The sequence below is a fragment of the Streptopelia decaocto genome, assembly GCF_964273445.1.
Source record: "Streptopelia decaocto genome assembly, chromosome: 3".
NCBI classification, from domain to species: Eukaryota; Metazoa; Chordata; class Aves; order Columbiformes; family Columbidae; genus Streptopelia; species Streptopelia decaocto.
This window is the reverse complement of record NC_138656.1, coordinates 100,060,134-100,132,222: the sequence shown is the minus strand read 5'-3', so window position 1 is coordinate 100,132,222 and position 72,089 is coordinate 100,060,134.

Genomic DNA, 72,089 nt, shown 5'->3' with positions numbered 1-72,089 from the left:
TTCCTTCCTTCCTTCCTTCTTTCCTTCCTTTCTTCCTGTCTGTCTTTCTGTCTGTCTTTCCTCTAACTACTTTGTCGCTATTTTAGAAACTAGGATTTATGTCTTTGTTCATAATTAATAACTGGGTTTAGTGGATGACCTCTAAAATATGGGTTAATGAGTGTTTATGGGCAATCTAATATAATAATGAATTTGGAGGTGGAAATACTGTCATATTAAAAAACAAACAAAAAACAGAAAAGAAACAACAACCCCTCCTCCCCCCACCCACACACAAAACCAGACCAAACCAAACTAAGAATTAATCCAACCCAAAGCAAATTATTTTGCTTCAAACTATCCAGGTTTCATCATAATGGCATTTTTCAGTTGCAATCAAATTTTACGTCACCAAAATGCCACAACTTGGCATTCTAGGTGCCATCTTACTGGTGTGACAACATAAGGATAAGGTGTGTGCTTTTGAGGATGCAGATTTGTGCTGCCATCAGAGGTGGGTGTCATGACAGTGGTGCCTTCAGCAGAGCAGGCAGCCAAGGGCAGGACTGACAGCCAGGGACCAACTTGTCCTCACTGCACTGGGACAACAGGAGCAGCTACTTCTGCCACCAGATATATTCCATCTGACTCTAAGATGAAATCTTTGCCTAGGGCTCTGGTGAGCTGAATGAAGTTTATAATGAACTAGGTCACTCCCTTCCATGCTCTGAGAATTACCTTAATGATTAGAGATGTTATTACAGGATGCAGAAGGAAATAAAGGGTCTCTATGGGAGAGATTAAAAACCACATATTTTTTAGGGAAAATGGCACTGGCATTATAGGGTCTCTGGGTCGAACACACCTTCAGGGGTGTAATCAGGATTCCCTGTATTTTAGCTGTTCCCCATGTTCTGGTGGCAAACATTTTTCTCTCAAAACCAAATTAAAAAAGACTTCCTTGTGACTGTTAATATATTATAAACAGTACGAATTGCAGGTAGGATTTCCAAAAGTATTCTTTGTCAGTCTACCTGAGACTTTGGAAATCAGAAACATTTCCCCTGCCCCCCATTGACTTCAGTGAAACTGCTTAAAAATCTCTTGCTATTTTCAGGTTACTGGCATTATTCCATAGACCTGACTTTAAACTTATGCTCATATTGTCTTACCAGACCAAGACCATTCAAAGCATTTTTTGAATCGATGATTTTCCCATGCTTTCTACATAGAAAATTGTTCTGCTTTCACTTTAGTTTCTCCATAAATCTTAAGACAGAGTCAAAATGCAATGCGATTTATATTCATTGTGCTTCATGTATGTTTCCCAAAGGCGCCAAAACAATAAACCTTGGGTAACAGATAAGTTGTTGCTGATAACTCAACCAAGAAATATATGACAACTGTGACAGCACGGTTTGTTCTTAGCAATTATTTGTATTCTCTGAGAGATGGAAACTATTCCAGAGCCTGGGAGCACAAAGCCTCTAATTCAGCTGTTAGGAAGAGAAGATAGATTCACTGAACTGCTGGGCTGCAGAGACTGCTTATCTCTTTGTCATTACGCTGGGGCAAAGGCAATTATTTCTGTCGAGCCTGGGCACACGTTTGTCTCTGAAGGAACCTCAGATTGGGAGCACTTGATTTCTCTAGGGAGAAATATAATTCATCCTATTCATAAGCAAATAAGTAGGCTAGTAATTAACATGAGAAAAGCCTATATGAAGCAGATGGCAGAAGGAAGGAGAACTGGAACCTCAAGTGACTACTGAACAGCAAGGCAAGGGCACGTGGGCTGGTGTTGGCAGCCTCATGCCCTCTCCGTGTCCACCCAAGGTCAACCACACACAAGCTGCTTCACTTGGGAAGGTACAGGAGACATGTACGTGTGGAGTGAGGCCCAGTGTGATGTAGCTGCACTCTTGATGGGGCTGTCAGTGGAACAGCAGGAGCACAAACCCTGCCCAGACCCACGGTGTAAGCGCTGCTTTGCTGAGCGGTCCAGGAGCTGAGCGGTCCCAGAGTGGGCACACTGAAAGCAGGGGTAACCCTGTAAAGATGTGCAATATGAAATTCAAAATGGAACAGGGTTATTTAATCAGCAATGTGTTTGTAATAGCACGAATGGCTCCCTGGTCACAAGCATACGCAGTAAATGCTTTCCAGAGAACAGCAGAGTGACCACGGGCCCGAAAACCTCAAGGAATGAAAGGCACTGGGATCCTCCCAGCAGTGTAGTGTTACAGGCAGCATTCAAAAAACATGTTTGAGTTTAAAAATACAGCAAATAAACAAGCAAGCATGTCACCCTCCACCACTCCTTGGTACATAATCTCTTCCTAAGAAATGAACTGTCAGCAGAGCTGGTAATTGAGATTGTCACACCAGAGATGTAGGGCAAAATTCATGCCATCTTTTGGAGATCAGTGTACCAGAGTTACATGTTATCTCAACTGAGCTCCCTCAATAGCAAGAGAAAAGGCTGCCCATCACATACTCAGGTTGTGTTCTGGAGAAGACTCTTCCGCTGCTGAGACAGCTCGGAATGACTGAAATCCTCTGACATCCCTCACTAAATTTGGGAAGGGAGAGAGATATGGACTCTAGTGCTCTTATATATAGCCTACTCTGAGACCTTAGACTACAAGGTCTTTTCATGTTGCTTCTTGCCCTTCTTTCTGTTTAACTAGTGGGGTTCCTAGCAGGAAGAGCCTCTGGTATGGTTACCAGGGGTCCCAGGTGCTGGCAACACAATTACTGTGACAGCACAAGGTCTCATGATGACACCATGGCTCATCCTGCTCTTCAGCCCATCCTGCTGTTCCTCTCCCACATTTTTGCATTTACAACATGGCTGACTTCTTAGCAGAGTAATCCCAAATTTGAAATAATCCTGTCATGAAAGCTAAATCTCCAGAGTATTTTTTGTGCAGAATGGTATGACCAAAGGTGCCTGGATTTTGCATTCATTTCTGTAATCCCAAGTGGGTTTGGATGGGAGGAAAGGAGGAATTTTTAGTAGAGGCACTTTATTTTGATACATACCTGGTGAAGAATGCATCCTGTTCATGTTGACTCCTGCAGTGATCTGTTTAAGGAAGGCACTGACGCCCCCCAAGACCTGTGCTGCCAGAGATCTGCTGCTGCTGCACTCCCATACCAAGCACAATTGGGAACCCCAGGAGCCCCCGCCTCTCAGGGCAAGCAGCACAGTGCTCACCCTTCCCTCTTGCCCTGAAATACCCATTATAACTACTGCAATGCTGCCAGCACTAGCGGGTGGTGTGCTGCAAGGCTGTAGGTTATGTGACATTCAGACCTGGTCCTCCAACTCAGCAGTTTTATACCAAATGGCTGATGCCTAGAAATATCAACAGCGGCGGACCTGAATGGTAAATTGAAGTAAAACTAACTTCCCGGACTCCCCAAAGTAGGATCAGAAGAGAAGTGCTGGTTAAGAGGAATGTTTATTCACTCCCAGTTGTTGAATACAAATGAGAAACACATGAACAAGAATCTCATTTCTTAACCAATTATGCTTTAAGTTATGTAATAACTTAGACACACTAAAATGTGATTAAGCATGCCCTGCCTTCACCCCCATATATTTTCTATGCATTGAGTAAACGAGTGTCCCTCTGCCCTTGGTGGCTTGCAGAGGGGTGTTAATAGCATCTAATTCATATAGCAAAATAAATAACAACTATTATTTACTATGGGAATAAATGTAAACATAATGTCTCAAGACCATTTGTCCTGGTTTTGTTAAAAACAAGTTTCTCTTTTAGTGAATTTGCCTGTCAGCTTAAAGCCTTCATATTAGCTGCATTTTCCTGGAGAACCAGATACATGTTTTGGTAAACATAGCAATGGAATGCGAGGTTATTGATAAGGATAGATTCACATCTCGCGAGAGGGGCAACGAGAAACAGGTGACCAAGAAATGGACCAACAGTGTATAACATCCCATTCACGTGAATACTTCATATAAAAGTGGGAGATCACGAGGATCTCGTTCCTTTTTCCCTTCTGCTTATGGCCGACATTAGGAGAGGACCTTGCTAGTTGTCCATGTGAACTGAGGCCCAGTGACAGACTGAATCCAGCTCCGGATGGCTGCAGAGTCCAATCCAGGACTTTGGGTGCCGGCTCTGCAGTTGCCGGGACTTTCAAGATTTGTTTTGTATATTTTGTGTTATTTTCTCTATTCTTATTAGTAGCATTAGTAAAACATTTTTAATTTTTCCAACTCTCTCCTCTCTGTCCTTCTTTTCCTCCCAATCACCTGTCCTGAGTGGGAAGGGGGGAGAGGGAGGGGCTAAAGCAGAAATGGGGGGGAGAGGCGTTTAACAATACATCTGCCATGGTTTTATTGTTGCCCCGCAATCAAAACCCACAACACCATTATGTTTAGTAGTCTTGGTTTCTGGACCAAAACGTAAGGCAATAGTGATTCTCCATAGACATACACTGTAAGCAGGTATTTGGAAACAAATTTTTATTCCAGCAGTGTGCCCTTGCAGTTTCAAATGCTAGCAGAAGTTTAACTTTAGAAAAAAAATAATTTATCAGCCACAAACTTTTAGCATTTTGTGAGAAGTGATTTATTTTTATGTTCATCCCTAAAAAGCTGCCAGTGCAGCCTTTGGCAGAATGCCCTAAGACTGTCATGGCACTTTTTGGAAAATAAACCACAAATGGTGAATGGTTTGTAATTTCATGGGATAAAAAGGGTGTAAACAGTGTTATGGTAAAAATTTTCTACTCCAGTCAAAACCTGCAATATTTAAGTAACTCAGAATGTAAAGTGGTGCCTCAGCATTTATCAGTTTCCATAGACCATTTCTCAGTCACTGTAAAGATGGAAATGTCTGTCTGCAGACTTCAGTATTTACCACCGTGGCTGGAAGTAACAGTTAAGAGTTCAAACCTCTGGTTGCTGTTTGGAGACGCATGGAGATAAACGTAGTTTCCAGAAAATGTAATACTCGAAGGTAGTCCCTAGATGTCACTAAATACCACGGCTGGTTTAAATATAACCAGACGTTTTGCACCAGATGAGCACTTTTCCCTCTGGAGAACCAACATATTCCTACTAGCTGGAAAATTGTAGCTTTCAAATTTTTTTTTTTTATTTTTTTTTAGTCCTTCAATTTAAGTGGAGAAATAAATGTAGATTGAAAATTAGGAAAGTTAGAGCACGACAAGCTGCTGAAACACCAATGTTAGGGAATGTCTGGGTTTGCTCCCAAGCTCTGTCAGACCTGCCAGGTGGTTTGTGTCTCTTTCTGGAGGTGACCTGGGGCTTGATCCAGCAGCTTCTCAACTGAGAGGTAAAACTCCTGTTCCTTCAGTAAGTCTGAACATCCGTCCTTTTCTCTTTCTTGTATGAAATTCCTTTTCCATTTCAGCTTGCCCACACCTTGTGCCCTTTTCCTTCCCAAAGGTGGCCGGTCCTGTAAGAGCCCCCAGGGCTGAGAGCATTGGTTAGCAGTGACCAGGGCCACCAGCCATAGCCATTCCAAGCAGCTGTGTTCAGTTTTAAATTGAGTCTGAGTTTTGTCTTCCTGGGGTGGTGGCCGCGGGTGATGGCCTGTTCTTAACATCTGAAACCAGTTCAGGTGAGATCTACACAGTTTCTTCAGTGCTGCCTGAAGAGTATCACCATTATAATGTAGCGTATCTTTCACCATCTTGCTGATTTGTGAAATGACAATTTGGATATAACTCATTACAGGAAATCTCTCAGTAAGTATACTGTTTAAAATTAAGTAAATTAGTCGTGTTATATGATAATGCTTTCTGCCCTGTCCCAACATGACCCAATTAAAGATGCTGGGACCACATTCCAGCACTGAAGACAAATGGTACAGAGCAGCATGTGTTTTCTGCTCTCTCCAAAGCACTGCAAGTGCATGCAGGCTGCTGTCATAGCCTGTCATAGCACCCCAGCCACTCCTGAAAATAATGTAGAAGATTTCTGGTTGATCCAGACCAAAACTATATCAGAGAGCAGCGTGGGTAACTGTGCTGCCATTCATGAGACTGTGACTTGGCGCTGCTACTCCTGTAGCTGTGGAAATAAATACTGTCTCCTTGAGCTCTCCAAACAGGCAATAAAGAGAGTAATGTGTAATGCCTGAATTATTTAAAATGTTGATTCAACTTTTAAAGCTTCTCATTGCTTTGAAGTGTAAGAGCTATGCATGGCCATGCATGTTCATTATTAGTTTATATTTCAAGTGCATTTTCAACACTTCTTTTATCTAGCAACTAATCCTTGGTCTTTCCTGGTAACATTTCTTTTCAAAAAAGCATGCTATGTACTCCTGTTTTAATTACACTCTCTGTGGAATTATATCTGTATACTTTCTGCAGAGAACTCCCCTTCATATCAAGACTTTTAGTTAAGAGGCTGCTTTTGACAAACAGTAGGCCTGTGGGGAAGATTTTCAAAGGTAGATGTGACAGGTGATATTTTTGATCGTCTGTCTTTTACATTGTGATACTATAAACTGTGCTGTACACTGATACCTTCTACGCTTACTGACGTCTAGCATTTCCTTGGACTCCCAAAGCATCCCAAAAAGGAGTGAACTTTATAGCATGAAATGTATTAGTCAAGCGGCTTTTTCCTTCGAAAATACTTGCAAACATTAAAGATCTTCCCCCAGTGGAAAAGAAGCTCAATTTAAAATGGAAGGAGATAAGAGATCACACTTGAAGTAAGAAAGAAAAGCAACAAAAGAAGTCCTATGTGGTTTATGCTTAGAGAAGAAAGGCTGTAAACCAGAAACATGTTCCACCAGCAAATCCAGACAGATGTTGCTGTTGCTGTTGCTGTTACAGGCTCCCTCTCAGTCAAACAGCACCGCCTTCCCTGCCAGAAAAACACCGGGGCCTGAGGATTTATTCTCAAGGTCAGGACATTTGGCAACTTTCTGTAGAGTACATTAAATCACACCTGAACTTATACTGTCTTGACTACTTAAGTGCTCTGTTCAGCGTACTGGGATGCCACAAGTTTAGCTCTCTTTAACTTTTCTTCCTGGTAATTCAGCAGCCTCCAGTTGTGCTTATGTCGGACTGCCAGAGTAAAGATTTTAGTTTGTCTCTGGCAAGTCTGTGTCTAGGTGGACAAAATTAAAGCAATTTAATATCGTTCTTGTATTATTTTTGTATCAAATGAAAATAAAACAATACAACAAATGGCTGGGAAGAAGCAGGCCTGGGGTGAATCATAGGAAAACAATGCTACTCAGAGGCATCACTGTGGATTTACAGTAAACATCAGCACTGCAAGGGTATACACAAAGCATGACTCTGCTCTACAGCTCTCCTGTCATCATTCCCTTGGGACATTGTAATTATTAATAGCAGTTATTTTTTTCATACTGTAATTCTGCCTAAGAGCCCACCCACAAAACTGGACTCAGCTGCTCTATGTACTCTACAAACAGAGGACAAAAAGCCAGTTTGAGCCAATAAGCTCTGAGGTCTTCAAGGTCTCAGCACCGCAGCTGCAGGTTCTCTGCTGCCAGTGATACCACCAGCTCACCAATTTGTCCCTGGGGCAGCACTCATGGGGCATCCAATGAGTAACAACACATGTGTGAGTGTTTCTAGGGAGTCTTGGTAAGGTGGGATGGAGGCAGCACAGGAGAAACTTCATGTTTGCTTTAAAAATGTAAGAAGCAGGTGATGGGCTCTGTCATTTTTGGCTGGGCAAGAAAGGCTGTAGAAGAGCCAATATGATGTCACAATAACTGAGATACAGTAGGGACCTGAATGAAAATATTGCCTGGGTGGATGGACAGAAATTATCTATCTTATAGATACAGAAAGAGTCAAAAGAAATCAGGGACAAGATGAGTAGAAACATACAGATCCAAAGGTGTGCAAGAAAATCAGTGTGATGGGCCTGAGCAATAGAAAAGATGAGTTCCCAATGACTAAGAGAGAAGATGGAGGAAGGTGTGCACAGGAGAGCATGTGGGATGGGCTGTATGATTTTGAAACCTATATATTCCCAGGAGATCTGAAATCACCTGTGTTTTGAGTTAGGAGAGGCAAGAAAAGCTTCTAGAGCAGAGAACTGAAATACTCAAGTCACCAGCATACATTTATGTTTATAAAGGAGATCACCTAAAATTATTTCTGTGTACATGTTTGAAAAATGAGATTATGTGAGAAACCTGAGATGCACTTGCCAGCTGCTCAATGCTGCCAGCTCTTGGAGAGTGGTTTGAAAAGATCACCAGGCATTTGTAGTTGTCACTCTGGCATGTTTACATCCACGTATTTTGTAACACTGAACAAGTTCAGACCTTGTTCTTCCATTCCATCTCCTTGTGTTGATCTCCTGCATGCAATTCAGGATGCACAAGGTTAAAGAAATCCGTCCCAAAAGTTTTCCTGGTAGTACATTAAAAAATTGTATTTAATATTTTAAATATTCAGTACAATGAAAAAAATAAAGAACAGAACAATGCAGTATAGTTATAACATATAAAATGCACATTATATAATGATAAAAATGTATGCAGTCAATTATTGTATAGATATTTAATTAAAACAAGCATTAAAGTAAGAAGAAAAAAACCCACAAAATTTAGGGTTATTTTAATAGGGTGCTATTAGGACAGAAAATCTTACCTCACTTAGGTAACTTTACAGTTTTGTAGTATCTACAGATAAGAATAATCACATGTAAATAGCTACAAAGTCAGCACTGGACCTCCTTTTCATTATTTTGAACAGTAATATAAAATCATCTTAGTCTATGTAACTTAAGCGGTTATGATAAGAGGATTGTAAATTGGTCCAAAGAAAGGAAAAATCATCTCTGCTGGCTATATAGCAATCAACCTGGTTTTCTGACTTTTTTGCTCATGGAAAGCCCCCGGTTATTCCTGCCTCTTACTTATGGAGCTCCTGCAGCATCACACTTCCATTAACCTAATGAAAGCTATGGTGGAGTACAGTGCTTGCAATGGCTGCCCTTACAAGTCAAAGTACTTCTCATGTTACCTTGTTTTAGCACTAATATTGTTTCCTGTGTTACCTTATAGTAAACACTCCTCTTAAGTGTACTCAGAGTAAGATGAAATGCGGTGCCTACACCTTGTGCTGAGGTATGTATGAAAAATCACCAGGGACGAGGACCCACTGTTAGACCTGAGTAATATTTTGGAGAGAATTTTGGACATTTCAGTTGCATAAAGGCAAAAGCAAAAGTCTGCATTGTTATACATTTTTGCCATTGCCTCCTTTCTGCCCCTCACCAGCATTTTTGATAAACACTTTTCAAAAAGCTATTTCCAAATCTCTGTGGCTTTGGGAATCATGCTGCGTGTGAACCAAGCGCATCTGACCTTGGGGACCTGTAACACGTCCTGGAAAATGTTTGTCTGAAGGCAAAATTTTGGGTGCTGTACTGAGGCAGAAATAACCAGCTCCAGAAATATAGGCAAGGCAACATGTTGCTCTGTAGCAGTCCTGCAGAAACAGGGCAGAGGCTTCAGCAGCTCACAGGCCGAGACAGCGGTGTCTTGCCAGGGCAGGAGAAGCAAGCTCCTGTTTGAACAGAAGATTGCCCTCCCGAAGATTCAATGTACATTTAAGGCCCCATCTGGAATACTGTGCTGCAAGTTTGACAGCTTCACTTGGAGGTATGCCTGAAGGTGGACCTGAGAAAAGCAGCAAGAATGATGAGAAATCTAGAAACCTCTGCCCTATGAAAAAAAAAAACAACAGACTGCTCGAGCAAAGCAGGGAAGAATCTACCTCAATGCTCACAGCTGAGCAAGGAATAATGTGCTGAAGCTGCAACAAGAAAAATCCGAGTTTTCCATTAGGATTTTTTTTTTTTTTTCTAATCATCACAGCAGTGAAACAGTGGTTATGTGGAGGTTTGTGGAGCCTGCATGGTTAGAGGTGGCTTGACAGAGATATCCAGGAGGAAAGGGCAGTAGACTACATGACCTCCTCCAGCCCCTTTCGAGTCTAGGAATAATGATTCTGTGATTCAATGCATGATGTTAAATAATTGCAAATTTAAAATATTTCCACATTCCACTGCAAATCTCATAACAACTTGAGATACCACATCTATCTTTAAAGAGAAAACCCTACTTCAATCCAATGAAACGCCATCTTAACTACAGTTTGCTTCTATCTATATTGGCTGCTTTTCTTTTGACATCCATATTACTAAAACCTTATTAAATCATCACTTTAAAACTGTTCAAAAACTAAAGTTTTAAATATTTCCTTTGTTTAGAAAAATAATATAATAATAATGAAAAAAAACAATGACACATATACACAAAACAGGAAAGAAAACAGCAAACCACCACATTTTTTCCTTTACAACTATTACTTTTCCTCTTTTTCTACAGTCAGGCACTGTCAATGCGGTAATTTCACTGCATGTGTGGCAATGCATTTAATTCTGGACTCCAAGTCCTCACATCAAAACTGTCTTTCTGTAAGCAAGATCAGCCATGCCACTTTGAGACTGCTGACGGTCTGGGATCAAAGGCACAGCAATGTACTGCCTTTACACCTGATTGCTACAGTGATAAATCAGATTTGTCTTTCAGTCCCAAATTCACCATGCAAACTGCACCAACATAATAAAAATTTCATTAAGCAGCTTTATTTGTTCCATAGAACAAACTTCAAAGGAAAAGAGTATTTGGAAGAAAAAGTGCATGATATAATATATTAATAAGAAAAAAAAATACAGCTCCAAATGACAGGACGCTGTGGAGAACTGGGACGCTCCTTTGCTGAAGCTGAAAATCACTCCTCAGCACTGAAAATCAGGCCAGCATTATTTAACCAAGAAGGGCCTTTTTCCACATATAATTTATCAGCACTAATCTGTAATAATCTTACCAATGAGTAACTAAGTGAAGAGTGAAAAATGACACAGATTAATTTGAAAGGAGACCATTTTGGAGCATTGCCAAGAATGATTGAATTTTTTTTTTGGCTTTGGGGAGATGCTAACACACTTCAGTTTCCTGTTAGCATGGCGAACGGTGTGAGGCATCCTAAGAACTGCTCAGCCCCCATCAAACCGTCTGGAGGAAAACAGCTTAGGTCTTTATGACCTTATAGGTAGAACTTTTACACTGATATGTGCAATCCCCTTAACTCATGTAACGAAAGACAGATTGCAGCAAATAATTAGACATCAACAAATTCATAAATGACAAAGGGCTCACAACCTGTGATCCCTTTTTATTCTATAGTGTGTTTTATGTATAGTGGCTATCTCATATACTTTGTACCATAGAGATTTTATTTTACTTTATTTTTCTTTTTTTTTCTCATATTCCAGGCAGGCAAATCCCACTGAATTATTCTTGACAAGCAACATGCAAAGTAAATTCCAGCTTACAAACTTTTACTTTTTTGTTTTAGGGGATGTATTTTTTGCATTGCAAGCAAATGTAATGTTCACTGTAATTTCTGGTATCTTTGTTCCATACCTTTTCATGCATATTGATCAACTCAGAGTCTGCCTTGCAGCGAGTAAAAATAAAGTAGAAAACCAAAACCAGACAAAAAAACAAGGTTAGAAAAAAAAACAAATATGGGCAATATTTTCCCAAAGTGTCCTCTAAAAATGAGTACTATCCAGTGAATTTAGGGCCATACAGTAACCTAGAACGTGTCTTTCTGGTAAGGACTGGCTTATAGGAACAAACTAGCTTCCATTCAGCCTTTTCATATTTTACAGTTTCAAAAGAGAGTTTCATTTACATTTGCACACTAGAATCTTATTGCTTGTGTCTGTAGAAAATTCAAAGACTGTTCATGTAAGATTCATAACCATTGAACTTACACCGAAAGTGGCATTTGGTCTTCTAATCTCCATCTGTTAATATATATGTTTCACACAAAATTGCAACTAAATTTGAAGTATGACAAGGGTGGAAAAACCTATGGCCTTGGGGCCTGAATTCAACCCATAGCTTCGTTTTGCAAGGCATGTGAGTACATGCTTTTTTTCATGTTATTATTGGATAAACAATTGTGGTTAATGTTTGGCCTCAAAATGTTTTTGAAAAGCCTAGTCAGCATTTGGCAAGGACTAGTTTCCCCACCCTGAATATATCCTATTAAAGAGATGCCTTTTTTGGTATTCAGAAATCCCAACACCAAAACATGTAAAAGGGAGCTTGTGTATCACCCAGAGAGTATCTGTTATATATCTGGTCACAAGATACAGGGGAAGAGGTAGAAACCGAGACCCAAGAGACGAGTTAGAATCGTATCTGGTTGCAGAACTTCTTGACATATTCATACTGCACTGACCAGTGCAAGAGCTTTCTACAGTGAAATCACCATGACCTGTTCTCATTTAAAGTTGGCACTTTGGAGGCCAATTTTATTTTATGCGTATCAAATAGAAGACATATGCTGCAGATAACATAGCCTGGGTGTAGTAATTACATTTTATGTCCTTTAGTGTTCCTGGTGAACCAAATCACCTCTATCACAATTATATGGGCTTCCAAGAATTTTGACCAAGGGTGAATTGTGTCCATTCTACTTTTTTTAAACATTGTAAACTGTAGGTTATGCATTCTAGTACTGTGGAAGAATTTCCATCAATTTAGTAATGATCTGGTGATACTTAAATTACTTTTGGCCTAACTGCCATTAGGAAATCTGATGTTCAGTCAGTAGCTTTTTCCTAAATATTGTTCTGACATGTGCTATACATTTTCTGCCATGAAATTCATGCACCCAGTACAAGATAAGGAATCAGTCTTATAAAAGTTGGTTCTGGTCTGGTGGAAGTTTCCGCTACTCAGTCAATCAAGTAAGCTCAATTTTTGTTTAAAAAGTTGTCCTTTTGGAATTTTGCCAGCCCCAAAGTTTCTAAAGTCAAGCCATCCACCAAAAAAAAAAAAAAAAAGAAAAAAAAAAGATCAACATAACTAGGAGACATTTATCAAACAGGAGGTTGTGGCAGTCTGTTCATTTTCTGCTATTTTTAGAGTACATTTTGGTCATGCTTTCTGGCTTTCCTCTTAAGGCACAGTCTCAAACATTTCTGATTTTTAATTAATGTTGGGGTTTTTTCCATAATCTTATGGCTTACATAACTGAACTTGAAGAAAGCTATCAGATATCTGGAAACCTAAGATAAACTTACAAGAGTTGTTACCACTTCAACTGAATGTACAAACAGGGAGATAAGCTTGCCATGGATGACTGACTTCCCAGTCTTTCTAAAACCATATTCCATCTTGAGACTGTATTTTTACCCTTCAACCTTATCTCCAAAGGAATTACTTAGTATGGTCAATCACCTGCAATAACACTATCTATTATGGGGTTAATTTGTAGCCCATACTTGTTTTCCTGAGATTGGCCAGAGGAAAAAGTAATTCAGAACTTTTCCTTTACTCTTATGTTATTTTGCCTGAAAACCACATAGTCTCACATTTTCATATGGTCTTCTGGTTTTGGGTTACCCAGCTATGAACATGCCTGTCTATATTTTTAATTTTAGACAGCTCTGTTCACCCTGCAGTGTTCATACTGACTTTGAAATTCTGAACCTTAAAAATACTTCACATGTTCTGTTTTCACTTTTTGAAGTTCTTAAAAAAATGTTTTGTGACTTTTACTGATACTTTTCTGTATAAGTTGGAATTTGCTTGAACAGAGTAACACACTTAGTAGGTGGCTACTAAAGCTAAAATTAAGGAAGTGGAAAAGATAGAAAAATATACTGTCCCTTTCATATGGGTTACTTCAATTAAAGATGTTCTTATGTTATTTATTTCCTTCAGGGCAGTCCCTGGACCCAACAGAAGTTGTTCTGCTGCTTGGCTTTGATGAGATTTATGAAGCACTGGTGTCCATCTTACATTCAGAGGAGGGAGGAATGTGCTGAGTTTGGGGAGAGACCAAAGATGGTGTGAGCAGAAGAGATCCCTCATCCCTGAAAGGACTGTGGACACCAAGATATCAGGGTTGCATTGTCCTGAAACGATGTAAAAGGAATTCAGATTCTGTCATCATGGTGGCCAGCTTCAGAAAAAGAGATTCATGATTGCAAGATGGTTAAACTATCTCATTGCTAAACATATTATGTCCCCAGAAATGGCAGAGGGAGGGTAACAGATACCACCTTTGGCCAGAGGAAAATAAACATTGAGAAAGAACTGACTTCAAGGTCTTTGCTCCTTGCCCTAACCAGCACAGCTACCAGTACAAACTATACTGCTTAGATGTAGGACTAACCATCTAGAAGTACTAACCACCACTAGTATCCCTGGTAACACACTAAATCACTGAGGACATCTGTTCTTGCTGTTAGCAGAACTTCGCAAACTCTAGATGGACTTTCCACCTCAAGCTTTATCTACTTCAGACTGCAAGTTTGCCTTTAAGTGAACAAGCCTTAGCCTTCCAGCTCAGAGGCAAGTCAGGATGGCTTCCTCTCCTCCAACAGAGACAGGGATAGAGGAGCTGATTTCTTTCTGCACAAAGGAAGAAGTAGCCTCCCAAGTATTTGAACATTTGTTATGTTCAGAACAAATGAATGGTGAAAGTCATCTAGCAGGTAGATGAGCTTATTTCTGCCATATTCATCCTGAGATGGCATGACAAGAAATGCATAAAGAATTCAAGATAAGGAGTACCACGATTAAGTTCTCTGATTCATTCTTTTCTAATAGTGCCTAACATGCATTGTGCCTTTGCAATCCCCACTAAGCACTGGGCTGATGTCTCAGGAGAACTTAGCCACAACAGCTCCAAAACTTCATTTTCTGAGCAGTAGCAGCTCATTTGGCATCCATCACTATGCACGTATAGCTATTGATATTTTCTCCATGTTAATTCATTTGCATTTAATGACATTGAATTTCATCCATCATTTTGCCATTTACTATTGTGAACATCTTCAGTACCATTCTGCATTCATATTTAATTTTGAACTCACTGAATAAATTCCTATCCACTGCAGACCCTCACCTCACTAGTAATGCCTTTATTCCAGGCTAATTCTGAATATGTTGAACACTACAAAATCCAACACTGATCTTCAGAAGCTTCTCCTGACAGTTGTGATCTAAGCATTTTTTCTTATCCTTAGTTACTCCAAAACCTGATCTTCTCTCCAATCCAGCAAGAACCTTTTATGTCTAAAAGTCAGTTGACAAGAATATCATCAAAAGGTTTTGAAAGTCAAGTGGCATCGTAAGGATCAGTTCATCTCTCATGCCAAGGGCATTTAAACTTTTGAAAACATGACTTACATATGCCAGACATCAAAAAAAGAGGATCGGGGCTAGACGCAAGGAAGAGAAATGTTTTGGTGGTTTATACCTCCGCTTATCATTGGTATTCCTTGTAAGGGGTACTTCTTCTCATGATGATTTCTTAAACACTTTTATCACACAGCATCACTTGCTTCCTCCACTGCTGTGCTGGAAACTTCTAACTTCATCCCAAATCCCAGGCTCCTAGCCCGAGAGCATCCAGCCCCTGAAGCCTCTTAAGCCTGGTTTTCCCAGGCCCCTGCTCACACCTCTTTCTCCCAGGCCCATGCACCCCACCTGCCCTAGATGTCCTGTCTGGCAGGGTTTCTCCTCTCTTTGCTCCCCAAAGTCTCTCTCCCTGTAGAACTCCTTTCCACTTAAAGGAATGCAAGGAACTGCATGGAAGATAGTTCAGACCTCTTTGTGCTGAAGATTAAAACCCCACAGCCCTTTGCCACCAGCAGCCCGTCCAGGCGTAGTCAGCACCAGTCAACTGAAGGTCCTCACCACTGGCAGCCTCCACTGCAGTGCAGCTGGGCCTCAGTGAGATCTGAATTATTTCAGTGCCGGCCCCTGGTAGCTGAGCACTAGCTTGGAGAATATTTATTCTTCAGTGCTGTTGTAGTAGCAGTGGCTACAGTGCACGTGTCCTGAGAGGCCTTTGTGTTGTCTCCAAGGGAAACTCAATGAGAAGCTGGCGAAACTGATGAAGCCAGCAGCCACTTTTTCATTTACAACAAGATGTACCATTATTTTAGTACAGTCGACTTCACTAGCACATTAAAGGGCTACTATTCTGTTTCATAAATATGCAGTTTTCATGGTTAGAATCTCAAATCTCAATATAATTATTTCTTATAAAAACATTATTTTTCTCTGGGACAATAAAACAATTTTTAAGACCCACATTCAGATGAATTGTTATGAACAGTAATTGGCATGGTCAGCAATTTGGAACTTTGCAAAATTAAAGGTTTAGTCTTCTCTTTTCTCACTGCAGACCAATACAGACTTCCTGCTAATCTTTCCCTGAACGCTCTTTGACTGTACTTTTCTTAGATTTTAAGGTCAAACAAGAGCCATTATGGCGCTCCTCCATACCATTGATCCGTTTTTCCAGAGCTGATAGTTTTGATCAGCCAACAGCAACGTTTCTCAGCTGGTGTGATGTGACAGAAAGTGGCCTCCAGATGACAAGTGAGAGGTTGTATAAAGGATCTCAAATTGTGCTATCAATCTAATACTATTAATAAACCACAGGCAGTATCTGGATGTGGGCTTTGCACTATTTTTCACAAAAACTTCACCTGGACTACATGAAGATTTTATAGGCTTGTGATTAACATCACTCATATATTTTTTAGTTTCTGTAATGGATTTAAGAGGATTAGGTCTCTTTTAAAAATGAATAGACAAAAAACAAAGACCCCACAGACACTCTAAACTTTAATCTGAAAAAGTTGAGAAATGCTCATGCAAAAGCATGTGTTTTAGCAAGGTTTTCAAAGCTTACACAGTCTCTATGTGGGTTGTGACCATCAAAGTTAAGCTTTTAGGGTGCATGGATTTCACTTTCATTAAAGAGTTTGAAAACAGAGAAGGACTAAAAAGTTATTTTAAGGATCGCTGAAGTGTAAAGTTACCTTTAGATGCTCTCAGTTCAATAGTTTGCTTCGCTGATTAGGCATGAAGATGTTCTAAATCATTTCTGCTGGTTCCCATTTTAGGTATTTACAGATGTCTCTGCTCGGTAGTTATCTTCTGCTTTACTGTAGGAGAGCCTCTTTTGCAAAACTACTTCTGAAATTCCTCCTGGTTTAATTTTGCCCCTTCTCAATTATCTTCATAAAGACAGTGTTAAGAAAAAACAATTGCCCTCTGACTGAGAAGTTGAGTATTGAGTCTGAGCCCATACCGTACTTTTGCAACTACATTTTTTAAAATGTCACAAATATATTCATAATGCTACTGCTGATAGGACTTTCACAATTGCAGTGGTAGGAGAGGCTGTTATAGGATAATGCATATAAAATATTCTTCAGATAAATAAAAGATTAACATCTCTATGTGAGACTGTAGAATACAGATAAATGAAGTAATAAAAATGAACTGAACCTGAAGCACATTTCTATTCCACCAACTTGCCTGATACAGGGAAAATAGTAAAGATCAAAAGAAGGGGGAATCAATAGGATTAGTTTCAAGCACAGTGCAGTGTGTTTCTGATAATCCTCTCAAAAAAATTGTTACTTTTTCAAACCTTTTCAACTAAACTTTGCCTCCGTTTTGATGCCATTAGTCATGCTGATCCAACGCTATTTCCCTTACTTGCAGGAGTACTCTAGACAGCCCTTGTAAATGATGCCCCAGTGGATTATCTGAACAATTTCCCATAGAAGGCAGTGAGTAACCACTGAGTGCTGAGGTAATATAATTTCAATAAATCAGTTCCATCTGAAATGTCAGATAATGGCCAAACTAGATAATGGAAATGGAATCCAGCCATATCCCTTTGCAAAATGCCAGTTTAATGTGAAATAAAAGCCATCCATCGTTCCCACTCCCTAAATCACATCAGTTGAAACAAAGCAGAATTTGTTGATGCAGAAATTTGGATTAAGGCATAGATTCAGTGAAGGAGGTAGGTAACAGCAAGTTGGGTGGTGCGATACTTTACCCCTGAAGGGAATATGGATTACCTGTCTTCCAGATGTAGAGTATGGGGACTGTTCAGCACTCTTAAAGGTATTGGACCCCATATTTAGATATTGGTTTAATGGTTTAAACCATGACCAATAAATAAAATATTCAGTCTCTCCCTTCTTGAGTGGAAGTCAAATAACCAAGGTCAAACCCACTCCTCTGATAACCAAATGGAGTTCCCTAAGTATCTGGTTATGTTGTAGAAAACAGAGTTGAAGATGATTTCTCCTCTCTAGTGAAAACTGTTGTTACTACCCAGTGAAGAGCACAAGTTGCACAGGGCAGAGGACAGAGCTAGCAGAAGATTCCCTAACCTCTGGAAAAACTGGTGTCCTAACTTGTGGTTAGGACACATCTTGAGAAGTGATGGGTGCTGATGTGAGCCATCTCAGGTGTTAGGAAAAATTAGCTGTCCTCTCTCCGATACAAGCAGCTGGGTCATAAACTGCAACTGGAAGTGAGGTTGTGGCAGAAAAGTTTGGGAGCCACTTAATTATATCAAGAGGACGTAACTGTTCTAGCCTTCATCCAAGTATTTGTCTACGGGCCCAATTCTGTCAATGTGGGATCTCTCAAATAAATTATATAGGAAAATATCTGCACTGGGGAATGGTTCAAAAATAAGCATGAAGCTGCTGAGATGGGGGACAGTTCAGGGTACTTTCAGAAGAGTAATGAGTCCTTTGGATGCCCATTGGTCATTTTAGGTGTCTTCAGGAGAAAGGGCTTTTGAGCAGAGGGGAAGGATGGGACGCGAAAAAAGATTTGTGATTCACAGCCTGCAATTTAGGTATCTGAAAGCTACCTAAGTGCTGGTTTGGCTCTCAACTCAAGCTATGCTGTGAATAGCAATCACGCCTGAAAGATTAACGCAGTACAGCGAGACCCAAGATGACAAGAAATTGTCTCGATGGAGGCTGGAAGCCACAGCACCATTTCAAGGCAGGAGACAGTGTTAAAGGTGCAGAGAATGAAGGTTTTAATAGTACTCAGTTTACTAGGTGTGACATATAAGGAAGACACAGCAGTCTTCAAGCTGAGAATTCATTTTGGCAGTAAGGATAAATAGAAAGAAACACATTTTTCAAGTTGAGGTTGGAAAAATAGGAACAATATTTGGCAAAGTCTTTGCTCTGGTAGGAAAAAGGAGACAGAAATGGCTTATAACAGTGGTAACATTATTATTACCTAGTTCAATTTATACACTGTTAACAAAGATATTTGGAGAGAACACAGACAGAAAATCCAGGCATCATTTCCTAAGAGCCATTAAAAACCTACTTAGGTAAAATAAGGAAAAATGAATTTGATTAAATAAAAAAAGTAATATGATGCCTAACATTAAAGGGACTATGCATTCAGACATCTTCCTGGGTGTATAAAACAAGGAAAGGTTCAGTCTTGCAAGCTGATCTTGCCTTGAAAACCGCACAATGACTCAAATAATTTCCTGGCCAACAAGACAAAGGGGTCAAGGGAGCAGTGAGGGACTCTGTGATTAGGACAAACTCAGACACTAACCGCCCCCAACACATTTTTAAGTACAAAAGCCCTATTTTGACAACTCACTGCATGGCTACAGACCTTTGTCCCATCTTACAGCCCGTTGATTGGGCTGGGATCCACATGTCCACCAGTGCAGCATCAGCTGCTGGAGTCTAAGGGGTTGATACAGTGCCACCAGCAGTGACCTGAAGTCTATCTGGTAAATAATTTATTGGGACACATGTACATGGGCGCAGGAAAGATTAAATTCATCTATCAATAACTATTCATTTAAATAAACTTGTGCATGCATACATGGTTTAGCTTAGAAAACTAAACCAGGCATTTCAATACGCACCAAATGAAATAGCTCCCCCTGAGATAGCTACTTGGGGAGGGCCTAGGCAGGATAGGGGAGATTTCTGCTGCAGGGGACACTGGTGGGTGGAATGTTCCTACAGAGCATGCAAAATCCTACTCAGCTGCTTTTTCTTCTAAAAACTGTGGTGCAAAGGCTATTGCTGTGTCAGATCCTCCAGCTTCAGTCAAACAGGTGCGTGACCAGAGCCAGAGTCTTGAAATCAGGATAAAAAGGGCTGGAGAGTGAGATGAATGAAAGCAAAATTTGACTCTACATCAGAGTTGAGTATTCTTAGCAAACTAATTGTCATTAGCTGAGAAAGCAGGAAGTTCAGAAAATGAGCAGCACTAATCACAATAAATTGGTTTTAATGCACCTAAAAATAAAAGGCGCAGTGCTTCTCCCAGATATAGCTGCAGAGAAACTTGACTCATTGCGCTTAATAGAAAATTGAAATTCTGAACTAATTCTCAAGGGAAAATCAAACTAAGGAGCTAAGGCAGAATCACCACAGCTCTCTACTTCGGTACACCAGGGTGACTGTATTCCTGTAGTGTTGAAGTTCTGCAATAAGCTGTGCTGTGTTTTCTTGTCATATTTTGTTGAAGTTTCTACTATGCCTGTGTTTCTCTAACTCAGAGACCAATTCAAGCCATCTTCAGTTTATTCCACTTTTCCTTTCTGACAAAGAAGAGGTGTTAAGTCCATTGAATCCCTAACTGTCAAGTGTCATGACTTTTAATTACTTAATAATTTTGACCAAAGGATTCTTAGAAACCTGTTCAGCTCCAGCAACCAATGAAATAATGAAAGGTCTTATTAATGTAAACGTTGTCTGATTTTCTTCTTCCACTTAAATCTTCCATACTAGCATTTTCATTCTTGTTAGTCACACAGAACAGTCAAGAAATGTCTTATGCATAGAAGACAAGAAAATGCTTAAGATGCCAGATTAATCACAAAAAAATAATGGATTCCAGATTTAAGATCATCTGAATAACTTCATGCAATACGATATAGCCTTTAGCTATATGATTATTTCCTTTTTTCCCCTTCTGTCAGGGGAAATAATCTACATTTGGGATATAAAATGGAAAATAGATTTACAGGAAGATGTGGGTTGGAATGGACCTCTGGAGGTCATCTGGTCTCATCCCCTGCTCAAGGCAGAGCTGACTTCAAAGTTGCTCAGGGTCTTGTCCAGTTGAGTTTTGAAAGGTTCTGGAAATGGGCAGACTTCTTTTCTTTTCCTGACATCTTCAGGACTGAAGGGATTCTCTGAAGCACTGAAGTCCGATTTGAGAAAATTTGGAAAACTGGAAATATTCCAAAAGAATGGAAGACTGCCACTACACGTCAAGCCATGGAACTAGTTACTTAGGATTCTATCGACAAATAATTAAAACTGAAAATGTAATTCAGGACAGCCAGAATGGCCTTACAGGATCTTGTCTTTTTTGGTGCAGCAGGCTGTTAAGGAGAAGACAACTGATTTTTAGAATATCATTTTACCACTACAGCATAGTAGTTTAAGAAAATGAATTTTTACAGTTTTATTTACAGCATAGTACTTAAACTAAAATTCTTGCATTATGTGTGGAATTAACAGAACACATCAGAGGAACAAAAAGCATGCTCTGTGACAGATCTTGGAAAATAAATTGTTGATGGAGAGATATCCATTAGCCAGACAGTTGTTAACAGGATATCAGTTCTTGATCTAAAGCTGTTTATGTGACTGAGATGATGTAAAATAATTGTTGATGTGTTTGAAAATGACACAAAAATTGACAAGGTACTAAATAATAAAAATAAATTTCTATTATATAGGAGTTAAAACCGTAAAGTCAAATATTTCAAGTTCCACAGAAGGCATTTTAATTCAGTTATATGCAACGTAATATAAGGAATATATACAGTTTGGAAGACTGTTTTATAAAGTATTGTTTCAGAGAATGATTGGATGTCGTCTTGGATAACTGATCAAGGCAAGAAGCAATCTTGCCTCACACACATTAAGCTAGTCCTAGAATATTTGTTTCTGGTTTGTTTTCAATATGGAAATAACAGAGGGAGTTCAATTGAAACATTCAAAATGACTCAGAGGCAGAAAAAAATAAAATGTACTTCCTTTATGAAGAAGAAAAGCTGAAATGTGACTTAATAGGCAAGGACATAGGAATAAAATATCTGATTCTGGGGAAAGGGTCTTTTTGATCTACAAGCAGAGGCATAGTAAAATTAATTTTTGGCAGCTGAAATTAAACAAATTCATCCCTGGCAGTCTTAGCTGAGAAGGTCACTAAACACTTCAGCTCTCTGGCTGGAGGAGTGTTAAACCTCTGGGGAGTTTGCAGAGGACCACAAGCCATCTCCCTCTCCATGGACGAATGACAGCCAAGAAAGCTGAGCTTTGTCCTTGCACTTTCACAAGACATGAAGCCTACATTAGGATGACGTGTCCTTCTGAGCTTCAGGAGTAGGAGCAGAAACTTGGACTCACATACCAACATCTAGTTGATTATGTGTGCCTGAGCTCCAGCAGGAATTTCTGACAGATCGGACTGGAGAGACCTAGGAGTTTTTTTGGTTGATTAGTTGGTTTGGTGTGTGGGCATTTTGGTTTGGTTGGTTTGTTTGTTTTTCTTGCCTCTGCAGCCTGGGTTGGGAATCCTAGAGCTGTGCTGGTCCTCTCAACATCTGAATATTGTGACCACCTCCCTGACAGTGCAGGGTCTGCAAACATCCATAGGAGCTACCTTCCTTTTTTTAAAATGTATTTCTTATTGGATTTATTATTTCTCAGGGGCCATGAGAATGGAAATACACTTGTTTAAGTAGTCATAGTGCTCAAAAAAAAATGCATGTAATTCATTAGGTCATCATAAAAATATGCACACATTGACTAATACAATAGTCTATTCTGGATTTAAACTGCATGAAAACAGAGGCTAAAAGGTGGTGTCACCTTACACGTATTATTTCCCTGTCAATGCAGGAAGATGGGACATTTCTTCAACATTACAATTTTGGAGCCAGCCACTCCAAATATCCTGCACAGAGTATTCCCATTGTGTGCACCTGTGCAAGTACCTCTCTGACTGCGTTAGGATTTGGCACCCTGCTCCATGACAGGGCAGTGGCTCATTCCTCCACATCCCACTGCTAAATGGGATCAACATCTGATGTTTCAGAAACTGAAGTTGCCCTCTGCTTGCCACCACCAAAGTGTCTTCTCTGTCCCTTCTGCCTCCAGCTTTTCCATAAAAGAAAACGAGAATGCTGGCACCTCCAGTTTCCCTCTGAAATCACAGTATCCCTCACAACCCTTCTGTCTCCCCTACTGCCCCCAAATCACTTCCCTCATTTTGGGACATCCTGGTGCTAAGCCAGATTTGGCTTTTGTCCACTGTCCTCTTTATGGAAACGCAAAATCCTGGTACTATGGCTAAGAGAAGAGAGGTAAGCTCTGAAGGGAAGTTTTATCATCGTTGAGACAAAACAGCCCTATCTGTTTTCCCAATGAGGGTCCTGCCTTTTTGGCCCCATAGGGTGCAAAGGAAACATCTAGTGTTAATTTTTCATTTCCTTCAGGAGTCAGATTTCAAATATTTATTAACTCAAAGCTAGGTACAAATCAAATGTTTGAGCCTAAGACTCAAAGAAAAACAGTTTTCAAATACAACAGAAAAAGCAATCCCGAAGCCTTCAAAACAGTTCTGAGCCTACGCTGGGGCTCTGCTCATCCCTCAGTCCTGGTACACACTGTGGTTATATTCGCCCCTTGTGTCCTGTCTGTGACAGCCTCATAAAACTATCCGGGAATTTATGTTGGATTAAAAGATCCATTCTCTGCCTTACTGAACGCTGAAATTGGGCAGAAGACAATACCTGTAAATCTATGGATGCTAAACCTATGCAGAAGTGATATGGGAGGTTGTAATTCAGCATGATTGTATTTACCAAGAGAGATAAAGAGTGAAATATAATTTTCATGTCCCCAAAGAGAACAAATAAAAAGAAAAATCCCTCATTTTTTCCTAGCAAATACTTTTGCTTGAGCACTATCCATTACCAAGGCGAAAGAAACTCTGAAAGAAGCAGAATGGAAACTTTCAAAGGACAGTCTTGGTGAACTAAAGCCTTTTAATTTTGTAGCATTTTTCAAACCACTCCAATTAAGGACCAAATCCTGTGCCTTCAAGTGTGTGCTAATTGTGAGTAACAGGGTTTTGTTATTTTCAAGTCTTACTGTGACCTCACACTAATTAAAATAAATAAAATAACTGAAAACTTGAATACTGTCAGTTGGACACTGCAAAAATATTGATGGCAAAGATTAGTGATATGGCAAAGATTAGCAAATTCCATAAAATTTGTGACCTAAAGGTTAAGGTTAGATTTTAGAAAGTGCAACAGCTTACATAGACAGAAAAGTCTGCGTATTTTTGTTCATATTTCTGGTAACATGTAACTTCAGGGTCCTCTTTTGAACCCCAAATCATATGGCAGTGATACATAAAGGTAAGTTATCTTGGGTGAAGTTCTGATGTCAAGTAAGTCCTGACCACTTTAGAAACTTTGATAAAAGCAGATCAAAATTATATATATATATATATATATATATATATATATATATATATATAACTATACTGATTATTATTTGTGGAACTCATTAAGTGTGTCCACTTTTCCCCTTATTTATGACAAGGTACTTCTTCAGCATCTAAGAAAAGTAAATTATAGTAAATTACTGTCTAAGCTGAGTTCTAGTAACCACAGTCTCAGGATTTTTCTGTTAAAATCTGCTCTCTTTCCCCTTGGCTTCACCCTGCTCCCTCTTGCTCCAAGAAGAATATCAGATCTTCTGAAAATGTGTTTAAATGGGATTTGGATAATTAACTCCCAAAAGTTTGGCTGTGCTATCCTGATGATTATTTCATATTTTGACCCCTTGATCCAAAGCAATTTTTCATATTTAGGGAAACATTTCAAACCAAGCAGTTGTTCATGTTTGCTATGTAGAAAAAGAAAGATCTTCACTTTCTATTACCATTCCTACTGGCTAATATTTTGCTAGTGAGAGTAGTCTGAGAAAACACAGGTATATTTTATTAACTTAAATTTTATACAAAACAAGTTTAATGTCCTATACACAAATCAGTTTTGATTTATTCTAAGCATCCGTAGAATGAGATTAATGTCTTCCGCCTCAGTACCACAAGTTTAAATAAGCCATAAATCACTTTTTGTTGGGGTTTGGATACACAACAGGTCAAATTGTCTCAATGTTTATGTCAGTCTGTCATAAAAGCACTTACAAAAATCTGGAGCCTTTATACCCACTCCCCCCATCCAAAATCTATATTTACTCAATAACCTTTTGTTCTTCTATTTGTTGCTTGTCCTTGTGAGACAAAACATATCCAATATCTATTTTTAGTTTTCCCTTTGACAGAGCATAGTTTGAATCTGAAATGTTTAAATCAAGTCATGATTTCCATAGAAAGTCTTAAGTTCAGCAATTAATCTAGGGGATTTTTAAAACTGACCAGTGAAAGGATAATTTGAACTTTTATAGTATTTGGCAGTGTAAAGTCATTTTGATGGTTTTGTCCATTGAAATACAAATATACTCTTTCCAGAGTTTTGTTGCATAATAATTTTTAGGAGATTTACCAAGTTAGGTAGCTGTGCAATAAAAATAAATGCCTGAGTTTAGTACTATTTGTTGTAAAGCTCCTTCAACTGTGTGCAATGCTACCTCCAAAATAGTTCTGATTAACTGTTAGAGTTCATGAGTTGATTTTTTTTTACAAAGAATATTTTCTTTCACATGTTGTTAGCATAATTAATATAAACATTTACTGCTTTGCTCCAGGGCTACAGAACATACCCGTAAACCACAAAAACTCTGACCTCAACAGCATTTCTGTTAGATGAGGAATTGTGAACTTGGCCCTAAAGGTAGGTTTTTAGGATCAAATGGCCACCAGACAACACAATAACTTCCGGTAATGTCTCTCTTTTGATTTAAAAAAAACATTAAAGTCATAATTGTTACGGTAAAAAAAAAGTAAAAAATAAAAAAATCTGGATTTTATTTTATAAACAGCGTATCATAGACCAGCGTCCAACACATTTAGGAATTCAGTTTAGGAAATCACTGCCAGCCTAGCATGCAGGGAGACAGAAAGAGGAAACTAGGTTGCCTATAGGTAATAAACTTCCTCTGATTTTTTTTTCTAGAAGAAACCTGTGGTTAAGTATCTTGTAACTACAGAGGTCCCAATGAAACAGAAAATAAGTTTTGAGGTATCTACACCTCCAGATACAGTGATTCTTTTCTGGTCTTTCTTGTTTTGACAGGGATCAGTGACATGTGGCTAAGAGGACTACCTGTCCCTCTTGCCACTGAAACATGAATTATTGGTCACACTTTATTAATAAAGCTTCTTTATCACTGTGTAAAGAGGACAAAACAAAGCAATGAAGAGATCTGCTGCCTGAATGAAGTTTCACTGGAGAAATATAGAAAGAGAGATTTTGTCTGGTGAGTGCTGCAGAGCCTGCACAGAGCTGATGGGTGCTGGGCCAAGGAACCAGTCTTCACTTGTGCATGGACCACTGTGGTGTTACTCTGTGTACGTAAGACTATTGTCTGATATATGCATGATAGAAGTGCGCACATCTATCATGTGAATGGACCATGCACTGCATAGCAGGTGCCTTGACGAAATGGCTATGTGTAGTCCAGCCTAATAATACTCTAATGTTTCACAGAATCACAGAATGTGGACCTCTGGAGGTTATCTCATCCAGCCTTCCTGCTGCCTACAGCTGGTTGCCCAGGATCATGTCCAAATGTTTTTTTACTATCTCCAAAGATGGAGACTACATAACCTTCCTAGGCAACCAGTGCCAGTGCTCAGTCACTCTCATAATAACAAAAGGTGTTGCTTCATGTTCACATTCTCCTATGTTTCAGTTTGTGCCCATTGCCTCTTGCCCTGTCACTAAGTATCACTGAAAAGAGCTTGGCTCCATCCTCTTTGCAACCTCTCTTCAGGTATTTGTAGAAATTGATGAGATACCTCTAAGCCGCCTCTTCTTCTGGCTGAACAGTCTCAGCTCTCAGCTCTTCCTCATAGGAGAGATGCTTCAGTCATGCTTTATCATCCTTGTCACCCTTCAATGGACTCTCCAGCATTCCCATATCTCTCTTGTACTGCAAAGTGCAGAACTGGACACAGTACTTCAGCTATGGCTTCACCATTGCTGAGTAGAGGGGAAGGATCACCTCCCTCAATCTGCTGGCAATACTTTATTTAATGCAGCCCAGGGTACTTCTTTGCACCAAGGGCACGTTGCTGGCTCATGTCCAAATTGGTGTCCACCAGGACCCCCAGATCCTTTTCTGCCAAGCTGCTTTCCAGCTGAGTGGCCCCCACCACACACTAATGGCTGGGTTTGTTCTTCCCCAGATGTAGGACTTTCTCCTGGCTGAACTTCTTGAGGTTCCCATCAGGCCACTTCTCCAGTCTGTCAAGGTCCCTCTGGATGGCAGCATGACTCTCTGACATATCGGCCACTCCTCCCAGTTTTGTGTCATCTGAAGACTTGCTGAGGGTGCACTCTGCCCCATCATCCAGATCATTAATGAAGATGTTAAACAGGACTGGATCCAGTATTGATCCCTAGAATATGCCAATAGTTATTGGCCTCCAAATAGACTACTAGTTTCAGTGGTGTCATCTTCCCCTGTTAGCCAGGTGTGTGTTGTATTGCATCACATCACGTGTCACATTGTTCCTCTTGCAGGTCCAAAACCAGGATTGCCTCTGGAAATTCAGCAAGGCCCATCTTCCCTCTTGATTTTAAACTGAGACTAAATTATTTTCTTCATAAGAGGGGTTCTCCAGCCACATTTTCTGTAACGTCTCCTGTGAACTGATGGCATTGGGAGCATACATGGCATGTGGGAATCAAACTCAACCTGACCAGGACATGACAGGAGTAGAGGGAGATGGGTGAGGCTGAGAAGAACCTTGACACCTTCAAGCTCCCCAGTTCTTTGCAGAGGGGTCACAGAGCAGCTAGTCTGCCTTTCTTGGAGTGGAACAAAGGGAAGCCTAAAAATAATTCAGAAAACAGCCCAAAAGAAAGGAAAAGTTGTTGTTCACTTCATATGAAATGGAAACAACTCAGGATTTTTTTTTTTTTTTTTAATCAAAAAGTCATTTATTTATCAACTGTCTTTTTGAGGTAGTACCCCTCTCCTCCCTCATTCTGAGCCTTTCATACCATAATGCTTTGAGATCTTACCTTCTGTCAATGTCAACATCACAATCCAATCTTACAGACAGTTTTCCAACAAGCTGAAGTAAATAGAATTTGATATTAGTATATTTCTAATTTAAGAACAACCAAATAACTCTTTATTGTGAATACTATTTTTATATTTAGTGTAAAAGTGGTATAATACAGCTTTTTTTACTCTCTTTGTCAAAAGAGAATACTTTATAAGACATTTTTCTACATTAAAACTGGTACCACAGTATGTTTTAGAGTTTTACTTCTCTTTCTTTCTGAAAGGATAACAGACTGTCATGCACACATATAGCTTAGCCAGGATATAGACTATCTTCAACATGAGGACTTCTCTAACATACACCCTTAGAATTAAAAAATAAATAAATAAACAACACAGATAACACAGGTATATAAAAGGACTACAGATTAGGCTTTCTTAAATAAATGAAATTAATTAGTTTGCCCCTATCTGTCACTTATTCCTGTGTAGACTAAAATAAAGAGTAGCAAAATCACTTACTCTATTATGTCATTTCATTGCATTGCATTATAAAATGTCCTATGCTAGTTTTTAAATGACTAATGTTGCATAATACCTTAATTACTTTTCAGAGAACATGGTATATTTAAATTCAATTAAAAAAATCATTTTGCTCTCATGCAAGGTCACAAAAGATCTAAAAAATTGATTTCAGGATAACTCAGACAGATTTTATTGAACCTGGCCCTTAGTTATATATCTAACATTATTAAGGCAAAAGCAGGGTCATGGTGTGGCCAGTAAAAATCCATGAGTAAAATGAGCTCTTAGCAGCAAAGATTGTTCTCAGAGGTACAACCAATATTTATCTGCTTCTGGTGGTACTTCAAATGTGCTAGATACTTTCTAAAAAAAGAAAGGCATAACTGCTCTTGCTGGACAGCTTGTTGCTGAATTTCACTGAAACAGGGTAAGGCTAAGGAGGGGAGAGGGGAGAAGGGACTGCTTAGCTGAGCAACAGTGTCAAGCAAACCTTGTGTCTTGGGCTGATCCAGCTAGCTTCCAGGAAGGAATAGCCTGCTTACATCTCTAAGGTAAGAAACACCACAGTAAGAAGTGACCCCAGAAGGGTACAGAGATGCTTATGTGAGAACCAAGGGCACACATTAACTTGTGGATGATCTGTCAGCAAGCAGAAAATCCAAGAAACCTCCTGAAATCTCTAGTAGGATCTCCATCCGTGGAGATAATCAACACTTGACTGGATGTGACCCTGAGTGATGTGATCTAACATCGAAGCTTGATCTGACTTTGAGTCCTGCAAGAGTAGGACCAGATAACCTGAAGTGATCCCTTTGCATCTTAGATGATTGTCTGATACTGTAAAAAGGGTAAGACATGTTTAACACCTGGGTTAGTAGCACTGCCTCATTGGCAGAATTTTTATAGATCAGAAGAAACATGGGTGTTTATTCAGAGGTTATAAAAATTTTGGGAGGGCAGATGAAAACTTCCTTGCCTGTAATGGACTGAAGTTCTCATTACAGGTATTCCCTCAGGAGGGAAGAGGTTTGGAAACCTGCATACCTTGAAACCTACCTGAGGAAAAGTCAGAAGGGCAAAACTGCTCTCAATCCTTGTGTTTTCTGGCTTTGATCTTTAAGCTGGACAGTTGAAAGTCAAATTTTGAGGGTAACATTCTCAAATGGCATGCACACGCAAGAAGGCAGGGGCTTTTTGTTAGAAGAATATGACAGGAGACCCTGTTCTGAAGACAAACTACTTGTCTATTTGGAGACACCCAGAAAACCAGGTAAAACCCACTAAGATGTGAAGTAAGCCAATGTGACAAAGCCCAGCCTAATGGATGAGTTTGGGAATCACAGAATCGCGGAATCACAGAATCCCAGAATCACAGAATGTTGGGATTGGAAGGGATCTCAAAAGATCATCTAGTCCAATCCCCCTGCCGGAGCAGGAACACCTAGATGATGTTGCACAGGAAGGCATCCAGACGGGTTTTTAATGTCTCCAGAGAAGGAAACTCCACAACCTCGCTGGGCAGCCTCCATCACTGTGCTTCTGAGTTCTTTCTCAGCTGTTTAGATACTTGCTGCCTGTTTTTTACCCACATCCCTGTGATCTTTTGGTCCTCAGCATGGATGCATGGAGAAGCAATGCATGGCTTTCTTCTTTGGATGAAGTATAAGCATACGACATGCCACTGGGAGAGATTCTTTGAAATGGCTTTTATTTATTCAACCAGATCTCAAAACAAGATCACTAGACACCCGTTCAGTGCTCTGGACATCTTCATTACATGTTGGAAACCATGTTGCCTACCACAGCAGAGGTGAGTGCCCTCAGCTCACTCCCTTGAGCAGCAGCATGAACACAGGGATGCAAACATACCAGGAGCCTTACAGCTTGTGGGATCTGTTAGTGAGAGAAGGGGTGATGCATGAGAGGAGGGAATAGCAGCTCAGAAGATGAGGACTCCATGTGGGGATCATCCCAGAGACAGCTTTCCTTTGCTTTGTACTTGTGAAGCTCCAGATTGAACAACTCTGCTGATCTCAGCTGAGACAAACCAGCAGCGCAGTCAGGGACTGCATCGAGAGCTGTTTAGGACTCCACAGCTTTAAGCTAATGCCCTGAATTCCACCAAAAAGCTTATCAGAGGGTCCAACCAGTCTCAACACACTGGTCTCTGTGTGCTGCTGGGGTGCAGATCCACATAATGAGCAGCCCACAGCCTTTTGTAAGCACACGAGTTTGCAGATGGTCCCAAGTGCAGGCACCATGCTGAGCATGTAGCAGCAATCTAAGCTTCAATGTGATAAAAGAAAGATAATTGCAAAGGACCATGGCAGCAAGGAAATGTGGGGGGATAATCTCACCAGGGGCTGATGGCAGAAACTTGCATCTGCTCAACCTTGACCTGACTGGGCTGAGCAACAGCCCAGATCTGAGTTTTGAGGGGTGAAGCTGTTGTACCCAGGACCTGGCTGACAGTACAAATTCCTCCTGCTGCCTCTGCCCAGCCCACCCATCCTGCCACAGGTACAGCTAGGTAGTATTCATGGGTCATAGCTGGCTTTGAATGAGCAAACAGTCAGCGAGCAATGCTGCGACAGGTAACTCTAAAGCAGAGGACATAGACGCAGGTTACAGATAATACTGATCAAAAAAGGCGAAATTCATGGCTGAACCTGGCCTGTTCCCAGGCAAGTTCTAGGGTTACTTGAAAACACAGATAAACATAATAAAAAAGAAATAAAAAAGAGAGAGGAATTATAGGAAAAAAATCATAAATTTATTTTATTTCCAGTCCAATAAACAGATATATTCATTGTGCAAAACCTGTTGGACTTCAGGCTAAGTGATACATCTATGGAATCTGCATGTTACTGATCCTTTAACATACAGACCACCTGAATTCATCTTTGAATGAGTGCCCAACACCATGCACGACTTTGAGGTCTAATGTTAAAAAAAGATGAGTCAAACTTTTTCAAACAAGTTTCCTCAATGGGAAAATATTCCTCTAGGTCACAAAGTCAGTGAGTACCTATTTACTCATTAAATACTGTAACACTGAGATTTATGACCACATCATTAATAATACTGATTGACAAAGAACTTCCTCAGAACTCTTTCATCTCCAGACATGATAGATGTGTAAGAGAGTGCAGTTATACATTTACAGCTGAACACGTGTGTTTGGAGCAGGGGTGGGTATAGAAAGAAGAGGGAGCATTTGAAAAACAACACGTGATCTTTCTTCCATCCCTATGATCAGTATTTGTGGCTGACCCGTATTTATTCTGAATAGTCACTTGTTTCATTGGTTACTGAGGGCTTTTTTGATCTCTTAGAGGGCGAAGTGGAAAGGGACTTCTTTTTGGAAAATCTGGGTGATTCTTTATGCTCGAACCTGCTGATGATAAATTCATTCTTTTGTCTGTACGGACTGAACTAGATGATAGTTCTCATTGGATTTGTTTACAGATCATCCTAATAATTTTCCCTGTTGTCTGAATGCATCCCCTCTACATCTACCCTGCAGGAATTGTAAGGGAAAAAGCGAAACCTCAGTGGAGATAAATGCAGTTGCTTCAGTGCTCCCTTTTATTGAAGCTATTTTGTATTTTACAACTCTTTTCTCTTCGTGTCTTGTAATGGCTGTAGGATTTTATATTTATTGGTACCAATTACACTTGGTCTTTTTTTTTTTGTTTTAATAAAACATATCTCCATTGTAAAATGACCTTGTGTCCAAGGAGAAAGTTTTGTGTGTCCCAGTTAACTTGGAGAAATTTTTCTAAGGAAAGGAAGACTTAACAAACCCATTTCTTCTTTCTTTTCAAATACTAGTTTTTTTTTATTTTTTCTTTTACTTTATAATTTATATTTTTTAAAATTCATATTTAGGTATCTCTTACACTATACTTCACGCTATATAATTCTGACTTTCTTAAAGTATTGACTGACAAAATATTGACAAAAAGCTGAGAAGTTTTATTGCAGAACACATCGTACTTAAATTTAAAAAAAGACATGGAATGCAACTTACATTTTCTATCCATCTTTAATACTAGTCTTCTTTGCTATTATCCACAGGTGATTAATCTACTGGTTACTTTCACTCTGCAGTTTTGTGGCGAATCCTGGAGCATTTCATTACTAGCCCAGTTCCAGCAGACGAATATAGAAAAAAAACATTCTTCTAGAGACAGTACGTAGATTTTTGATACATTCAGTGCAGAGAAGGAGCTACTTAGACCTCCACAGGAGATTCTGTGTGCCTTTCTTTGGTGCCTAGACTGAAAAAATGCAAGATTTGTGGCGAGAGGCAATATCTTTCATGAGTCCAACTCCAGTGGCCTTCAGAAGCCCCAGCCTTCTTCTCAATCGTCTGTATAGGGAATTTGGGTTTTTCTTTAGAGAATAATTGCCTCATTAGGCATGCACAGTCTAAGTGCAAACTGAATTAAACAGCCAAGTCCTGTCCAGTGGCTGCAGTAAAAACCTTGAATATCTGCTCTGAACATGAGCAGGAACTAAAGAGAAAGGCACAAATGGCTTTAAAAACAAATCCCAGGGTTGTGCCAGCTTCAGGATTTCAAGGGTCTGGCTCCTGCTGTTCAAATGCGTGGATTTGACAATGGTATAAAAATTACTCAGCCCGCCTGGCATTCCTTCAGCTTTGTGTTCAGTGAAGCCTGTCGCTCATCACTGAAGATGTGCCAAAGAAGCTCTCAGGAAAGAGGGGGCTTTTTAACATGCTGCAGAACTTGTACCACAGGCCAAACAAGCAAAGATGTCCACTGCAGCTCTGGCAGGCAGATGAAGCAGATGATGGACATCTCGGACAGGGCACTTAGAGTGCTCCAGGACCTTGCAGCTCATCCCCTGCTCCCATTCTGCAGTGCTGGTGGTTGGGAGATGATTTGGACTGCAGCATCACACCTCCCCAGCAGACATAGGGTACAAGGATGTGGGTCCTCTGCTGAGACATGGAGAGAGATAGAGTGAAGCCAGCTGTGTGCATCTGGTTCACGTAGAAAGTGAGAGTCTCAAACAAGGAGCACAGGCAGTAAGAAAAGGCCAACAGGAGAAGAAAGTCACTGCAATGCAGTGATGGAGACAGCCTTGGCTGGGACAAGGGGGTTTGTGCCCCCTCCCACAGGTGTGTGATACAACCATTGTGGCACCTATGGCTGTGTAGAGCATTCACCTCAAGGAACAATTACCCAAATTGCATCCATGTTTGAGGCCATACAGGAATCCAGTGTGATGTAAGTGTACAGAAATAGGTGATATCAGCCTCAAAGAGCCACTCAGTTAATAGCTAGGCTACACTCGGGTAGGGTGTCAGAGAAAGGTGAGAAGAGGAACAAGAAATGTCCAGAGTGATGTATTTGGAGGCAAAGTAGACACAGGAGGTGGGACCCAGATCTTCCAGTTGTGTTCAGTTATAATGTTCTCTGGAAAATAAAAATGTAGAATTAAGCCAAGCTGCACTGTTGCTGTCTCCTCCTCTCTTTTCTCCCTCTCAGATATATTTGCTGTACACATATAAAGGTACTAAAAATATTAACTGCACTACAGAGGTGATACTGAGTTAATGACTGTATATAATACTGATATATATAAGAGAATCACATGTAAGCCACCAGCATAACAGCACTCCCATGGTATTATTCTGCACAGAGACATCCACACCTATCTGGGTTAGAGTTTGTATACATGAGCAGCTGCAGATTTATCAGACCTGGGTGATGACAAATGTGCCGGGGCAAGCACAGGCAGGGACACCCATGACAGCCCACTTCCCTGGACAAAGCTGCGCCTTCCCTGGCAGCCACACTGGAGCCAGTGGCAATGTTGTGGGAAAACCACTAGATGTAGATACAGCGTTAGACTGTCACCGGTCCAGGAAAATATGGTATCTGTCTTCAAGGGAAAAATACCTTTGAGTGCCGTGAGAGGGGGCAGGTGCTTCTAAATAGAAATCATAGGACTTCTAAAGATCATACTGATTTTAGGGTTCATAACAATGACAAGAAGCATTGCATTGGTTAAGGTGACACGAAGCATTGCATTGGTTAAGGACCTTCTAATAACATCTTATTTGTTTGAACTTTTTTTAATAAAAAAGCCTCCTTTGCTCTGTTGCATTATGGCTGAGTGCCACCAAATACTGCATTACCCCCCCAAGATTACCCCTGTTCACCCTCCAAAGACCCCATCCCTCATTGCAGTGTGGTTGCTGAGTTTTGCTTGTCAGCTTACTGGGGCAGAGCTGGGGGCTGCAGGAAGCATTAGTGTGCTCTTGGGTAGAGAACAAAACATTGAGAAATAAATGGTAGATAAATAATGGTTCTGTCCTAAGGTAATGAAGCTCTTTTTCTGAATGCAGGTGAGGAATTCATCAAAATGATAAAGCTAATGTAAACTCCTAAATGTTTAAATCATCTAAAAGGTTCATGAGAAACCCTGCCTGGTTATACTCTGCCTTGGGCAGTAGGTCAGAGTGTCACCTAATATAAATCCATCAGAGCTACAGCAATGTACAGCAGCACTGGACCAAGCCACCAGATCTGTTTGCATGGGGCTGGCATGGCCAAGGAAAAAGCCCATAAAAAGAGCACCTTGCTTGCAGTGCACGAGGTGAAAGGAACACAAAGCTATTGCCATGGACTGTTTAAAACACAGTCTGCTTTCTTTCTATCAAGAAGGCATTCTCTATTCCTATTCTCCATTTCTTTTCCAATGTGATATAAAATTATGGTAGCAGGTTTACCCTGCAGCACTTAGTGTCTGAAGAATAGCAGAAAATAACATCTAGAGGGGAATTAAAAAAATAAAATAATTGGCCAACTGGTAGTTTTCTTAAAAATAAGAGAGTGAGCAAAGAGGAGAGGATGCCTGCAGGCTCACAGTGCTTGCAAGAAATTGAGTGTTCAGGGAGGCTCAGAATGAAAAAAATCGGTAATTTTCAAAGACAAACATCCAACAGATCCAACAGATAATGATGAAGCATCAAACCAAAATGCAATTAAAATGGAATCCAGTAAATAACTATTGAAAGATGTTTCACCATTTCCTTACCCCTGCCAACACCCGATGTCACAGGCAATCCCATCCCATCCCATTCCTGAACACAGGCATCACGGTGTCTACACCATCACTTCAAATGAGGCCAGGAGGCAGGTTTGAGCACTGGCCCACTGATTATCCAGGCTGTTCAATGGTTAACCCACTTCCAGGCAGGGTTTTGGTGTATGCCAGCTAAAACCTTCCCAAATCCTGCTTGAGCAAGGTTTGGGAGAGGCCACATGCGACAGCCCGTTCCCCGTGATTGCATCAGGGTGGCTCCCTCCGCTCCATCCTCCAACCTGTGCCCAGCCTTTTCACCCACAAATACCTCCACATGCCACCACACCACACCACTCCACACCACAGGTTTTGCAAAACTAACTGGCACCCTCCTACCACAGGAAAAAAGAAAAAGAGAAAAAAAAAAAAAAAAAGAGTAGTTGAGAAAACCCTCACATATTTCAGGCAATTTTAGCTGGAAAAAAATCCTCCTCCCACAGAATAATAATGATGGCACAGGGCACAAGATGAGGTGCTAAGGAGGTACAGGTCAAGTGTTGTGTAAAGTGCCTGAGCTGCCTCTCAACCTCCAGGGCAAGGACCGGTTTCCAAACCTGTTTTAATTTGCAGTGTGGGTAGAGCCTTAAATCGCAATGAAGAAATATATTGTTGCTCTGTGAAGGCCTTGATGGAAATGAAACAACGCACATGAATAAACTGAGCTCTGTGTCACAGGCTATGTAGCAGAGAAAAAGAGTCAGGATTTGGGTACAGAAGGAGAGGTCTCTGCCTTGGATTGGGGTGGACCTGCCTCACCAACACTGGGCCGTGCTCGAGCAGCTGCCTGGCAGCAACTCGTTCGTGGTGTGGAAACCATCCCTCGAACCTCAGGCAAGGCTCTGCATCGCACAGGGCAAAGGGCAGCTTCTCTTTGAGACGAATGAATTGCAAAAGCCAGCTGGCTTTTTCTCAAAAAATGATTTTGGAAAAAACTACTTTTTCATCAAACTAAACTCTTTGCAACACAGTAACAAGGTTTTTCTTATTTTGTGAAAGTGTTGACCTGCTTGGTTGTTTTTCATCCAATATTTTGACATACCATTACCAAAATAGCTAGTAAAATGTTTACAGGCTAAAATCTCAGTTTCTGATAAATCAATGGAAAAGACATTAGAAACACTGTGACAACATCTTCATGAGAAAGTACAAGGAACAATAGCCACAATTAACGACAATTTAAAAGAAATCAAAGAACATAATAAGTTCTGAAATATTTGGAATTTTAACACTGGGCTCCTAGTGACAATGTCATCTTTTGACCTGCTCTCAGGAGTTATGCACATGCTCTGTGTTTGCTGTTGCCTTCAAAGATTACAATCTCATTCAAGCAGAGACTCATCTTCTTGCATGTTTGCAAAGCACTTGGGAAAATTTGAATGTCACTGAAGTTAGAAACAACAGACACATTAACACAAAGATCACACAGAGGATAAGAAAAAAAATATCAGTCTTCAAACTGCATTTGAGTAAAAATACATGTTTTCAGAAAGGAAAGAGAAAGATGGATAATATAATCCAAGACCCACATAATGATGCAACTTAATGTCTCAGCAAGCTCCGGGCCAGCTGTGTGGAGAAGTACACAAGCACATTATGCCTGTGTCTATACTGACGTGGCAGCAGTATGTGTGTACAGCCCTGAGCAAGGCTTCCTTTCCTCAGTGTGGGCACACAATGGCAAGGAGGTGGCCAGGTCGGCTCTGCAGGCTCGCCACGGGGTCCTCAAATGACTAACATTACCCCGAGCCCCTGTTGCTGTGTTTTCCCTGCTCTCACTGCCTCGGCTAAGCAGTTTATAGTCAAAACACTGCGTGTGGTTTGCTCTCTGCAAAAAAAGAGACATTCCCTGTTATAATGTACTTGCTGCAGGAGGTTTTGACCTGTATGTGAACTGTAAAGCAGTGGCTAAGGGAAGGATGTTCACAAACACAAAACCCACATCTGGGACATTCATGAAGCTGTCTGTGCTTTTCCTGAAATGTTTCAGGGGTCTAAAAGTGAGAAAGGTTAAAACCACTGGTAACAGCGTACATTTATGTGGCACAGTGCTGTGTCATTTAAAGGTATCAAAGAACTAGCCAGGAAGCCCTAAGCCTTATAAATGTTGTTCTTCACTTGGACTAATACACTCTTTGTCTCTCAGGGGCTAGAAGGGATATCTGCTGTAATCTGCCAAGTAGATATATGCTACTATTTAAATGGGGAAGGACTGGGGGAAGAAAGCGATGTGATTTACTCGAGACCATAAAAGTACCCATGGTGGAGGCAGTCTTCTAAATGGCATCTCAAGGAGCCACACGCTCAAACACCCCATCCTCCCTGTGTGTGTGTGTGTAACTTGCAGTGGGAGGAGGAGAGGGGTCAGCAAAGCACCCAGGCAAGATGAAGAACAGATTGGTACCTCCTCTGTAAATGAAACAACAGTTACAGGAAAACAATGCTTACCATTTGGTGACAATCTCTTCAGTGCACTGAACCACTTCACAGACATCATGCCCAGCCTGACCTTTTAAACCTGGTGGTAAACAGGCAGGGACAACTACATTTGTTATTTCATTTTGCTAATGAGATCCGGCATACACAGATCCCTCAGTACGTGCTGAGGATAAGGTCCTACACATCCTGATCATTTCTCAGATATGCCAATGGCTTAGCCACTACTCACAGCATAAAGCATCCAAATGCCATTAAAGCTCGTCCTTACTGTCCCAAGACAACCATGAAATAGAGCTGGTCACAGACACACAGGGAGGTTTTAGACATTGTGAGGTGAAGGGGTCTGATATGGAAACAGAGCCAGATGGCAGGAAACAAATTTCAACATGTGGCATAAGATGTACAGAATGGGAGGTAGTTACTGGTTTTACTGAGACAAAGAAGACAAATATAAAGGATAAAACTAACAACTTTAGCAGAAGATATAGAGCAATAGACCAGAAGTGACTTAGCTGGGGACACCTGGGCAGGGATGTTTGCAGCTGGTGGGTGCAGCAATCCCCAACTCCTGACTTAGGGCAAGGACCCAGGTTTGCGAGTTTAGTGATGTGAAGGCATGGTTTAAATCTTCCACACCCACATGGCAGGACAGTGAGCAGTTTTTTATTAGCTAAGTGGGTTCCAGAGTTACTGCTCCCTTTACCACTTGTCCATAGTGTCCGGCTGTCATAGCACCTGTGCTGGGGGTGCTTCTCCTGCCCAACCAGTGGGACCAGGCTTGCCCATGCCCCATGGTGTTCCCTGATGCACAGTGCGGTCCCCACTGCAAGCCGGTGGCCACAGGAGAATTACAGCACTGGAAGCAAGGGGGCAGAGCTGCTGCATTTCACTGCAAACACGAGGTGTGGGATGGGGTGAGCTGCAGCAAAGCCGCTGAGCTGCTGGCACCCACCTGCATGCTGCAGAGTACCTCCTCATCCTGTGCCTCTGGATACCGCCAGCACATTTTTGTTGTCTCACATTTCAGAGCAACAATTTCCAGCTTGCTTTCTCCTTCATCATGCCACAGCCTTCTCACTCATTTCTACACGCTATGCCATTGGAACGTGCCTTCATACTACCGAGCTCAGTTACCAAACAGGAACCACCTGCCGTTGGGATAAGTTTTTTTCTTTTTTAGAAATTTCACAGTGCTCTTCTGAGTGTGGCTGCCTCTTGAAAGCATGAACTTCTGAGTGTAAAGGACTGGATTATATCTGTTACGACCTGCCATTGCTAAGTGCAGTTGACCTCTTTCACTAATTTCAATTCCAAAACACACGTCCTGTTACTCAGTATTAAAATTTTTTTTGGCACACAATGTAGAGCAGATATGGTATATAGATTAAAAAAAGAAAATACGTGCATTCAGCTTTTCCTGGAGAGGTTTCACATGTTACGAGGCTGCTGCATGTCAGTTATTTAAAACAAACCCAATGAAACGAGAGCCAAGGTGGAAGAAAAATGTCTTGATGCAGAACATCACTAATTCACGACTGAAATTCATGGCTGTTGCAGAAGTTTTAGCCCCGGCATGGAGGAGATGCCATTTCAGCCGCCTTCCAGTGTGTCCATGCACAGACAGCCAGAGTGCTGCATCGCTCCCATGAGTGCTGGGACCTTATCTCCCCACCTTCACTGATGCCTCCAGTTCTTCTTCTTCCTTGACGTGTATCCTCGTCACTCCTCTTCACACTGCTGTTATTTTTTGCCCTTCCCCCCCTGGCCTCTGCCTCCATGCGGTGCTCTCTTCTGTGGTGATTGCTTCCCCAGTCCCCACTGTGTTCAGCAGAGGGAAGGACGATGTGTGGGAAAGCCTGACAAGAGGAGCGGAGTGACTCTGGATGGACTGCTACAGGTACTGGCAGAAGCCATCAGGTGTTGCAAGCTGCCTCTGCCACCTTAATGGGAACCTTGGATCAAGTAGAGATGGGACCTGCTAAAATCCTGTTCACAGGTGAAATTCCTCTTGTGTGTTGAAGATGCTGTTTGGTCAAGCTGCACAGTATCCTGAGGGGTGTTAACAAACACTGGTTGTGGGAGTGGGGCCCCAGTTCCTGAAGGCCAACACTGCTCACCATTACTCATCGAGGCAGGGAGAACCACCAGGAATTGCCACCACTGCAAAAAACATCAACCCCCCAAAATTTCTGCTCACCTTGATCAGAAGAGTTGAAAACACATTGGTAGATATAAAGATAAAATAAACAAAAATTTAAATCCAAGTCATCATTCTATTGCCAAAAATTCTGTCTGACATGTACTGTTTAATGTGTTTGTATTTTCCTTTGGATGAACGTGGCCATATGCTCCTGCATAAAACAAAAGCATAATATGCAATACAGCATGTTGTGGATGTATTGAAGATATTTAGTACATTCTCCTTATGTAGATGGTGTATCTTAAACCATCTTTATTCACAATAATTAGCTGTTGCTACTGCTATTCTTTTTAGCCCCAATTAAAAGTTGTTCTGTACTTCTTTACCAATACATTTTTAAGCAACTCACTGCTTAATACAATCTTGTAACCTGCAGGCTCAAGTCTTGTGGAGACTTGTGCACATGAATAATTTATAAGCTGAGGAAGAGTGGCTATTAACAGAAGTAAAACTACTCGAAAGAGAAAAGTAGCTCATGCTTGAATTCTTTGTGGGAATTGACCTTAATTTGCTCTTCAGATCTAGACTGCCCTATTAGGAGGCTTCCTTGTCTGTTTTTTATTTATTTTATATAAGTAGCAGGATATATAGGAAACACAGATAAAAAAGATCTCCAAACTCTATAAATCTTCTAAGTTAGACTAAGCTTTCATGAAGGTTGTAATATTGTGGACAGCATCATAAACCAAAGGGTTCCTCTACCTCCTTCACTGCCTCAATGTTCAATAGTTTCTGTACGACTGTGAGGAGGCAGATGAGATGACTCAAATGCCATTAACGTTTACAAGACGGTTCTGTGAAGCCTTAAAAGCCGGCACCGATGCCAGTGAGGTTCAGCTGTCATCCTGTGCATCTGCATTTGTAGTGTATAAAGCAAATCCCTGATAAGTAATTATTGCATTCCCTGATTTTCCTTAAACAGAGAGAAAGCAGAGCAAATTTTAAAAGGCAATGAAACTGAACTCAGCTGTCACATTCACAAAGTGCCATACATTCATCTTGCTGTTAAAAACTGCAGAGGAAAATCTGATAAGAGCAAAGCTCTCCCTGCTTACAAAGTAAACAGTGATATATAAACTGGATTACTTGTCATATCGGGAACATGTCAACATTTTTTCAGGGTGTTCAGGCTGGTTATGAGTTCTGGCCATTTTATTCCGAAAACCTCCACCAGTTTCACTGGATTCAAATTGTAGCAGAAGTAATGGTGAGGTGATACAGCCTAAGGTGCCTTTTACTTGCTATGTGGTAGAGAAATGTAGAAAATGGATGACCCTTGCCCTCAGAAGTTAAAAAATTACCAATTGGAGTTGTGACCTGCACACTTTTAAGAAAAATCAGAACTAAAATAATTTTTAAACTTTTTTTTCTTTTAGTCATCTACCATCCTCTTACCATGTGAGGCAGCTGTAGCACTGGAGAACAAGACTCAACTGCAGTTACTGGCTGCAGCATGAACACCCCTGTCTCTTGGAGCTGGAATTTCATTAGCAGCTAGTTTATCCACTCCAGCTTACCACAGGCTTGTAAGGCCTCTGAATTTTTCATGATCTCCTCCCCTTAAGACAGAAAAGTCTTAATGTTTTCCACACAGGAAACAGGACCTGGGATTCAAGGTAAGAAAAGTAAATTTTGGACTTTGATCAATGTTTTCAATGCAGCTTAAGAAATGTCATGGGTTGAGGTGCATTCCTGCATTTCCACTCCAAAACTCTCATAGTTTCTGATGGGGAAGAGTATTGCTCACTATCCTCTCTGTGTGGCCTCCCAGTTAAGAAATACACATTTTTCAATATAGAAGGTAGAGAGCTGCCCAACTCTCCTTAGCTTTGTGCATGCATGATCAAGGATTCAGCATCTTCACCTGGGTCCTGTGGTTGAACCAGTGTCTGAGTCATCCCCTTCAGATTAACAGACCTTTTTTTGTTTTTTTCTCTGTTGTCTCAGGAAACATTTGTAAACACTGCAGGACACAGGAATGCAGCCTGGGTTTTGTCTGTACCTTATCAAGATGTCCTGGCCACTAAGCTCTTGCATGGCTCCTCTGCCACTGGCTGCCTTGCTTCCCCCGCTGCTCAGCAGGGTGGGTGGAGGGGGGCAGGTCTCCCCCCACACAACCTGTTTCGTGTCAACATCTTCACTTTGTGGAAGTGGCATTTCCTCCACTAGGCTTAGCAGACCCTACCTGCCACTAACATCCAGTAAACTCTGCTAAATTAATCTTTACTTTTTTTATTATAAAGTTTTGAGTGAGACTTTAGAAAAACAGGTTTAGAAAGACAGCTAAAAGAAAATCTAAACAATCCACATAGAGACAAGGCTCTCTTAATGTATTCCAAGGTAACTTAGCCAAACTACTGCTCCTCAGATGCTGACGGGTCCAGATAAGTGAGGAAGCAGCTCTACAGTGTCACCAAGCTCTCTCATCACCATTTCAGCTCTTCAGGACTTTCTTCTGCTTCCATAGTAACAGCTGGGCTTAAATCAAAGTAAAGGCACCACTGGTGATGTCCACCTCAATGCTTAATGATGTTTCAAAATGTTTTTTTTTCCTTCAGTTCACATGGCCTGATAATAATTATGCTTCTGAGGCAATTAGCAATTGTGCCTGTGTTCTGCACAGTCCATAGCACTGTCTCAGGTTTTGGTAGAGATACACACAATCTTTTTTTTTCAGTATTATTAAGAGGATATAAAAATAAAATCTAGCCCTGGTGCATTTCTGAGTTAAGCTAACTAGCATCATTTTGAGCTTATCTAGGATCATATCACCCATCAGGCTTTGGAGTCTGGGTCCCAAAGGAATGGAGGTGCTCATGGGGAAACCTTGATTCAGGCACCCAATCACTTATGGTACCCCTGCCCCATAAGCAGTGGTCCTAGATGGCTACGTACTTCCTGTGTAGGCTCAAAGGCCTATTCTTGTGCGCTGCAAATGCATCCTCAATACCTGGTTTAGCTAGTTTGGAACATATCGCTGGAGCCAGAGAGGTCTGAAGGTTAAGGAAGAGCAGGGTTTGCAGGTCGCACTTACAAGTCCGTGGGACCTTGCTATCAGCTTGCTCTGTGCTTTTCTGTTGCAACACTGACCTTTTGAAGCTTCCCTCTCCCTTCATGCTATGCTCTCTTGTACTTCAATCAGCACAGCTGCACGACAAGGACCACGTGGGGCAGCCTTGTAAAGCACGAACCATCAGAGCGTGGGTACCTTGAATAAACAAACTGCAAGGAGAGAAATGACTCCTGACTGACGTTCTGCATCTCCTGATGAAAGCTGTATGTCCTGGCCACCCATGCGTCTCACAGCTCCAGAGGGATTAGCGTGGTGTTTACCTGTTCTTTCCCAGGCCAGGCAAATGCTTGATCTTGCCAATGTGTACATAAGTTTCCGACAGTTGCCATAGCACAACAGGAACCTCTCCTTCCCTCTTGTTGTTTGTAACTTTTGAGGACTAACCAGCCAAGATTTCCTACAGCACCAAAAATGCAGCTTATTTTAAATTAACTTACATGTTAAAAAGAACATGCAGAAGGGGTTTGCAGAACAAAGTAAGGAAAGTCTCCAGGGATATCACAGCTGGAATAAGGGTGCACCAAGCAATGCACTGTGTATGTCACAGCAAGTGCCCATAGCACTGATGCCTGCTTAATCCTTTTTTTAAATTCATTTTGTCTTTACTGTGTCCATCTTCCTTCATATAATTGAACAGGCATATATTAAATAGGATTTATATGGTTTAGGTAGCAGAACTAATACCAGCTAATGTGATGGTTTAGCAGTGAGTCATGTACCACAGTTGAATGCCTTCCCCTAGTCCACATCACCAACAGTGGCCTCGTGTATGGGTGACAAATTCACTATGTGAAAGCAGGTAGAAGCCTGAGAGCCCTCCAGGTGCTACCCTTGTTGTTGGATGTGATCAGAGCTTCATACACAGGTGCTGACATGTCCAGTGTCAGAAAACTAAAGCTGAGGAACAAAAGAGGCCTTTGCTATAATTTTCACAGTTTGTGAAATACTAGTTTTAAAAATTAACAATGCAAAAAAGTAAATAATTAAAAAAACCTCCAACTCCTATTTCCAGTAAATGGTGCTGTTGTTTAAATAAAGGCAATGCTGAAAGAGGAAACAGAATATTGCCAGCAGTAATAGCCAACGTTTTTAACAGCTCCACTTATATGGATCTTATTTTGGCTTGGCACTGTTGGTGTAACTTTACTTCTCAAACACCAGCATGAACACTTAGATTTATCAGGCTCTGAGGACTATCTACTGAGATAAACTCAGCTTACCCAAAGTGGCAACATTAACAGCATTGTTGGAGCCTCAAATAGAATTGGCAACTGCTTCATAGTGCTAAACAAAGTAACAGAAAATTCACACCATGGCTGGTCACTTTCCATGCAAACAAACTAAAATCCCACCTGCCTCTATGCAGATCCTGAAAGGTTCCCTGATTTTAAAACAGCAAGAGATGTCTCTTTTCTGTCACAACTAAAAGTTATATCCTGGTTTAACCCCTCGCTACCCCTTCATCTTCATTAAAAATTCTGGTATTAGTTTTCTTGAGAGGGGAAAAAAAGGAGGGGGAACAGAGATGAGAATTGTTTCTGTTCCCAGTCTTTAATTTACCTCCTCCTATCAGTGCTGTTTCTCCCCTGGGTTAGCACAATGGGGTTAAAAGTCTAAATGAGTAAGAAGCCAGATACTGGTTATTCTGTGACTTGTCCAGAGGTACAAGATGAGATGAAGAGACCATTCTGGGTAATGCTCAGTGCCCTTGGTACAGCCTCTGGTCCATTTTTATTTTTCAGGTCATATTTTGACTCAAATGCTTTTATGTTTGTTCATCACATTGGAAATGGATGTATAGAAATTGCATCAAAACATGCATCATATTACTACAAAACAAGAAGGAGAGATGTGTTATATTCATACAGGTAAAAGGAGAAGCAGCATTTATCCTTTTCCCCTGGATTCCAAGATCTCTACATTTTATCAAGGCATTGCCCATGTTAACCATAGTATGCATGGCAATGTGCAGTCTGTCTCACCTGACATAGCTGTAGGTTTCCTATAAATATTTTACCACAGGCAAGCATCAAAACTGCACAATCCACCTTTTTACAAGCTGTCTTATCACTGCCTGGGGCCCTGATACCAAATGAAACAAATTAACTGTTGAAATGGCACAACGATTCTGCAAAAGTTGGCTAGCAAGCTGTCACTGTATAAATCTGGATTCATAGACAGTATAGACAGTTCAAGAACACTGCTCTGGCTTAAAACTGGAACTGATCACACTATGTATTTTCTATAGCACTTGATTAAATTAGTTTCTTTTCTTGTTTGTGAGGAGTCCTTCACAAAGGACTCCTGTTTCCTCTCAGGCTGACTCTTGTCTAGGTGCCAGATAACTTACACAAACTAACCTGTTCATGAACTGTTGATTCAGACTGGCAAGCTAAGCTGCATGGCCTGGCTCCAAACTGCTGATTGGAAACTTCTCGTGCAACTCTCCTGTGACAATTAACAAACAGAACACCACGGTTCATGTGCACACTCACAGACAATGGCTGAGATCTCATTTCATGACTGCAGAGTGAGCTTGCCACTTGGCCCTTCCAGTACTAGGCAGGCTGTGCCAGTGTGGCCATTGTGAAAGTACAGCTTGTACTTGCCAAAGCTGGTTTTATAGCTAACTTCTACAGCTCACTCTAAAATAAACCACAAGTGCAAAACTTGTCTGCCTTTTCCAACTTTGTCTTTTGCCAGTGTAATTTTTTTTGAGCTGAAGGATCATTTGCTCTCAGAGAGAACAGTGAAGCAACGTTTCCAGCATAGACAGGGTCAGAAAACTCATTTACTAACAGACATTTGTAACTTGGCTGGGTTTAATGAAGTGACATGTCACAACAATAAATATTAAAAGCTAGCACTAGGACTGATGGTAGAAGAAAGTTTTTTCATTAGAAAGCATCAGAAAGGACTTGTAGAGAAAGGACTCCTCTTGAACTCTGTCAAAGTCTGGGTGTGAAGTCTGTGTGTGACTATGAATTTTAATTTATGAACTAGAGGGAGAAGATTGGTTGAGGCTCCTGGAGACCCTTGTTATTGATCAGAAAGAAGAAAAAAAAGGCAATAAGGAAGTAAGGAAACAGTAATGGATAATGAAACAGCAGAAGCAGAACTGTGAGAAGAAACGATTCTTGTAAAAGTCATCAGATAGAAGGTACAGTTTATGAGTTTCCGTGTAGAAGACTAGAAGATACCAGTGAGAAACAACTGAGAAATTGATGGACAAGAAGTTCAAGGAGTCCAAAGAACAGAATTTGGGAACTCATATTACTATGCAGAATGTAAGAATAAATAGGTGAACTTGCTTTAGCAGGTGGGTTGGACTAGATGATCTCCAGAGGTCACTTTCAACCCCAAGCACTCTGTGATTCTGTAATAAATATTGCAGGGAAAACTGAAACACAGTCAAATAGCGACCAAAAATTAATCTCTCGTATTGAAGCATTTATGCTAATGGGAATAGAGAAATAAATAGCAGATTGCTGTAATCTCTTCAGTACTGGTGATAGTATAGAAAAAGATTCCTTGAGATTACTAGAAAAGATATTAACAATACAGAAAGATAAATACTATAAAAGACAATATCATTAAGGAAGGTTTTCAGTACCCAGATATCAGTTAAAGATGAAAAGCAGATACATGGTTTGATAGGCAAGAAATTTCCTCATCAGTTTGCAACCGATAGGCAAATTCATGAACAAAGAAGTGATTTGTAACTGGTCTTGTTAGAACATGAGGCTATTGTAAAAGTACTAGCCACACAAGGTAGTCTTGTGTCACATGTGGTTAAATTAATTGGAAGGTTCAAAAAAAAGGGCATGCATTAAAGATTTTCCCGTTTCAGAAGGGGAGTATACAGCATACAGGAAGAGCTAATGGGTGAAGTCACTAGCCCTGTGGAGTTTGACAAATTGAATGAGACTTGGATGCTAAAGAGAGAAGAAAGTGTTACTTAGAGCTTCATACCAAGTAAAATAGAAAAATGTCAAGAAGGGTCCTAATATTGTTTAGGTAAATAGCCATGTAAATGTTATGTTGGGAATAGGTAAAAAATGTAAACATGAGGAAAAAAGAGCTTTTCCAAAATTGAAGGTTACTCTGAGATAAATTCCAAAAGCTGAATCTGTAGCTCTATATAGTCATTTGGCAGTGCACATCCCTAATTATACGAAGTCTACAGGTACTTTTGAAACTCACTGTGATTTTTAATACATTTAATGGTTATTCTGTTATTCTATTTTCCTGGATGACAGGAAATTTTTTTGAGTGACTAAATACATCTTGGACTCTTTTTCATCTTATAATGCTTATTCAGAGTATTTGAGATGTTTCTGTAGCTTCACTTCACCTCTTTCATCCCATGGATCTCAAACAGCTCACATCCACTGCTAGGTATGATGCTAGAGCATACTTTGGTTTATAGTTTGTTCCTGCTGTACTTAACAAGATATGCTGGACTCGTCCAGCAGCCAAAATGGGAGGGGAGGCAACAAGTTGAAAAGGTGCAGGAACCCAATCCAGCAACAAACTCAGGTGGGACTAACTGGACCCTCCACATTACCTTTAAGTCTTTTCTCATCTTTGGTCCGTTGCTGCCTTCTGGCTTTGCTGTGTAATAAGGATCCTACTGTCTTTAAATATTACCGGTGTCTGCTGCTCTTTCAATACTGCCCTGAAATTACTGAACAGAGGGATCACAGTAGCAATTTACACAAATGGTGGAAGTGCAAGCTGTAGTCCCCATTTTCTTTAATTTTCACCCATTGTTCAATAATTCATGTATACTCAAGATTTCAAATTACTTTCAAGTTCTTTGACTAATAGGGTGTGGAGCCGTAATTTACTTAAATGAATGTTTCATTACTTCCTTTCCAGTGAATTTGAAAAAGGTAGCTCAAAACCTCAATTCTTTAGCATTTTGACAAGGATCAAGTGGCTGAGCTAAAATTTCACTTGAATTTTGCATGTAAATTCTGTCCATCTGCAAGAGGAAAAAGATCATATTTTCATCTCACTTACCATTACCTTCCACTTACAAAGAGTGCTTCAGGTGCCATTGGCTAAGCTCCCAGTGCAAAGAAGGGCAAAATATAGCATGTAAAACATCAATTATTAAAATACAATGTTCATTACAATGGAAGTAGTCACTAGGAAGGGCCATTGTGCTCAGAGATACATGTTGGTCTTGATTTATAGATATTAACTCATGTACTGATATTTAGACAGAGTAAGTGCTAGGTAGGCAAGGAGTGGTATAAAAAAAGCCCCCACAAAGGCTCAAAAAAAAAAAAAGGGTTTTATTAATATTTTATTCTCTGCCATTAGGGATGCAAGGTTGAAAAGCCATCCCGTAGGTTTTATCAAAAAGCCCTACTGCTTTTGTCTTGTGCCATCTTAAAAATGCAGAACCTTTCCGATTATTCTTTTCTCTGTCTCTCAGAAAGACCCTCCTCTGAAACTCTTTTGCTATGATACCTCTTTGCTGACTTGCGCACACCCACAGCAACACTAGCCCTGCCCTCTGGCTGGACCGGGGACATCATAACTTTTACCAAAGGGTTATAGTTGCCAGAGTTTATGTTATGTACATGTACAAACCCCTACATGCCTACACACAGCCTACATCCACCCTTCAGCAGCTAACGCAAATCCTCCCACATTGCTCCAGCCTCTGATGGCTCCTGCCCTTACCCATGGAACACCCTGAAAGGCAGCAGCCCATGCAGTGTCTTATCTTGTGGAGTTTTATGATGACTAGCCACAAAAAGTCAGCGTGGGAATGGCATTTCCCCAGAACTGCTGCAATGAAGGGCAAACACAGGGACCCAGGAAATACAGTCCAGTTCCCAGAAAAGATTGCCTAAGGAAGGGAGGGAATTGCCGGTGTCATTTTTTTAAGAACAGGTTGGACAAATAGCTAACAGAAGTGGCAAGCAGAGATAAATAAACCTACCTTTGGGCAAGGCGAGGGATTCAAAGACATACTACACTCCCTTTCTCTGCTTTCTATCATTTCTCTAGGTGCACTGATTTTTGGCGCCTTTCCCAAGGCTTTTCTCTGTGCCCACACTAATTTGGATGATGGACCAGCAGAGAGGTGCTGGAACAGGAACTGGGACATGCAGGGCATGTTTTCTCCTTCAAAACTGCCTCACTGTTTGACCTTGAGCTTCTCATATCCTGCTGTTATAGCCAAGACCATGCATTTACAAACAGAGCTCATGGCAATTAATCTGCTTCATAGTGCTAAGATTTTGGATGACACTCAATATGCAAAAAACTCCTTTTTCTTTTTCCCAAAAAAAAAATTTAATCACACGAAAGCAGAAGAAAAAATTAATTAATTCCTGAGTATCCAGAATATGCAGAACAAGGAACCTCGACAGTGCAGTAGCATTTTGAAGTGATTGACATTTCCACATATTTCTCAGGATAAGGACTAAAATATCTTTGAAAGTAATACAATGCCTTGTGGAGACAAAATGTTAACTTTCTCCCCAAGAGAAATTTTTGAAGAACTAGGAGGAGTAAAAAGCAATAAACCCACACGTATATATATCACTTTCAGATGAAAATGCAGCTATTGGCAGCCTTGGTAAAAAGCAGGGCTAGCAATCAGTAAGCTGAAATGCAAATTCAATAAACACGTCTGTGTGTACAAGCTGATAAAGAAGAAATGCTGTAACTTGGCTGTACAACAAGATTGTGCATCAGCCTGAGTTAAGGGCAGAAGCAACTTATTTGCATTACTTTCTTACTGTACCATGTTCGTAAAATTTCATTATAACAAGCTGAAGTATATACAGCAGGCCCACAAACTGCACAAGGAGAAAATGTGGTTATACAGATTGTAGAAAACTGGAATCTGCCCAGGTATTTTTATTTTCCTTTATGAATCCTCTCCTAAATGGACTAACCCATCCTGACGCCCTCCACCCTCCCCAGCCCATTGCTGCCTACTGGACCATCGCTGGCCTCTGACCTCTTGTTCCCTTCTCCCCAATCTGCATTGGGATGAACTTTTCAAGAATAGCAAAATAAGGGCGTTTCCAACTGGAAAGTGTAAAATATGTGAATATCTGCTGCATCAGGAGCTTTGAGTCCCCCTGAAGTCTTCACCCATTTCCACCCATTCACGTTAGCTGTGGATTTGTCCCAGGCCACCAGCTACCAAAGTACAACTAAAACATATGTTTATATTGTAGTGTCATGTTATAAAGCTGGAACTTGGCTTGATTATTTTTGCAGAGCCAAATTATTTTGTGTGTAAGTACTCTAGACTCAACATCCTCTCCCAGCAGGGTTGGACAGAGAGCACTACTTTGTACTCTATTATATTTAATTTCTCAAGGAGATATTAAGTGGGAATAAAAATTGTGACAAGCAGCATAAACACCATTCACCCTTAAGTCCATTATTTAAAGTAAGTGCCTTTTGCTATTTATCAGTAGTTCCAGAATCCACTGTTAGCCAGGCTAAAATTCAGATGCAGAGTTTACAAATTTTTCAGCTACATTTGGTCACTCCAACCAGGTAAGAATTCATGCTATAAAAAGCAAAGGATGAGTGTGGAACAGAGATCTGACACAAGCCTCCTGCATGCTCAGATGGTATGGACATCTAAAATCACTAAGATGTGTGTTTTCACCAAAATTTCAGTAACCTGAAACTGTTTGGGTTATCTTCGTATTTGCTTCTGGATAAGGCCACAAGGACTACAGATCCTTCTCTTCTATGCTTCCTTTATTCTGGTAAAATTAAATTATTCTTTGGTTTGACAAAAATTGTTTTCTTTAAGTGTCCACTGTCATTTCAGTGTTTCTAAATAGTCAGACACCAAGGTCTGACGGACCCATAACCAGAGCTGATAAAGAAGGTGCTAAAGCCCCATGCACAATTCAATTAAAGCCTTGCCTGTCATGTTTTTTGTTGCATACTAATCTTCAGCCATGGTCTCCGAATATTGAAGGATGTAGTGTAAAAAAGGTTGACAATGGAAAATTTACTAGTTGTGTTAGGAGACCTCCGGAGGAGTAATACACATAAAAAATAGAAAGTTTCTACAGTTGCACTGAATCAGCTGTTTCTTCTTGGTTAAAGGAAGGAATGACAAGCAAAGCTGGGGAGTATGAATTATTAAACAATTACTTTCCACCTTACCTTCAGCCAGTTTATGGGTTTGAGAAATCAGATATTTTCAAATCAAATTTCTCTGCATACATCTTCTGGAATGCAGAAGTGATGCAAATGCAATTCCAGATTTTTAATTTTGCATCATGTTAAATATTTGAATCAGTCTTCTAGGCTCTGTTTTTGTCTATAGGTCCTGGTGATTATTCTAGCATAATTAGTGAACCTTAGTTTCATTTTGGTGTTTATAACTTGTTAGTTATCTGGAAATGGAAGTCCTCCCTGGTTTGCTTTGCATCTCTCTTTCCTTTGGTCCCTCATTCCAACAACTGAAGCCTGGAAAATTTTCCTTCTGAAATAACAATAGAGGTGATACAAATTTAATTATATTCTGATGTCAAAACTACAGACGAGAAATATTTGTCAGAAGATGTGCGATTTTCAGGTAATTTCTCTTCCCTGGAACGCTTCTGCGTCATTTAGAACATTAATTTAAAGCAAAAGCCTGAAGGCACAGGCGATCCTGTACACAGTATACTGGGCTGAAAATGAAACTCTTAACTAACAAGATACAACAAACCCTTGTTACCAGAAGGCAATATATCATTTATGCCTGCATGTTTTTTAGCCTTAATCCAGCAACCCATTGTACTGCAGGCAGATCCTCCTATTTAAATGAGGCAACTCAGAAGAGAATGTATTATTATTAAATATACATAGGAACAAAGAAACATCCTGATTGGTTTCTTTCCAAGTGCTTGTGCATAGGTGTAATCCTATGATTGATGTTTCTATACTCATGCACTAATAGCCAGAGAGATTTTCACATTTGCAAGAGCTATTGGAGAACATCCAATTCCCCTTCATTCACCTGGATCTCATAAAAGCAGCAGAGTGATGGTCGATCCTGGGCTAGCTCTTAGTCTCAAACAAGCTTGCTTACCCTTGGTAATGGCATTTCAGTATTTGCAGAAGTTCTATTAAAAAATATTTGGCCAAAGAGACCAGATTTTCAGCAGGTGTAAATCTAGATTAAAATCCTCTTTTAGAATAAAAGGGTGTGGGCCTGCTTCTCACAACTGAAGGAAACAGGTATCTGCTTTGCATCAGCAAAATGTAGGGTTTTCAGTGTTCTCTCATCTTACTGTATTGCAACTCAACTGAAGAGAGTTTTCGGTGTTTCCTTCTGGAAGCTGATTCCCCTGTGAGACTTGAGCTGACTTCTGACACCTTTCATAGCCAAGACTTTTCAATCCATGCATCCTGTTTTTTCCTTTAGCTTTCAAAGAGCAAAGCTTTTTCGATAGCAGTTTTCAGGGAAAGCAGGTAAGATTCGCAGAGTGACCCACAGTGTGAATGTACCTGTAGATAATCACATGAAAGAGAAGGGAGACTTTCATACCCGTAGCCACTCTGCTTGATGTGGTCCTGATGTGCAGTCTCAACCCGCACTCCTACCCATTACTTTGAGGTCACAACACATTTTGTGATCCTGTGTCTGGATTCGCTGCCAGGATGCCCTGATCTGTCCCTGTGGCAGCCACGGGACATGGGTGCAGAGGGGACAGCCCCAGGCATGGATCTGCAGTTACTGCCAGCTAAAAAATCCTCCAGTTTACAGCACTATGGGAAAGATGTCCCGCTGCCTGAGTGTACATATGGCCAGCACATCGCAAAGGATGGATAAAATAAACCTTCTTCGACTGACAGTTTCATTCAACTTTCTTCATCAAAGACTAAAGATATAACATGAATACATGAGCAAGTTATATCAAGGTAATGAGCTGAAAATAAATTTGCTTTAATGAGATGGATGTAGTTGTTTGATTATGCTCAGTCATCATTTTATAACCTTGATCTTAATTTCCCTTCACATCTCAAGTTCCTAATACATGAAATCATATTTATTTTCCTGTGCTCCCCACTGCTCTCAGTGTTCATGGTGGCTTTGTAGTTTACTTTCATTCGCCTGTGAGTGAATCACTCTTCTGGTGTCTTCTGCAGAAATCCTGGTGCACTTTTATTGAACTGCGTTCTTCCAGATAGTGACTGATGACTCTAGTAAAACTCAGAAGTGGTTTACAATCAGTAGGAAGTTTTCTGTGGCAGAGAAATAACTTTAAGCTCCACAACAGCTTTGGATGGCTCTAGCGAATACAGTTTAAGAACGAATCATCTTGGGAAAAAGCAGTGTCACTTGTACTCACAGAGTATTTCTGGGAATGATGCCAGCCAAGGGTGGCAAATACACCTACCACAGCTGAGACCAGAGTGCCAAGTGACTCCAGCTGGGGATGGCTCAAAAGTTATAGCTCCTGCCAAATACTCTGTGAATAAAAGGCTGGCTGGGATCAGTCCAAACACCACTAGAAGACTCTGTGTAGGACTGACACTGTTGGAGGAAACTGTTGGAGAGACACGAATAACAATGCTTTTCTGTTTTTGCCTTTTTCCATAAAAATTTTCCCTTTCTGATGAACATTTCAGTGCACTATTCTCCCAGGCAAGGAGTGGCTCAGAGGCACAGATCCTCTTGGGGCTTTGCTTAGGACCAGATCTAATTCCTACAGCAAGACTGCTCCAGCCAGAATGGCCCATGCTGGCTGTCAAATCAATGTCCATCAACTGGTTCACAACTAGTTATTCAATGACAGCAAACTGTGTGAAGATCATTGCTCAATGAGTGACTCTACAAATGCAGCACAGTCTGTCCTCTGGAGAAGAGCCCTCAAGCTGGAATGGGTTGAGCAATGAAGGGTTTTAACTGAGCAGTGGTTCTTGCTACTTCTGATGGGGAGAGATGCTAAGTAAGGCACAGTGCAATGCTTTAGATGTGATGATGTGGTCACATGGGCTGCAGAGTTATGGCAGAAACTCACTCCTAGGCTCTCTGTGGGCAGGGGTACAGGATGGTATGTTTTCTCTGTAGAGTTAAAAATGTTGGATACTGCAGGAAATTGCAGTTAATCTACAGAGCCCAGGATATGGGATTCGGCCCACTTCTCTGTTGAATCTATTGCAATGTTCAGACTCTTGCTAGAAGATTCTCATTATTGTGAAATAGCCCTGAGGCAATGCAGCACATGAAAAGTCCAGAGGTCTTTGAATATAAGCAGGAGAAATATGCTCAGACACGAGGTATCCCAGAACAGCTCTTACTTTTCCCTTTTCTCTAAAGCTAAGTTCCTTTTAGGGTCTTATTTTGCATTTGAGTGAGATATGAATGAAATTTCTACAAATATTATCTACTGCCTCTGCCACTGGTAATTTGACATGACCCTCTTTGTAGTTACAAACAGCTAAGATGACATGTGGTAAAAACTCAAGCCCAAGGCTCGTGTGAACCAGTGGAAGTGGCTGATCCCCAGGCACTGGGAAGCTGGCTCAGCACCGGGTATTGCTGTCCTTCGGCTTTCAGACCAGCACAGAAACAGTTGACAGTCACCTCAGAGGCACCTGCAGAAGGAGCGGCATTTGAAAGTCCTCTTCAGCCAATAGGAAATTATTTCATGGCATTGTACTTTAACCTCTAAAGAGCCCCTGTTTATTTGTTTGGAGTTTTTTTAATGTCAAAATATAAAGCAGATTTATATAGCCTCCATATAGAGGAGTAGGTTATAAATATAGCTATGCCAAAGTGTTGACTCATAAGGCTTTTCAATGGTTTTTATTTACAGTCAGAAGATAATCTACAGAATAGATATTATTGTGGCAGGACTTTCCACAGCATTGTAACTAGCAAAATCATTTCAAAGATTGCACGCTTGGATCTCTATCAGCATAGGACGATCTTGTCCCTGCTTGAGGAGCTTACAGAGAAAAAAGAGAAACAACAGGGTAAAGCACTGTAATATTAGTAAGGTGCAGCTTCTGTGATATACAACGCACAGTGTGCTACAATGAGCAAGATGTCTTACTGTTTATCTCAGAGCTTCTCTACAATCCATAATTTTTATTATAGCTGTTATCTTATAAAAAACTTTCCTCTCTTGCCCACTCAGGCGTTCTAGAAAATTCTTCTTTAGGTACCTGCATACAAGAACTCTGCAAGATATTTTTGTAACTGTGAATACCATTGTATTGCACCTGTCCTGTAGCCAATCAGCTGTTGAACTGGTTCTGTCTGGAACAATTTGACAACCAAATTTTTATTTTTCTTTTCCAGTACTGTTTTGTCTCTACTTTTTTAGGCACTGCATCCACTTTTTGAGTCCTGCCCTAGAAGAGCATGTCTTTCCAACGATCCAGGTGCACAGAAGCAGTTCTCTCTTATTTCTTATTCTGTTTCACTGTTTCCTCTTCTGTTGCTTTCCTTACTGAGTATACAAAACTCTTTCAAAAGACTATCCTAGGAACTGAAATACATAAAACTGTGAGTCAAAAGAGAGATGTTTTTAATGACACAATGGGATATCTCTCCTCCCTCTACCCATTAACCTTCCTCTCCTCCTTACGCTATACATTACCTACTATTTTTTTTTCTTTCAGTAAGTGATAATCACCTTCTTATCTAGCATCCTCCATGCTATTCCTGAGGTTCAAACTGCCCAGCTGCTCTCAGCTGTCTTATGTTATTTACATATCTAATTAAAAACAGAGTAGCTAGGATTTAGCTCTGAAGCTTGCTGCTTCTGGTTTATATCCAAAGAAGGACTTGTGTGTCTGAAAGCTTATCTACTTCTTTCAAATACAGAAGTTGTTCTCATAAAAGATTATCCAGCAACCTTGTCATGTTATATGTTTACAGTGGTAACAGGATGTGGAGGACAGAGGGGAGCCAGAAGATTCATAGAGATGAAAATGTGAATGAGGTCCCCAAGGGGATGGAATCCCACAGTGGCAGTTTCTGCTCACACTTTACTTTATTATTTGGTTAGAATTAGCATTGATAAAATTACTCATCTAGTCTGTGTGGGATCATAAAATGTCAAAAGTGAAGAATAATAAACAAGCATCTCAGTCCAGGATTTGGCTCTTCACAGGTTTTTATCTGATGTTAGTAAAGATTTAAGAAGTTCCAAGTTTATGAACTTTCTCCAGCAGAAAAATGTATATTTTTATAGTACTGACATGAGAATTCCTTCTTTAAGTGACTCTACTCCCCTGTCTGACGTTTCAGTAAGATAAAGGAAAAGGTCCTTTTTAAATGGCTATTTGGCATGCTTAAAGGACTTCTGTTTTCTTTTCCCTTCAGTAAGAAAATGTTTGTAGCTGAATAAGATAAATTTTGCAAGGTGAAGATTATTTACGAATAAGTACAAAACAACGATACCAGGCAACATCCTTTAAATTAAAAAAAAAAAAAAATTAGTTTTTCAGCCAACATGATGTTCATTGATAAAAATTGTATTATATCCCTTTAAAAGACCAGACATCTGCGTTAGCCATTCACTTTATTTTGAGTGTGCAGCAACAATAAGAATCAGGGTCACATTTGCTGCATAAAATGATGGACTGAATGACCATAGATAATTCTAGCTAAAAAAATTGCAAAAATAAAACCCTAAAAAAAGAATAAAAGGCTTTAAAAGCTCATTCTGATAAATTAACTACCAAACCAGCTACCTGAAAATTCCTATTTTTGTATTTTTAAAATAATTTCATGTGGCTACAGTCTCTTGACAGGGAAGAAAATGGGGTGGAAGGTACATTAAAGCTTAATGATATAATCAGCAAATCTTTCCCCATTACAAATACAAACTTTCAGGTCTAGTAAAGTTTCAGCTGCATCAGAGAACAACCATAGGCAAGGGGGCAGCAGGGTAGCAAAAATGCAACCCCGCAAATAAAAACATATCCAGTTAAGAAAAGAGGAATAGTTAAGAAAAGAGGAATTGTGCATTTTAAGAAGGACTTTCAGATGACGGATGAAGCACAGAAAGAGTGTTTACTCCTCTCCTTAGAGCTAAAGGTGAAACTGAAATCAGCAAACAAATAATAATTTGTTTCTCGAAACAGAGTGAATCAGCTTGGTGCTGATTCTTCTATTAAGCCTCCACCCCTGCTCAGCACTTTGTATTCAGCAGGGAACTCCATGATGGCTAAGCAAAGCAGAACAGGGCAATTAGGTTACTCTTTGCTCTTCCAGAAAATAAATAGCTCATTGTTCAAGTTTAAAGCTTCTTATTGCCTTCTTCCAGAGGCTGTGATATCTTCTCAAAAATCCTGGTACAGGTAAAATGAAAGCCCTGGAGATTAGAAGCATCTGCAGTTCCATGTTTATTGTCAGCATTTGATTCACCATGTCCTGGGGCTGGCTAGGCAGCTGTCAAAAGAACAGGCAGATCTGCATGTCTATTCCTCTGCTTCCTCCTCTGGAAATCTCTGTTGCCTCTCATATCTTTCCCATAACCACTTCAAAAATTTTGTTCCTGGTTTTCAAGGACAATAGTTGGTTAAGGTTCAAATGCACTAACAAGAATAGTTTTGCCAGTGTGATTTCCCAGAGCTTTGTTTCCTACTGCCCTGCCAGTGGGTATCCCCCAGCATCCCACCCCAGCTCTCCTCCACACATCAGCCACACTTGCAGGATCATGAGACTGCCCTCCCCTTGTCAAATGTCATGGCCAAAGAGCTGTGGCATTTTCATAAGTTTCTTCTCCTTCAAGAAGCTAGATGTAGGTTGTAAGATTTGAACAGCCTATAATGGGAATGTGGTAAAATGATCTGTGGAGGAACTGCTCACAATACTGAAATTAAGATGTCTAGCATTAGTTTCCAGGGTTAATAAACCACTGCAATGAATGGGGGAGGTACCAGCTTGCAGAGTGACTGTTTGTAGATACTTGCTTGACATTCCAGACAGAAAAGCTGCTTTGACCTGTTTTTGAAAGTGTACTTAAAAAGATCTAACAAAACCTGACAATGTTATGAAATAAAGACAAGATAGTTTTGCCATAATTACATAAATTACTTAATGCGTGACTTTTATTTCATGATCTGTCTTGGAGCAAGTGAACCATTTGACTCAGACTGTTGGATCATTCTCCACCATCAGATGTCCTGCTCACTGTCACACATTTGTCACATGTGACATATTTGGTTGTGGCAAAAGCAGTCAGACAGTTGAAAGATGCTTTCTCCTGATTATGGATTCTTCACAGAGGTAAAAGACTCCAGCCTGAGCAGGGCTTGGACATTCGACTTCAAGTTTTGCAAAAAGCAAAATTAGCAAACTGGTGACTGTTATTTTATTTTTTTGGAAAACTAATCATCATATGCTCATATTTAGATGTAAATGTATTTCTGATGTAATGTCATTTTAAAAATTGAGGTCTACATTACATTGGAAATTATTCACAAGAAAAATCTAGTTTTAAAGGAGTACGTAGAACTTTAAAAGCTTTCAAAGCTAGTTAATTCAAAGTTCTTTGATTTTTTAGATGAAAACCATTTTTAAAATAGCTTTTAAGACTTTCCATATCTTTCTAGATATTTGACATATATTGCACTTATTCTTATTTCTTTCTACTGAGATTCTAGAGTTCTCCATATGAGCTGGGCAAATTAAAGCTTAGCTCAGTTGATTTAAAATGCAGTTCTTTGTAGTATTACTGTATCCAAAAAAGTCTCCAAAGATATAATTTTAACTTCCATTGGTAAGCATCACTTGAAGTATCTGAAGCAAAAGATGAACATGTTTTTATCCCCATTAATTATTTTAGAGTATGAAAATCAGGAAGAATTGCATGCTATTGTATGTTCATTTTGGCATGAGTCATGTTTTCAAATGAAGCATCTGAAAGCCTCGCACAGTTTCAAATTCCCCTTGTCTAATTACAACACACTCCCAGTACAGTTCCTACCCAGAAAAATCCAAAGGGAGGACTGATGGCATGAGATGGTGAGAGTGCATAATCTTGTGAACGTCTCTTTCATTTCCCCAATGAAATATCAGGCTTCGTGTGTAAGTAAATTATTACTAGGCTTTAATCCATCAAAGCAATGCGAGTTTGAAAGCTGCAGCAGCACAAGATGGTTGCAGGAGCTGTTGCAGGGGGAGAGGACGCGTTGTCCTGCCCTCGGTGCAGCAGCGGGTCCGCTGGGAGCTGGCACAGTAATCAGAGCACAATGAACTTGGGGGCTGTCTGTGGGTCCTGCCCGTGGGTGTCCGGTGGAGACAGAGGACAAGGGACACTTGCTCCATGATTCACTACACTCATTTCAGCTTTGCCAACCCATGTGTGAGCGGTGGGCTATGACCCCCAGCGCAGACCTAGACCTCTCCTACTGGTACTCTCTGGCAGAAAATCAAAGCGGCAAAGAAGGGCAGCCTCTTATATCAGCTGCTTCTTGTGCATGTGGTTTCAAAAAGGCAGTGAGATGTACAGAGGATGGATGCTGCGTAACACTTGATGGTCCTGAGATCTTCCTTCTAGGTCTGCCTGGATCTGTTGTGTCACTTGGAGTGAATTTCTTCCTTTTCCCGTCATTTACCTCATCCTTCAAACTATAAATTCCTCTGCACACTTCCTGTCTGTCATCAGTATCTGCACAGAGCCTAAAACAACAGGTCCTGAATATCTTTCTGTCCCATCTCAGCACCACCCCCCTGATCTGCAGTGGGGCTGGGCAGCCACTCTATAGCTTCTCCCAGCACACTGTGGAGATTATATATTTGTGACCTGCTGAGGCAGCAAAGGATTAATATATGGCAGAACTTGAACAGGTGGAAAACCACACAAATACAAAGCACACAAAACATAAACTGCTTAAATATAAGTTCAGTTTGGATCCCAGGACACTATCTTGATACAAACTATGGCATAAAGTGCTTCTGCAATGTTTTCGGAGGTGGCTCCTGTAACTGAGTGTGCTGTGTACAATCATTTATCAACATTTGGTGAAAGTCTGTAGGGAAATGTGAAATTAAAAGTCACTCGGGCTGGTATGCACTGATGAGAAAACATGTTTTTGAATTTCAAATAAAGCTTTTAGGACTACAGAAGACTCATATAAGCAATTCCCATATTAGAGGGCACCTTCCAGGAAAGCAATTAACATTCCACCTCCTGTATCTACACCACTGGAGAATTCGGATGCTGACAACTGCTGACATCTGCTTACTTACTCCATTTCCCCCTTGCACATCCAGCTCCCAAACATGAGTTCTGTTTTCTTAACTCCAGGCCTTTTATTAGTGATAATAACAATGCTTCAGCAAGAGCAATTACAAAGCAGCCTCTTGAGAGACTTGGCAGTCATTTCCCCTCGTGCTGAATATGTCAGGATATGTGTCACCTACAATTTGACCAAAAAGGAGTTTAAAATCTTCCCCACAGTGATATATAGTTCTGTTTCTATCACTTAGCAGACATCAGGACAGGCACAGGAAGGTTGCGCACAGGCTCGGCAGAGCAGCCACGTGCCAAATCCAGCATGGGCTGGTGTCAGCGTCAGACGGGGCCTCTGCTGGTGCCTCCTGGCAGGGTGAGAACTGTGCCTGTGTCTTGTGGGGGTAAAGGCAGAGACATTTTTCATAGATACTTTCCATATGTCATATTTCTCAAGATGGTGTCCCAGACTGAACGTAGATTTTTTTTTTTTGTGATTGCTATGCTGATAAAATTTTTAAAATGCACCATCTTAGTAATGAAAATTATGAAGCGATCAGTAATTTGTTTTTAAATTCAACTGATTAACCTCAAAACTGCTTATGTTAAACAATGGGAAGTAGGACAAAGATCATGCAGCATGTTATTTCTAAACAGGTGTTTAACAGAACATACTTTTTTTAGGTCAATGGAGAGTTTAGAAAAAAAATGGAAGGCCTGGTGCTGAATAGCAGTTTACTGGAGGCAGAAAGATCTTTCTAAATACATAAGCCAAATGAGTGCTGAAAAATACAATTTAATGAACTGAATAAGATTATACATACCAGCTATATTTTTCCTGTGTTAGTTTCTTAAAAGAGCTCTGGAAATATTGTCTCAAAAATTCATTTCAGGAAGAAAAATTATTTAGTTCTCAAATCCTAGGCTGTACTACAGATTTATGGGGATACTTGAAAAAGACACAGTCATTATTTTGAAAGTAAGATTCATCTTCTCCAATACTTACCCTTCTTGTAGGAGCAGGATCTTTCCTTGTCCTCCTCTCCCTTCCCTACACACACCACCAATCATTTTAATTAAGTTGCCAAGGTTTTTCCCCTTCCTTTCTCCAAACTCTGTTATGTGAGTGAGTTCACCCAGGATCAGATTAAGCACCAGAATATATTTTAGTAAACAGAATTTATTCTCAACCTTCAGCTCCCTGTCCAGTTACAATACAATCCTTCATTACCTTAAGGCATCATCCAAGGAAGAAGGCTCTGTATAAAAGACTTTCAAGTGTTGCAGACTCCAAGAGATAAGCTGTCAAAACAACGCATTAAAGCAGGCACATCCCATAATACTTGTGTCTTTTCACACTACAGCAAGGTTTATGTTCTATGCACTGCTCAAATGCCAATTCTGAATATTGTTTTCTCTTTCAAAAAGTGGAATTTAGCTATTTTAACTTGTTACCTGACAACATTTTTGCTACCCAGAAAATGCAACGGTAATGGCACCCATAAATTTGATTAAAAGGCCTGAAGACATGTGGAACGTCCTTTGTTGTCCTCAGCAGATCAAGCAGTTTCCACTGAAGTTGGTCTCCTCCTCAAAGATCAAGAGATCTGCTTGGCTCATGTTTAACAACAACAGTTTGGCTTTGTTCTTTTGTCTCCTCCACAAAGCTTTGCATTGTCTTTTATGTGCTGTCACAACTAGGACAAATTGTCAAACTGACCCAAAGTACTTAACAATATTCTTGTGAGCTAGAGTAGCTGCTTTTTGCCCTGATTTTATAAAATCATAGAATCATTTAGGTTCAAAAAGATCTTTAACATCATTGAGTCTAACCCTAAACTTTACGCTGCCAAGTCTGCCACTAAACCATATCCCTAAGCACCACACCTACACATCCTTTAAACACCTCCAGGGATGGTGACTCAACTACTTCCCTAGGCAGCCTGTTCCAATGCCTGACAACCCTTTTGGTCCAGAAATTTTTCCTAATATCCAATCTAAACCTGCCCTGGTACAACTTGAGGCTGTTTCCTCTCATCATATCACTTCGGTCATACATAGACCGAAGTACCTCAGTGTTACCCCCATTGGAGCCTTTACCAGAGACACAATGTGGTTATCTCTATAAGGGCAAATTACATGGTCCCAGGCTTGGCAACTCAGTCATCCCCACTGTTTGAACAGTCCCTGGCATGTGGGTCCAGCCAACTAGCAATCTCTGGAACTGTCTTGGGGCATAGTTTGGCAGCTGGCTCACCCCAGAGCAGGCTGCACGTGGTCCCTGTGGCTGGGAGGATGGGCAAGTTCAAAGCCATGTGCATGGGCTGCCTTAGCTGGTCAGTCCCAATGCTGGGGAATTCCAGCACACTTAATTTACTCAAATAGATTAAGCCTGTGGGTTTGAATTTCTTCTTTCTGGTTTTATATCTGTATAATTTGACATATGAAATTAAGTTATAATGCAGAGAAAGTTCAGCTCCTTCCAGCCCTCTGCAGCAACTCCACTGTCTCTGTTCCAGGAAGAAATTAGACCCTGTGCCCTGGAAGTTTCATGCCAAAAACATGTTAGCCTGAGCCACTGAAATATCATGTGGCTGTTCTACTTTGGCTTGTAGGTTAGTCGGCTCCCAGCATCAATGGCTTTAAAACAGCTCCATAACATCATTCGATGCTGAACCAAATTAATTGCAAACAAAGACCATGATTTTGGCCCTAAACTCAAAGGAATCCATTATTGATTCATACAAAGGTAACTGAGAAAGAGGAGGACTCTTCCTTTAATCTTTCTTACAACTTGGTGCATTGAGGAACACACAATCCAGAGCAGAGAAGTCATCAACCGAAAGGATTCTTCGTGTTGTAAGTCAGGAGGGAGCTTAATCACAGGTTTTCAAAACCTCTAGTCAAAAGGAAAGATGCAATAAGTAGCAGCCACCATGAGACAGCTGCAGCCTTGTCTCTCTCTGGTTACCAGCGTGTCACCTGAGAGCACTGGCTGTGCTCACACAGACTCACAGGGCCCTCTGAGACAGAACTAGTCCAGTATCTCCCTCATGCCAGCACTGCAGAACCCTGCGGCCCAGTAACACCCCCATGGCACTGCTGCCTCTCTCTCCACACCCCAGCATCTGCCACTGGAGTTAATAAATCTGTCTCCTGCCACATCATTATCTCTTCACAGTTCTTCAGAAACATTTTTTAATCCTAAAGCTTTTATTTATTTATGCAAAAGAAAGTTGATATCATTGAGCTGTATAGTTCCTGGGGGTGTGTAATGACATCCTGATGGCTGCAACCTGTGAAAGTGCCTATACTTGTTTAATTTTAGCCACATGAACTGTCCTGCTGAAGTCAATGAGTCTACACTTTGGGGATATTTAAGTGCATCTGTTATTTCAGGGATAGCTACTACATCTGGAGCATTCACACTCATTTAGATGAGAGAATTATTATTTTTTCTGTGCAGTAGAACAAAGTACCTGGTGTTCCCAGGTGAAAAAAGAAAAAACACTTTTCCCTGAATTTGTTCTGTTGATCTTTAAGGCTAGTTGTTCAATATAACACTAAAGCCCAAAATGGGTGGCAGCAAGTTATACCACACTAGGGAAAGAACCAGAAGACAACCATGCTCTTCCTATCATGACTCACTTTGGAGTCACCACCACCCAAAGAGGTGGAGTTGGGGACATTTTCCATACTCAGACTAGTGCAGAAATTGTGCTTGTTATTGTAGCATATAAAAAAATCCCATACAATTTAGAACAGATTAGTTCAATTCAGTGGATATAAACTGACTAATAATAGGAACCCTGGGCTGTGATGTCCTAAAACAAATAATTTTTTCTCCCTTTATATTGGTATCACATCCAGAAGAGTGAAGAAGTGCTACTGCTGACAACTGCAAGACAGTAGCACAGATACATTGGCTCCTCAACCTCTGCATCTGTGTATATTGACACAGTTCGGTACTCTATGCAAGCTCCAGCAGTACTTTTTGTTGTCATACAGCTTTTCCCAGATCTACTGTATGTCACATAAACACAGTTTGTATTATCCAGGCTGTCTTTTCATCTAAATGGTGTAGAAATTGAGTATTTTAGGCATTTTTTAAATTACTATCTGCTAGATACTGTTATTGCTCCATTTACCATCCACAAAATGGTTTCCAGTTTTATATAATCATTCAACTTTTATGCAGCTGCTGACATCGCCAAAGTAACACACTTATAGTCTATTATGCATTGTTTCTAGCTATATGAAATAAAAGCAGCTAGGTGTTCCTTTTCCTGTGTTGCTTCTTTCCTGAGAATTGTTTTTAAACTTCTACAGCAAACCTCCCTGTCAGGTACTCAGTCACGTCCCAGAAAACAGTGTTGGGTTAGTTAAGGATACTGCAGACTTGGATGTGTTAGCAATAGACAACAGCCAGTAAACACAGACATCACTTTTGTTGTAAGAATTTCATGCTCTACGAATACATATTTCATTAAAGCCCAGAGCAAAGAGATCACATCTTAAGTGCTAGAATATGGTGGAATTCTATGTTAACATCAAACCCCTGCCATCCTGCCCTCCAATGTGGGAAGAGCTTGTCTTCTGCAATCTTTACGTCCGCTCTTTGAGACTTCCCCTAAAGCCTGTCTTTGAAACGTTATCACATACATTTCTCATCTGTACTTACAGTAGGATTTTCCCCCTCTTTTATTTTACTTTAATTATGCTCAGGAGTGTTGCTCAGGAGAATTTCTGAAAGTTTCATTCAAAAAAATTCTCCAGAGAAAGCTGCAAGGGCAGCATAGAACAAGCCAGTTAAAGAGAAACACACTGTGGGCAAGCTGTAACTTAGTGAAAACAGGTGTGTTTATACAAGAAGGAGACAGACGTATGGCAGGTTCCTGAGTTCATTCTCTAAGCATCCATTACTGGCCCCTACCAGCAGCAGGACACTGGGCAACTTGGATCTTTGGTCTGATCAAGTACTGTCCTTTATATGGTTTTATTACACTCATTTTCATCTGCTTCTTCCACTAGAATCCATCCTTCTCCCATGTTCATTAAATTAAGCCTCCTACTTTCACACAGCAGATCACTTATGTGTAACTTATACCACCATTATGTATGTCACCTATGAATTTGGCTGAGAGAACGGCATGGTTTTCATCATACTTAACTGTGGGCTATATTACACATCAATTTTTCAGCATCTTCTAAGGGAAACAAGAAAATCTCCTTAAATATCTGACATCATGGTATGATCTGTATGTTTCTGCAACCTATTTAAAGGAGCATATTGCCCTTAAATGTTAAAAAAAAAAAAAAAAAAAAGGAATCTTGGTGGTCATATCTTCTAGTTAGGCTTCAGCTAAAGAAAAGTGAGAAATTAGCTATCCAAAGAATGTCATTAATAACCCTGGTCAAATAAATCATGGTTAGCAAACTGAGAGTGCCTGGCATTCTTCTTTATTTTCTTGTAACGTATACTCACTCAGAACATCTTTAAAGATATTAATTACCTGTGCCTTTTACCATCTAAAGACCCTCTGTTTGCCACAGGATTTTCTTGGCTAGCAGACCTAAATTCAAACAATCACAGAGAGCTGAAAACAGGACAGTATGAAAAAAAAAAAAAAACAAAACACCATGCTGACAGCACTTTAGGACCATTAGCACACCATTATGAAACCCAGCTAAACAAACAGCCAAACAAAAAGCAACAGCTATTTTTTGGTTCTTTTTTTTTCTTATTGTTAAAAAATGCAATTTCTCAGGATGAAAAAAATATAGAGAGAGAAGACGGAAACATAAATATTAGCTCAAGGAAGAAAGATGAAATCCACTTTAAAGAATATAAGAGGTATTGTAGTCTGTATGATGTGGACTTCTGAAAGAGTTTTGGCAGTATGAGGAATCCAAGACCACACTAGCCTGGAGAGAAAAGGCTGAGCTTAAAGCCAAATGCAAAATAATCATTGACTGTATGTACACTTAGTGTAATCAGGCATCTATTATCTACCTTTGTATTAAAGACTTGAGCCCCATTAGATATATAAGCAAACTGAATAGGACAAAACATTGCTCCCTGCATCAGCAGCCCTGCTGCATCCCAGGTGGTTCCTCCTCTTGATCCTATCTCATGACGAAACTGAGTAAGTGGGTAGAAAAAAGCCCTTTCAGCAAAGAGGCAAAAATTTAAGCCTTGATGGTGGAGAAGTAACAGACAGAGAGTCCCATGGTCACTGCCAGGGCAACATTATCTAAAAATATGTCCAACCAGAATAAACACCAGGATTCTGATTCTTCTAAGCCTGTCACAAGCCAAGGCACAGGAACACAAACTATTGTGTTAGATCTTCTGTCCAACACCCAGGAAGGAAAAAGAAGAAATGTCTCAGGTCCTTTTTCATGTTCACAAAACAGCTGGCAGTGGATCAGTTGGTTATAAAGAAAGGCTATGCAGGAGCAGCCCTCAACCTCCTTCATCTTTGTGACAGAGCCATTGAACGAAGTATCTTCTTAGTGTTCCTAGGAAAAGAGTGTGATCCTTTTAAAATCCCAAACATAGTTGCTTTTTTCCACAAGTAGGTCTGTACCTTGCTGACAAACTAAGCAGAGTGACAGGGTATCTTCCAGAAACACAAAGACTGGAGATCTTCTCTTAGAACCTTTCTTTATCAGGAGATGGTCCAGAATGACAGGTTGTGTTGATTCTCGGGTGGACAATTTGTTCAAAAATTTCTTTGCCTCATTTAGCCTAGTGAATTTTGGAAATCAATGAAGTCAATATGCACAAAGCTCATAGTGTATGCCAGCACAGACCAGCTCCTAAGCTCACACTCGGTGCTGCAATAATGTGCTTACGTGACTTCCAGAGTAGAGCTAGTCCATGTCTGCCCAAATCAAGCACGGACACAGAGAACAACGTGCCACTGACCCCATCAGTGTGGGCATGCCCAGGACAGGGACAAGACTGTCCAGATGGCAAACCCCCTATTGCACTATTCTGCAAATTCACACCTCGGTTTTCTATAGAAAGATTTTTCCATGCAGACATACACTTAGATGCAGCAAAAAACACTCAGGAGGACTTCCAAGCTTCCATGGTTGAAAATATGGGGCAGAGAAGGATGTAGACATGAGATTTGAAAGCTATCAGCTAAACATTATTATTATTATTATTATTATTATTATTATTATTATTATTATTATTATTATTATTATTATTATTTTATACTGACACAGTCCAAAGGCTGCAAGACTGCAAAAGAACTGAAGATTGCCAGCTACTCTGTTTTAAACTCAGCATAATCCAGGAAAAAAAATATCAACAATCATAATACTGTTATTATGGTTATTTGCTGAAACTTCATATCTTCCCTGAACCCTTTTTTTTTTTTTTTAATCAAGGCAGGAGTACGCTGGTCACGTCTGTGCCATATCCTGGGTATACTTGGCAGTAGTATCAGCCAAGGCCATATTACAAAATCACCAGAACTCCTGACCAAAAGGCAAGGTGCAGTTACATATCAGGAGCAGTGGTGTGAGCGCGGGGTGTGACTCGAGAGCCTTCTCGGGCTGGGCTACACCCAGCATCATCCTCCACAGACTTCTCCACGCATCCTCCTAAAGCAGGTTTATTCCCGGAAAAAGCTACAGATATTTGCATAGAAGCCCATCACCTGTGCAGTCCTGATGCAGTACAAGAGGTTTTACAAGGCACAGTTCATCTCATAATAAAACAGATGCTACCAGCAAGCGACACGGGAGCAGAGGAGACCGACATAGGAGGACTAGTTCAAATGTAGAAGTCTACAGTGTCAATGTTACACTGAGACCAAGTTCACCAGCATGGGCATATGGTGACATTTGAGTTGCAACCGGATGTATAAAGTGGCCTCATGGAGCCATCAAACATGGCACAAATTCCATAGTTCACCAGTGCCCCTCCAGAGCAGCAGATGGAGATTCCATGGGATAACCCTGAAGCATCTCAAATGGCTCACCTGGACCACATCTTAGCAGCTAAACTCAGGCAGACTTTTGGGTCACCTATGATCCTCTAGTGATTGTGCCTACTAGACCTCCATTGACCGTGGCTGCAGTTTAGACTTATTGTACCTACATGGTGACTCTTAAGACTATGTCTTATGCTGAACCCCACCCATAGTTAGACAAGATGAGTCTAGCAATGGACTCAGTGTGTATGGATAAATAACAGATTATTTAAAATGTAATAAACATAGGATTTCTCTCTCTCCTGGTCTGAAGGCTCACTGCAGCACAATAGAGATGTGGACAAAGACTAAGTGATGTTTTTTTCCCTTCAACTTACATGCTCAGTTTTAATATTTAAGATCAAACACACAGTCCCTGTTCAGAAAGAGCTAGTTTACAGATCTGCCTTGACAACATAATATACCTTAAGTGGGGTTTGCACAAGCCCATCAGATATTATTTCTGCTGGTTACATTCCAGCAGAACACCACATGGCTCAAAGGAAGCATTGTTCACCACCTCCTCCTAACTTCATCTACTTTGATGCAGTTAAGTGATAAAATGATTAAAGACAATTGCAATATTTTAAGGTAAAAAAATCTAAGTGACAACAGAGTTTTCCCTCTTACCCTTATTCTTTCCAACCCACATGTTTGGGAGTATTTCACACACTTGACAGAAATGCATTGTTTCTGCTGGTTCATGAGAACACTGGGATTGAGCCCTAATTAACATGGAGTTCTCAGGCCTGTGTGTGTGTTTTTAGTGACCACAGACCAAATGGCCACAATCTGCTGTACAAACAGTGCACAAAAGGCTAAAGATGTCCAATTGAGTGTTCTGCTTGCAAGCAAAACAAAACTTCCAGGACTTCTTACAATTATGTTAGAATTTTCCATATCATGTTTTTAAACTAGATCTGTTCCCATGAATTAATGATCTAAGTGAAAGGAATGAAGAAATCTCCTGGAGGATGAACTGGATTGCAGCTGTACTGAGTGGGGAGTCCATGGCAGCACCCTGCTTCCAGAAGCAGAGTGGGAACAAAGCTATCATGGTCTCTGCAAAGGCTCTGAAGATGGTCTCCCTTCAGCACAGGGCATGTAGGAACACAGTGTCTACAACCACATCTTAGGGAAAGGGGGACCAGCTCTGTCAGGCAGCCTGAAATTAGAGGCTGGGCTCAGTGTCTTGCAGAGCAGACCTGGTCTCATCGACTGCCTGTTAGTAGCTGGGATGTCTGGTGCTCTGGTCTACTTTTATCAAAAAGGATCCAGTCCAGAAAATCTGTGATCACTCTAAAATGCAAATTAAATCACAGTAAAAGGAGATGATCAGGAGATTCGGTTGAAAAACCCGCATACAAACTGAATTAAAATTGATGTAGACACACTAATGGATTATCCCTATAGCTGAGATCTGTGTGTGTGAGAGCTCTTCTTGCTCTTAGCCATTGGATAGGGGTCTTTCAGTCTCCATGTTACTGTTTAGAAATTAAAAAGCCATTTTCACAACTCTTTGCTCTGATCCGCATGTATTTTTCAATATAGATTCTATCTGTTCTTGGAGGGTTTTAAATGCTGCAACTGGGACACAAATGGTTATTTTTGTTCTGAAAGAGAAAATGTTCATTTCTGGTGTGACCTGAGACTCTCCCTGCAGAGCAGGATCCCTGTGGATGACCCCCAGTGTCCCGGCTGGGTGTCACGGAGCACAGGCTGGCCCGTGACATGGCAGTGATAGCGGCCAGCTGCTCTCCACAGGGGAGCATCTGCTCTGCTTCGGGAACAGCCCAGAGACACGGAAAGGGATAAGCGAGCCAGGGCCCCAGCTGCGGAGCCATAAGCACAGAGGGGAAAGCAAACGCCTCTCATCAGGCCCCAATTAGCACAAGTGTGATAGCAGAGGCCAAAAACAGCAGCGAGGGAGCAATTGTGTGAGGAGAGAACGAGCGATAACTGAGCAGGAGAGCTGAGAGGGAGAAAGGAAGGGGGAAGATGGACAGTGGGACTTATGTGCTCTGACGGAGATAAAACAACATACCAACCACATCTGTCAGTAAATGCATTTCAGCCTTCCCCACCAGAAAGCTGTAGTCCAATGATTTTGCCAATAATCTAATATTCCTTACCTCAAGCCACACAGTGCTAAACCAGAGATGAGTAGCAATGTGTTACTGGCAAGGAAAGCAAAACCTTGCCGTTGTTGTGCTAGCGAACACAGTCCTCTATCCACAGGCATTGCTGTAATTTCTCATGTTGAGCCACAAAGAACTCTGTGCTGTGTAAACAGTGGTCATGGGCCAGGCTTCAAATCGGTGCAGGGTACATCTGGGCTGTCGATTAGACCCTCAGCGCCAGGCAGAACAGAAATATTTCATGTAAAAGGGCAGTCTGGTCTCAAATGGAAGGAAAATTCATATTCATGTGGAAGAAAATTCATTTTTCAGTGCAGAGGCCAGCGCTGGTCATAAGACCCATTTGGAAGGCGAGGAGGGATTGCTGTGGATCACAGCCTTCATGCAATGCCCTCCCCAAAGTGGTGAGTTTCATTAGTGCTGTATTTATACACACCAATTAGAAACATGAGACACACGCTAGATCACGGCTCTTCTAGCTGAAGGATTTGGAAGTGTCACCACTTCAAATTATGTGTAAAAGGATTTAAGTGTTCGTTGAAAACACTGCCTATTATCTGTCTTCTTTGCTTGGAAAAGGAAAGATTTTTTGTCTTCTTTTTTTTTTTTCCCCCCCCCATACTCTGTGCAGCAGTATGGAATTGAAAGTTGATTTTTGCCAGCTGACATTCTTGTTGATCACCCCCTTTCAGTCCCTAAAATCCTTTAAAAAATATTACGGTAACTTAAAGACCAATGTATAATCTCAGCCTTTTCAAAGAACAGTAAAAAAGCATAAAAGGCAGAGTGTTGACATTAAGGCTTAGAGATGCAACCCAACTCTTTGATATGTCATATCAATTTAGATATTCAGCATTAGCAATGCCTAGATAATATTTTCAAAATAAAAACCTCTCTCTAAATAAGACAATAGTAAATCAATGTGTGTATACTTTTTCTACAATACTTTTAAGCTTCCAAAAAGGTTAAATAAAGATTAAATTATAATTTAACAATTCATTTATCTTAAATTATTAAAAAAAAATTACAATTCGTTAAAAGTGATAAATTAAGCTCTTTACAGTATTCATCTCCTTCCAAAAGCCTTTGTAAAGGTTCGATGAGCACTGACGTCTTTGGCTAGCTTGACATGACACAAGTTATTTTTATTTCTTAAGTGATCGTATCTCTGAGCAAACAAACTTGCCTGGTGCTGCATGTCCTTATCTCTGACTGAAGCCAGTGAGGACTTGAGCTGTTTATAACTTAACAGCATTCAATGATATATCCCACCAAAAGTC